The sequence below is a fragment of the Falco rusticolus genome, chromosome 1, assembly GCF_015220075.1.
Source record: "Falco rusticolus isolate bFalRus1 chromosome 1, bFalRus1.pri, whole genome shotgun sequence".
In the NCBI taxonomy this organism is placed as follows: domain Eukaryota; kingdom Metazoa; phylum Chordata; class Aves; order Falconiformes; family Falconidae; genus Falco; species Falco rusticolus.
In genome coordinates this window covers 80580032-80652120 of record NC_051187.1, presented here as the reverse complement: position 1 = coordinate 80652120, position 72089 = coordinate 80580032, and positions in this window count along the sequence as shown.

Below are 72089 nucleotides of genomic sequence, written 5' to 3'. Positions count from 1 at the left end.
GACAGGGAGAACTAATATTGCTTGAGAAGATCAAAAATTAAGCCAATTCATAAACCTAGACATTCTTACTAAACTGCCTAAACTAACACATCTTGCTATTTCTAGCATTCCAGTAAAGCATATATATCCTAAACCACAAGGCATAAAGGATGGGGTTTCTAACCTCATTGGCAGCATGTTTTTTATAACACCACACAGTTCATAAAAAGCTTGGCATGCATTGCTGGATTCAGTTATATCCATTAGGGAAGACCAGATGAGCTTGACAGTTTTATTTTCACTTGAAGATCTCTCTGTACTGCAGTCTGTCCTGATGGCATCAGGCCCCAGTGACAACTGCAATATTGCTCACAAAGAGGAATCAGAAGGACCATTGACCATAATAAGCTGGAAAAAATGGTGTAAAATTGTGTGGAATTTGCATGGAAGGAATGTGTAAACTAAAGCTACAATTCATCTCTTGGCCCAGGGGAGATAAAGGATAATGCTCCTATACAATTTCAACAACCTTTAGATTAAGTTTTGAAAATAAGGGTCCTGCTTGTCCTCCCAGGATCTCCAGTGAAACTTCTTCAAACTCCAGTTGTGGTCCTGTTTTGCACCCACGAAGCTGAGCAGCAAATCCTCTATGTTATTTTCCTTCTGACTGCAGCCCCCCTCCTATATGGCTCCAAATAGAAACTGCATTAAGTGCTGGATCATTCAGTTCTGTGGACTTCCAGTGGGAAGTCTCCAGTGGGAGTCTGTGGAGTAGGGTCTCTTTAATGTAAATATCATAACTGGTAATTTAGGCTTAGTCTTTGGTTATTAGGTTTGGTATTGAACTCAAGAAGGCTCTTTCTGTTAGACTGTGACCTTTATTAGATATGGAGTTAAGCTTTCTTCTCTAATCTTAGAATAGTCTGTTCTCCATTCTCATTCCAAGAGAACACTGTTCAATAAATGGATTTTGCATGACAGAGCTGCTCATGAACAGGCTCTTCACCCAGGTTAGAAACAGAAAATAAATCAAATTCTGAGCTGATATGAATGCACATCCTTGAGATGGAGCCAACGGAGATATACCAGTTTAGGCTCGCTGCAGTTCTGGTCCGGTAATTGTAGGGTAAGCGATTCCCTGTGATAAAATGGCCAAGAGCTAGCTGTCTATTGACTTCAGTGGCTTCAGGATTCTGTATTCTCTCTTTGAAAAAACACACATTTCAGGTAGGTTTTAATACTTCAGATATTACCAGAGTGCTGTGATTGTGTTTGTAAGGAATTCATAAGCTCATATAGTCCATTGCGAGGAAAGCATCAGTCCTACATAAAATAGGCCTAATATTTATCTAACAAGTTTTTAAAGACTTCCATTACTGCAGATTCCACAAGAACAATAAGACAAGTATTAAAAGGTCTAGCTACTTTGTCGAAGTGGAGTGAGGTGGGATTACATCTTTAAAAATCAGGAATCTTCCTGAGTTTTTGCCCATTCTTAAAGTTCCAATCAATTTGTGGGTTTCAGTCTGGCTTTCCCAAAAGCATCATACATCCTCAGCTCATACTAAATATATTGATAATTTTGCTACTGGTCTCCTAGAGGTTTTCTCCCATACTCTTTCCACAAAACCACAGGCAAATTCAAAGCCTTTTTTTGCCTTTGATCACATTACGCTGATTAGCAAGCAGGACAGAGCCTAAGATATTTGTAGCAATGTGTTAAAAAACAAAAGAAAACAAAACAAAAAATGGCCAGAGAAACTCACTCCAGAATGACTGCACAGGCTATAGTGACTATCATGATGTATATGAAGTTGATGGCAAAGGGATTTACAAGTCCTGGAGTCCTTAGGGCGCATGAAACAAAAGCAGGCAGTCAGCCTACGTGAATGCTTCTATAAATTCTGTGCCTATATGAACCTGTATACTTTAAAAGAACTGTCTATCAGGAAGGGATATTTGACTCCAGTGGGCAGTGGATTGGGAGAAAGGGATAAACCTTTTTTTACTCTACTCCTGTCATTCTGCTCCTTTATAAAATTTTTGTACCCCAAGAAGTTTAGTCACCGTAGGGGTCTGCTGAGATAAAGTGCCTGAAAATTACAGATACTCTAAAATAATAGCATCTTCTGGCATCCACAGACAAAACTAAACTGGGAGGTAAAGACTGAGATTACACCAGCAAAACTAAGACTGAGCCAGCATCTCTGTTGGTGCAAATTTCAGGCAGTCCCACCAACCTACAGGGAGCCCCATGACTGTCGACAGCTCAGGTTTAGCCAGGGCATACTGGAACATTGGCAGGGAAGATGCAGTCTGCACATCACTGGCAGTGCTAGGTACTTCAGAAGATTAGCATCAAAGGCACATCTTCCCATGGTTTTCCTTTGAATTAAGAACTATGATTGTTCTCTTTGTAATCTGTGTTTTTACAAAGCTGCCTCTCCACAAAGAGCCCAAAAATATTTTGCAAGCAAAAGGCCTCATTCAGATCTGTCTTATATCGATACAAATGAAAATTACCCTGATGGTAGATCAGAATCAAGCCCTTTGTATAAACAGCATTCTTGAAACTCAGCCTTCTCTTGGGCAGAAATCAATCAGCATGCTTGTTTGGCTTTAACCCTCCTGTCATAAGCAATAAACTTATTGCAGTGAGGACTGAGAGTGTGCATCCAGTAATGAATCCATGTTTGATGCTTTGGGGTTGACTAGGCCGATTGGTAAAATTCCTCAAGACAGGAATGGCCTCTTAAGGGAGGTCAGAAATTGCAAATATCACAAACACAGTATAGCAAGCAGTTGTCAGTGCTAGAGTCTCTCCCCAGTTGTAGTGCAGGTGACCTTGTTTAGTCACACCTCGCTATAGAGGTAATCAAGCACTTTGATTTGCAAATGCCTATACATTTTCTTACAGAGGTGCAGGCCCCAGTATCAAAAACTTATGTCTCCTGAGAATAGACTTTCATTTTCACAGGTCCTTTTAGAGCAGCTCAAGAGCCCAGAAGGTTGCATTGACTTGCAGTTTGAAAATTGACTTGGCTTGAATCACCAGCCTGTAGCAGAGCTGAGGCTTCTAAGTACTGCTCTGGTGAAGAACAGAAAATTAATTCATATGGGGAAAGAAGAAGAACCATTGCTAACCAAGTGACACTGCTGCTGTTGAGCTTTCAAGCATTGGCTTTCACCAGTGCATGCATTTGCCTCCATGGTGTCAGCATGCTGCCACTTTAACAGCTGTCTGGGGACAGGGACAGTCTTTCATGGAGTTTTCTCTATACTGCAAATGAAAAAAGGTGGGGAGGAGGCAACAGAAACAGATATCACCCTTTTTCCACTCCTCTTGCTTATTTCACTTCACACAAGCCTTAAATTACTCAATACAAAACTCTTCCCATGGGATATCCCAGAGCATCAAAATGCCTCATTTTAATTCGCTGGCATTTCTCAGCTAAGGATAGAAAAAAAGCAAGAGTGCACCTATGCATGTAGGGGGATTTGAAAACAAATAACCTGAGGCAACTCTGGAGAACAAAATAAACAAACAAATAAATAAATACTTACCTGGTTTTGCTTTCAAGGCAGGAGCATTGCCAAACAGAGTAAGTTTACTCAGTTCTCTGGGGGGTGTTCCTGGATTTTGCACTACAGAAACACAGCACACGGCAAGCACGGAGCGAAACAGGCTCCCACCCTGGGTCCACATTCTTCTTCCCCTGTAAATCCTTCAATTAAAATGCCCCTACCTTGAAAGCACAGAGCTCATTTTGAGGTCCTCAGTGGAGAGCTCAGATCCCCCTTTGCCTTCTCCCCAAAAGGGTTGTTTTAAATAAATAATGGTGTGCTGTAAATAAATTCAGGATTGTTTTCCCTGGAAAGATTTCTGAGGAGCCTGGGCGAGAGCAGAATGAATGTGCAGGAATGTTTCAAACCAGAAGGAAAAGATATGCAGAGTTCTAGCTAACTTGCACCACTAAATCAAAGGGACAGATCTAAAAGGCTCAGCAGGAGCAGTGCATACAACAGCAAAAACTCTTCTTGTAGGTGTTGCTCCCACCAGTTGCTTCCTTAGTAGCCTGTCCTCCCGACGCCTGAGTACACCCTGCTACATGAGAATACACCCGGAGCTGTTAGGGCTTGTGTTCGCTTAATAGCATCGATTGGTTTTAATTATCTGGCTGCAGTTTGGCAGCTCTGCCTTAATGTCAGACAGTCCCCAGAGAGGCAGGGCTGACGCCTCACAGCCCAGTCAGCTGAAGCCGCATTCCCCCAGTACTGGTGGCAATGACACAGCTACCAGAGGAACTAATACCAAGCAGCATCTGAAAGCAATAAAGCAAATGAAAACTGTGGGGAAGCGTGAGCTGCAGGCGTCTGGGTGGGAGCAGCCAACACGTTTGGTTATATGGAGAGAATTCATTAGCAGCCATTTTTACCCTGAAAGACATCGCAGACTTGGAGATAAGGTTCCTGTTGAGATGTTTCCTTGTCATTCATAGCTTTGGATCTCTAATTTTTATCTTTATTTCCATTCGATTGTTCTCAGACCCCAGATTCCGCTCTTTTCCCTCTTACCAAATGACTGCAGTAGCAAGTTTTTTGGGGACTCAGAGTTTCTACCACTACAATGAACATTCACAGCCACTCCAACTATCTCCATGTCTGCAGCAAAAGAACATGTATTTTCCTCCTGGCAATGCACAGTCAGTTCTCAGCACAAATTGTGGCAGGACAGAGACTCATAACACACCATGGAAATGTCCATCCTATGAGGGCACCAGGACTGGTACCCATTCCGATAGTAAAACTGCCTGAAAAGTAGACCCTGGCAATGTGCTTAAGCCCAGATTGCTTAAACTTAACTCAGAAAAGCCTCTTTGGTTCACTTTAATTATGGATGCATCATGCTGTTGATTTCACTGAAAGCACCCCACAAGCCTTCCTTGGAGTCTGATTCACAGGAGAATTGCGACCTGTAAATATTTTATACAAGCAGGCACACAGGCTTCTGAAACACAATGGTATCAGAGCCTGCAGACCATTATTTCCAGAAAGTCCATCAAACAATGGCAGGCAGATGGAGCAACAGCAACAAAAAATCTGGAACACCCCGAAAATTCTCATCTTGTGAGTGCAAATAAGATTGCGGCAAGCTATTGTTTGGACTTAGACCCAAAATAGCTTTGCATACTTTTGCAGCTCAAGTAAAGAGAATGAACACAGCTCGTCTTACTTGTCTGAACACAAAACTCCTTCAGATGGCTTGCCCAATTTAATGGTCAGGGTGGCATATCTGATGCTGTGCAGAATATAAATGCATTCCCTATCAGCTTTTTGCAAGTTCACCAAGCCTACCAGTATCATGAGCTAGAGGCCACCTTCATTTCTGTTGCTAGGAAAAGGACTGATGTCTGACTTCAGAAAAGTTGCTTCTCCAGCCCATTTAACTCAAGCTCTCCCCTTGGAAAAGAGGCATTTGGGTGTCCAGTTGTTTCTTTCCACTTGCTGCTGGGATAACCAGCCATCCTGAAGGCACTGGTTTCCCTGACGTTTGGCCAAGGATGTTGAATGTAGATGTCTCTTCTGTGATGCCACTGTCACTTTGCTGCATTGAGCCTCAGACAGGCCAGTAATGGACTGGATGAGCCTAACCCAGGAGAATCTCAAAGGGAATTTGTATTCAGGGGACTCTGAAGCCTTGGGAAGGATACCAAACCCCTCTCTTTGGAGCAGGATTTAAACCCCTCTCTTTGGAGCAGGATTTAACACAGATTGAAAATCTTCCTTACACTTCAAGGTTTCCTGTTTTATTCCCAGGGATGCTTTGCAAGCATGTCAACCCTAATTACATAATTCTAAATAATTACATTGGTTTTGAAAATTATCTGTCAAATATATACATATATATATATAATTTGTAACTTACATGATCACAGTAATACACCAAGTTCCGGAGAGTCATTGAGTCCTGCATCAAATTGCCTTCAGTCTAAATTGTTTTATTCTGTTCAATTGGGTTATAAAACCTTGGCCACCTAGTGAATTGGTAGTGGCTATAAATCTCTGCAGCTGGGAAACTGGAAGGCAGCCCTGCCTACCTTACAATGAGAAGAAACCCTGTTCCCCATTCCAATTCAGCAGTGCCTGCAGAGTATAAAGAACTTTCTTAGCAAAATCGTTCAAAAATAGTAATAAAGAATCTAGGGGAGACTGGGGAAGAACACATAATTAGAGGTGTTATTTGGAGGGCTCTGCTGTATTTTGAAGGACATTTTGAAAGCCACCGCAGTGGTGGAATGGGATTTTTGCTCTGCAAGAGTCTGCAGGCATCCTGCTGCAAGGCGTACTGACAGGACACATGCAGCACCACCATACCACCGCCGAGCTATATCACTTTGTTTTACCCACTGCTTGTAAGGCCCTTAGAAACCCAGTGAGCTACAGTGAATGTTGCTGAACATCCATTTCCCAAGGCTATTGAAATAGGATTTGGGGGGGGTGGGTGGGTGTTGGTGAATGGCCAATGAATAAAACAATCCTGACGGAAGAAAACCAGCCAATTCCTGGCTTCTGTGTAAGGACTGAATAAAGAGGATCACTCACTTCACAGTAGGTGAAAAGGATACAACATACTTGTGATAAACTGGTTGCCTTTAATCCCATTTTCTATTAATTTCCATGTTTTCAGGTTTTCTTCCTTCAAAAATTATTATAAAGCCTTCTATAATATTGAGGTCAAACTAATGGCTCTGTAGTTGCCCAGAACATCTCCTCCTCTCCCTGGTTTTCTCATTTATCCATGGAGCCCAAATCCTATTTTCCAGTTACATGAGCTACTCATGACTGAATGAATGCACTATTGCTACTGGACCAGCCAATTCACATCCTTCTTCTTCCAGAATCTGGGGACAGAGACTGTCTGTCCCCAAGTCTCCCTTCCTCCTCCTATGTGGTCATTCCCATTTCTATAGCCTCATCCTCCTTTGCTTTCACTTGCAAATTATCCCATGTTCCTTAATCAAAAGGAAGGTGGTGCTGTCATGAGCAGCTGAGCTGGTCTAACACTGCGCAGACTACAAGGGGGAGAACCTGCCTCTCCCCTCCCTCATCTCCCTGTGGTCCCACTCATCGATGGCACCAACCTGGGTACTTGTGGAGCAGTTTCCTGAGCTGATCCAACTTGCTAAAATGGCAGAAAAACTAGCCAAATGCTTTGCTGAGGTAGTTTACTGATGGGTTAAGGAGCTGGCACAAGACATGAGGTGAGGCCCTGTGACTGTGGTGGGGAGATGGGAAAACACAGTAGACCCTCTCCTTTCTGGCAGAGACAAGTAATCTCTTAAGCCATCTCACCCCATCTCACAGAACTACACCCCAAGGAGAAGCATTTGTTCAGTTTTGGTGTCATATTTTAACCTCTTTGCTCTCACTGAGTTGTCCTCTCCTATTCCTCTAGCTGGAAAACCTTCTGGTTTTGAATTTAATTTCCTTTGCAAGGTTTAGCTCAGCTTGACAGTTGGCAGCTGTCACAAGCCCTCTGTGCTTTCTGACCTCGAAGACGTGGCTTCTTTTGCTGGTTAGGTCTGTTTTTCAGCCCTTGTAACCTTTTGCTCTGCCCACTCCAAATATCCTGTTTGAAGTGGATCTGGCACTTGGTTCAGTCTGGAGCCTTCCTCTGCAGTACTGGTCCCTATCCTGGGCAGGGTACAGGAGCAAAGGGCTTTTACCATGCTTGCCTAAAAAATATTCTGCACATCCTCCACACAACAGTACTAGAGCATTTCAGCTTCATTAGTTTTACAGCTAATTCCTCTAATCTATTCACATTTTCCCCTTTGAACCTACCTAAACTACAGATCCCTTTTTTAGTATGTTAGTTTTATTTACATAGGTTTATCTCATGATCACAGATCCAAAGTCATTATTTTCTCTAGAGATCTGTCTACAAAATCAAGTCTAAAATCTCATCATCTTGTTTTTGTTCTATAACTGATTAGTGAATGAGCCAGGGCTGTATGGGCCTTTCCTAGTAGCATCTATTTTTCAGTACATCTGCCTGGAATTAAAGCCTCCCATAATGATACAATTCTCACTTGTATATATATATTTATACATACATATACATATATATATATATACAAACACATATATATGTATACAAGAAAGAAATTTTTAGCTTACGGTCCAGCAGTCCAGCCTGGGAACCTATAGGAGATTCCTAGTACAACACAGCTTGAATATTTTCAGCCAGCCTATGCTATATCATTTTGACCCAAATGTGTTTTGCTCTGCCCATGCAGTCAGTTCTTATTTATCGGCATTCTCTCCTACCATTACCATACAGCACTACTTCTTCCTCCAGTCTTTGTTTCTGTCTCTCCTGACCAGCGCCTATCCCTCATTTCCTGCATTCCAGATATGATGCTATTCCACCATATTTCCATTATCCTTACAATATCCTGTCTTACATGCTGCATTGGCAGTTCAAGTTCCTCCATTTTATTGCTAATGCCTGTTTAATCAGTTGAAAAATCTTTCAGTGCTTTTGACTGTCCAATATGATTTCCCACCTGCGTTAGACAAGATCTACTTATTATCAAATTGCCTATTTGATTATTGCTTGCAGCAATAATTTTTCCTTTCCACAGAATCCATTCTACTATCTCATATCCCAGTACGCACCATTTTTGCTCTTACGCACTGCATGTCCTTCCTCTGTGCTGAATCCAAGAGTAAGGATCACACAGATTTCTTCCAAACTGTCTCCCTCATTTCTCATTTCTCATTTTCAATTTCTTATGAGAGCTTCATACGTGCTAGTTTTAATCCTACAATACCACTCATTTTACTGAGGTGAAATCAGTCCACTGCACCTCTTTTTCATTAGTCATTCCCATTAATTTACTGTCTAAAAACCATCCTTGCTGATGAATATTTGAGGCACTTGCTGACCTCCACCTAATGACTTCACCTACCCTTTCCAAAGGGTGAAAGACTGATCCAAGACTTACTTCTTTGGAAATGTCTCCTAAGTGGACATAATTATCCTTGATTCCCATTCATGTGCTTTGGGGACTTGCTTTAGCTTCAAAATCTATGTTGTCTTTGGGTCACTTCTATTTCTGTTTCAATGACCCATTATCAATGAAGAAGGGACAGACATGCTTAGCCCTCTATTAAAAATTCACTTGCTTATGGCTCCTACCAAATGACAAAAGTACTGCAAGGCAAGGTAACATCACCTGGCATTTTGAATTTAATATAATGTCCCTCCTCCTGGGCTGATGTAATTGGTGTGAAATATTGTATCTCTTTATCTAGATCTGGCAAAAAACTATAGCTCAGAACCTACAAGAGGTTAGCCATCAGTGCCTGTATGAATAAGCAACCATGTCCCACAGTATGTACATGGACAAGAAGCGTGGAGAGCCTTGCTTTATCCTCCAATTTGTCTGCCATATGGGAATAACTGGCCAAGGTCACTTCCTCCTTCTGGTAATCAAGGGAACCTGGGAACACACTATGACTTTTGGAATTAAAATTTGCTTTCATCTGTGAAGCTTGAGCAGCAAAGTAACTTGCTGAGATCATACCTAAGGACCTGGGTTGGAGCCACAGTTACAGTGTTATTAGAAAAGATTCCTCTGAACAGCAGATATCTGCTCTCTAGATAGCCTAACCCTGGGTTTTGGATTCAGTACCTGTAGGATGAATTACTGTCCTGAGTTTCTAGTGTTTAATAAGGGCTCTAATCACACTGCATCTTCTTCTATCGCTGCTGTCTCTTTCTTCTCCTCAAGTATCTGTTTTCCAAAAACTTGTAGGCACTTAACATCTGTGAGATTCTCAAAAACTCAGTTAAAATTGTCTATGTGGCTGAACAGTTGTTCAGGAAAAACGGAACACACACGGCACGCACAAATCCCAACTACATTACAAAACCAGGCAAAAAAAGTATTAATATGTATTCATCTTTAGCTAAGCACTGACAGCAGGGCAATGTATTATCTTTGCCAGTCTTATTTTCACTTGAATGGTTTTCCTTTTATCCCCTGTGGTGTTTAAGGTCTTCCAAAAGAAATACAAATGATCATTGGAAATGAATAGCTGGTTGTGCATGGGTGTTGGGAGAGTGCTGAAAATGGGCTTTCACTCTGCATTCAGTGAGAAAGTGAATCACTCTCACACAAAGCTAGAGCCTCGAATGCGAGGGGAGAGAATGAAAGCAGGATGTGATTCTCAGATGACATTTGGTGCTGTTTATCTAGTGGAATAGTGCATAGATTCGGTATAGAGGAAACACAGCATCTCACTGCTGGGGAGCAATTGCATTCATTTTGAAGTGATCTATTAGCTCTCAGGTCCTTTAAGAAAACAGGGAATAGCATGAAAAGAGACTGAAAAGGAGAAGAAAAAGCAGAAGGATCCATAGGGCCAGTCTGAAGGCTCTGGGAAGCTGTGGAAGGGCAGAAGTCTGAGTTTAGCAGGCTGTTGTCTGCCCCAGCTACGCCTGTAAAGATGATTTTATCCGTTCTTGACCTTTACATAGAAATCTCAATCTTGCATAAAAGTAGCATCCCAGTGCTGGAGATAAGGGATCCAAAAGCTAACCAGAGGCTCTGAGGACATACGGGGTTAAAAGCCATCCCATTCCACTTAAAGCAAGGATGGGCTTAAAAACGCAGTCAGCTGTGTGTGGGGTGCGTGTGCAAATTTAGCCTGTTTGAATACAGAAAGTGAGTTCAAGCGCTGTATAGCAAATGTGCTGGAGGTAATTGTTTCCTTTCCTTGTACCCTTCCTCCACCCAGCTTCCCTGCTTCATGCCCACACCTTGCTGGTACCTCCAGCAGCTGGCCAAGAAGGGCCATATCCCCTCCATGTAACCCACTCGTTAATTTGGAGGCTAATACTTTGAGTATGTAAAGTCTGGTTGCTTGGATTCAAACCCCAGCTGATGTAGATCAATGAAGCTTCATTGATTCCATTTCCACCATCTCAGCCAAGCCAGATCCAAGAGATATGAACATCATTAGCCTCATTTAGCTCAAAATTTCTTCTCAGAAACTACTCCCAGTGTTCCATGCACTGTTGGAACGCTGTAAGAACAATGATTCAAAGGCAAGAGAAACCTGTCCTTGAGGGTAGATTTTTCAGCAGCTGGAAAAAGGAGCAGGTCCTCCGTTTGTATAAGCAGGCAGAGTTGAAGAGCTGTAGGAGAAGTCATGTCCACCTGCACTTGTGGATCTCCCTTTGCACCCTGCCCAAGGTTATAGATGGGATTTCTGAGATGGTGCTCAGTGTGAAGACAGGGGAGAAAAATACTGGCTTGTTCAGAAAGTGAATAAATCTCCATCATAATTTTAGTGGGGTGTGATTGTCACTGATGCATATGCTTCTAGACAGCATGGCCCTGCCCAGAAATGAGGTACTGCTGACTGGTGGTACCTCTTCTCAAGAGAAGTGGTGAGCTACCATAGCATGAGCTCCTAGACGTTTTCAAGGTGTGGACACTCCCCTAAAAGATGGTGAAGAGTATAGAAAAGTAGAAGAAGGTGCCATCCCCAAAGCTTGCCATCTGCCCACTTAGGTGGGGAAGTCCAGAGGAAGACCTGCAGCTCATAGCTTTCCCACTGTCATCTCCAGGTGGATCCCTGTTCCCTGTCCCTACTGCACCAAGTGGTCAGTGGGTCTGTTCCATGGTGGGGAAAACTTGTTCTTGAAAATCTTGTTTTCTGATTTCAGTGTTGTTCCATAGCTGAGCTTACATGACTGACTGGAACTCCACTTACGGGCAGGGTACTGGGCTTGGGTGAATCTTGGCCGGATGTTGCCAGTGTCACCCCCCTCACCCAGGGCTGGATACATGCCAGTGCACCCTCTCCAGATCTGAACTTACTCTAGTGGTAATGAGCTGTCCATGCTGCCTGCCCCATCACAAAAAACAAGTCCATCCTCACAGAAAATAACATACCCATAGAGAGTCTGGCTCCAGTGCTTGTGTGAGCCCTGTTTGAATTAAGCATTTATTTTAATTTTTAGGAGATCTGCAGACGTTAATTACCATTAGGGTTTCATAGAACATAAATAATATTTTTTCAATATCTTTTTTACTGGTGCAGTGACCAGTGATCAGCAGTTTGTCAAAGTTACGTGCAGCATCTGTCCTGGACAGTGGGGGAAAACAAATCCAGCAGCCTGCTTAAAAAAGCAGTGATTTCAAATGACTGGAAAAGGTGCTTCTGGAGGGTCAGGGTGAGAACAAGCACAAAGGCATCTCACTTCTTTCTTTTTTTAGGGGGGGGACAGGACAGGACACGGGACGTTGACTGGGTGGTGCCTCATTATCTATTGTAAATTACAGGGGTGGAGAAAGGGACATGAATGACAAAGTTCAGAAACAGCATCTGCTGAAGAAAAACAAATGAGGTGGGGGGCAAAGCAAGAAAAAACAGATGAAACACTGTAATTGCTTGGCAACAAGTTGCTATTGTAATTTAGAAAATTGGAAGCATCCGTTCTCAAACAGTTCAAGCTTTATTTCATTTCTTCTTTATTTTTGACTGCAGCCCTTGTTTTGTGATCAGCTGTGTCCTCCTGTAGGATTACTGGCTCTCCCTCACACAGAGCAGTAATGGACCCCTCGTGTTTGGTTATGGGCCATCGAAGAAAGCATTTTGTGATTGTTTCGCAGTGCAGTCATTTAACCAGATTAGAGATAATTTGCCCCTTGGAATGTAAAACTGTTTCTACAGGTGCTTGAGCTTCCTGGCTTTTGGATTAGAGGCCTCATTTTGTTTTGTGCCATTGCATTCAACAAGGTCTCCAAGGACTGTAAATAAATGAACAGCTACCCTCCGCAGCTGTGAAACTAATTTTCCAGCCCGAGCTACGAGAGTTGCAGCTTACAAAGCTCTGTGGATGCAGATAAATATGTGCATGCTAATGTATTAAACGTGCTGATTAGCCACTACTGACTGTGCCTGAATGCAAGACGTTTGCCAGCTGGGAGACTCCAGAGAAAGAAGGCTGGCCAGAGAGGGAGCAGGTTGCTGGAGGCAAGTAGGAGGTGCAGGGTCATCAGAGCTGCTAGAGGTGGTATAGGAGGTGATGACCATTCTCCCTGATGCTGGCAGACTTTCTTCTACACCTCCCAACCTCATTTTCCCACAGGGGAGAGAACAAGCCCCAAGCTCTGTCCGCATCCAGGAGGACGGGAAGTCTTGTAGATGTCCACTGAGATGGGGAAGCTCAAGGATGTAGGGATGCCGTGGATTCTTTCCAAAGGAAAGGAGAGCTAATTCAAGATCCCACAGGGACTCTCATGCATCACATCCAACTCTGGTCCTGCCAAATAGATCACAGAATCATTTAGGTTGGAAAAGACCTTAAAGATCATCAAGGCCAACCATTAACCCAGCACTGCCAAGTCCACCACTAAACCATTTCCTTAAGCACCACATCTATGAATTTTTTAAACACTTCCAGGGATGGTGATTCCCTCCCCTCCCTGGGCAGCCTGTTCCAATGCTTGGCTACCCTTGCAGTGAAGAAATGTTTCCCAATATCCAATCTAACCCTCCCCTGGCAGAACGTGAGGCTGTTTCCTCTCATCGTATTGCTTCTTGCTTGGGAGAAGAGACCAACCCCACCTGGCTATAACCTCTGTTCAGGCCGTTGCAGAGCCACCGGGTCCCCCCCAGCCCCCTTCTCTCCAGGCTGACCCCCCCGCCCCCCCAGGCTGGTGCCCCAGCCCCTGCCCCAGCCCCTGCCCGGCTCTGGACACGCTCCAGCCCCTCAGTGTCTGTCTGGCCGTGAGGGGCCCAACGCTGAGCCCAGGCCCCGTGGGGCGGCCCCACCAGTGCCCAGGGCAGGGGGACGGGTGCTGCCCTGGTTCCACTGGCCACACTGTTTCTGACACACAAAAACTGTGGTATCTGGAGCAATTCTCCAGGAAGGATCATGGATTCCTTGATAGAGCTGGCTCATGGTTACTGGGGATTGGAGAAAACCTCATTTATTTGACTTGCCTCATTTATTTTTTCTTTTTTCCTTCTTTTTCCTTCCCTTCCCTCTTTAGGTGTAACTGGTTTATTTGAGCTGAGAGGGAAAATGGGTTCATGATTTCAAAAGCTGCTGTATTTCCCAAAGTTTGTTTGTTTTTTTTTTTAATTTGGATGTGGGATGAAAGTCACACCTTCTGAAATTCACCACATGATGAAATTACTTTTCTCTGCCCAGGCCTGCAGAAGTTCTCAGTTTGGGGACAGCCTGAGCAAGTCTAGGTGGGGCCCAAGACCCCCTCTGCTTCAGGCATACTTGCTGACCCCTGTCAGACTAGCCTGGGTCTGGCTCCCTTGGATGCTCAGGAGACCCATGCCTCTGTAATTCTGAGACCTGGGAGGCCCATGGTGCCAAGCACCCTGCCAAACTAGCCACCAAGGACACTGGGCAAGGGTCGAAACCTGCCTGGCAAGTGCAGCTCCATCAGGAGCACGCTGTGGTGCTGCCAAAGCCCTCCTGGAACTCAGCCACCCCCATGGCACATTTTAATCTGGGCAAATCACCAGCTTCTAGGGCAATAGATGTTTTGTCATGATCAGCCTTCATTTCTCACTGATGGCAGTAAAACCCCTGCACATGGGAGAGGACTTGTATTCTGTACTTCCCTGCTCGGTCGCACTGAAAGCACAGATCCCCTGGCTCTGGGAGCATGATAGAGAAGCACTGCAGGAGCGCCATGCAAAAAAGACCTCTCTTGCATTATTTCAGACTGTGGATGCAGTCAAGTTGTTGATGACAGGAAAGCAGGATCTGTTACTATTGTGGTTCGAAGCCTGAGCCTGCTTAAACCTGACACAAAGCCTGGTCGAGTTAGGTTAAGGGTGTGTGACTTTAGTGGCTTTCAAATCAAACTCAGGTGAAGGATCTTCTCTTCTCTTCAAGAGTTACCTTGTCTAGTTCTTAAAATATTATTGACAGAAATGAGCACTTACCTTTTAAAAGCAACACAGTGTTTAACCAGTGGCAAATTAAAGGGGGAATCCTCCATTCCATCATTTTAGCAAAGCATTTCTGAAAGTTGAGGCGATGGGTGAAATACAGAAGAGATTTAGTGAGCATTCTTTCATTTCTGCACTTTTAAAGTTCTTTTTAGACCTCCCGAGTGTGTGGTTGCTAAGAGTTTGACAGGGAGAATTGATGATCAGTGGTTTGGGGACCAATCCAAGATTTAAAAGTTCATGGTTTAGTACCTTGCTGTGCCAGGTACTTTGAAAAAAATGCTGACACATTTCAGAGTATTTAGATGCCAGAAGACAGAGGACTTGACCATCAGGCTCTATAGGCTTATTACTGAAGCATTTCAAAAGTGATTTAGGTGAGAATTTTTCATACAGATTTTTACAGTATTCAGATATGTAAAAATTAAAAAGAAAGGTTTTTTTCAGAGGAGCCAAAGGTATGTTCAGCTGTGAGATGCCACCAGAAGGCATGTCTTTATTCCAGCCTAACCCTCACGGCTTGTTCCCACCTGCCCCAAGCCATCTACTGGTGGTGAAGCTTTGGTAGGGTTAGTAGTTTTGGGGTATGGGGTGTACAATGATGTCAAATGGGCATTGGCACCAGGCAAGGGAAGCAATAAGATTTAGCAAGTACAGGTGGACATGACCATCCCTTCTGACAGCAGACTGTCCTATTAACTCAGTTGGAAGGTGGAAAAGCTCCTAAAACTGTCTGTCTCTACTTTTTTCCTCCTTTTTTAAAAATAAGGTTAGGTGACCCTTTCAAAATTATTTACCATTTTTAATGAATGTTAACCTCTTCTCAGAAATTTTCTCTTTTTTTTTTTATTTTTGGCTCAAAACTTTATTCACCTCTACTCCTAGAGATTTAAGAGCATAGACAGCTTCAGCTGATCCGAAGTGCATTTCTGGCAAACAAAACATTTGCACTGAAAATTTTACCCAGCTGTACTCAGGAGAGTTATTGAAAACTTTTCTCACAGTTCTTCTTCTAGTAAAATGGCAAAATAGGATGTCCTTACCTGGCACAGGGATTGCAAGAATAAATGCATTAAGAAATGTAATTCACATAGTTGGAGCCAAAAAGACAGGTGCTGTAAATGGTGTCCCTAAGGAAATAATAGTAAGAAACAGTCTTAGAGCCTGACAGGGTATCACATGAAAAGAGCAAATTCCACCTAGTTCATCTGCTTCAGCCATCTGAAGCCCTGGACTTACTGATGCATAGTTTGGTATCTGCCTTTTTACTGATGAGTGAGAGCAGATTTTACAGAGGAGGCGTTCCTGCAAGAGGAATGACATTGAAGTTTCCTACAAACTTCCTACATGCCACCAAGCAGTGACTTGACAAGAAGCAAAGTTCAAGCAGTAGCAAGCAAAACAGAAGAAAAAGCAAAGACAGTACTAAGAAACCTGTCCAGAAACTACAACTCAAATAACCAGCCCTACTAACTAGACAGCCACATGGAGAGCACGTACACCTTCAGAGCAAGGTGATGCCAGTGGGGACTGGTCTGGAACAGACTTTCCAGATGGCTGCATATATTTCTCAAACTTCATGCAAATACTATTTGCATGGTTTTAACTGTTTGTGTACAGAAATTCCCAATCATCACTAGTATAAATGCTTATGGAAAGCAAGAAATAAACTATGATTGGCAGTGCACAAGTAAATATGCAGATTTTATCTGATGCAGTGCTTGTGGGTATCTGATTGCAGGTGTCTGTAATTTCTAGTTTGAGCTTGACAGAGGACTGCCAAACAGTTTGTAGTCCTTGAGGCCCCAGTTCAGCACAGTGCCATGCTTAGAGGTGAGAATGTGCCTAGGGAACCCCTAGGGATGCACTGCGAGGGGATCCCATCCCAGCCAGTCGCTGGGCACCCAGAGTATATCAGTGATGCTCAGCCCCTATTCCAGAGTTTATATTCCAGTAACACTTAAAGGTCCCAATTAAGGTTCAGTCCCACTTCATTAGGTTCTGCAAGCTGCCACTGACCCCCTGCCCTGCTCCTGAAATTCATCACCTAGGCAGGTGCAACGTAAGAGAGCAAAGAAGGGCATGGGAAATCAGGGAGGTTTTTCCCCTGAGGCATTCTGGTCTGCTGTTGGGAGCACTTTGCAAGCACCATGACAGAGAGGGACCTTAAAGGCAAAGGGAAGGGTATCCCAAAGGCTGCTCTCTTGTGAGGGACATATACTGCAGGTGGCTCATCTCTCCAGGAGGAATCCTACCTTTAATTCAATAGTGGGTCTGATCATCTTATGAAAGTTTAAAAGCAAACCTGCGATGTGGTAGCGTATTTGTTCTGCATCTGTCTTTACCAGAGAGGCAGGGGCTGCTTGCAGTACGTGAACAAGTCTGCCTTTACAGCAGAGACACCTCGGGGCCCTTCTCATTGAAGTAAAGTCACAGGTGGAGGTAGCTTGGCCAAGCCCAACTTCGCTGCTCCTAATTTTAGGTGTGCAACAAGGTGTGTTAGGAGTGTCTTTCCCCCAGCCTCTCTGTCAGTGCTGGAAGGGGATCCAGAGGGTGGATGGGGTCATCCCAGACTGGACTTGGGTTCCTCCCTTTCCCTACTGCTTGCACTGGGACCAAGGGATGGCATTCCAGGCATATCGTTGGGGACCAGACTCACTTGGATAGCACTCGCTGCCTTCCCTGGAGCAAGGGGCTTCCTTCCTCTGAGCATCACAACCAAGTGGTTTAGAGCAGGTTATTTTTCCTGGGAGTTGCGTGCAGCCCCATTGCCCATAAGGCCTGAAGAGCATAAGTGAGCATTGTTTCCCCTGCATTGTCCCCTGGCTCTCCACTTTTCCCAACTCCTTCTTACCTCATCCTCCCCTTGCTGGCTAGAGAGCTGTAAGCTGCTGATTAGCACTTCATTTGACAAACAGGAAGTTGGGAAGAAAAGCATCATTTTCAGAATTAGAGCCTCGGAATGAATTGAAGAAAGAAAGGGGGAAGAAGGAAAAAAAAGAAAGCGAGCCCTGCACACTTTCCTAATTGCTCATTAGAACCAATGGCCTTTGTGGTTCCTTCCCCCTGTGTCTTCTTTATAAAAGCATTTGCACAAGACGTTGCTATTGTCTGCCAGACAGCCTCAGGGTAGGACAAAATGAACTAATTGATTTGCAGTTATGTTGCGGTGAATAGTGCTAAACATCCATCTGCAGATTCCTTGTGAGGAGTGATTAATAATTTGTACTCCTGGGCCTAGAAGCCTGAATACCCTTTTTTCATGTAAAACTGAAGCGTTTCATTCTCTCAGCATCACAGATATCTCGTCTACATTGTGGGCTATAAGGACAAGGTCAGGAGCGGCTTGCTAGCATTGCTGCATAGGCAGTTGTCTTCGTAGGGGTAAAACCCAGCATGGTGGTGGGATTAATGGGAATTTGTAAAGCTGACACACGGTACTGTACAACACGCCTGCTATGGCCATTCCAGCGCAGATGTTCCTGGTCCCTTGTCATTGTTCCAGGGACGGAGGATTTTACATGTGTTTTCAAAGGGAGCACTGGGAGACTTAAAATTTATTTCAAACACAAACCCAAAACCTAGACTGAGACAGTTTGAGGAATTAGGACTTGGACTCAAATTTCAGGGGTTTTGTGAATGCCGTTTCTATAACCACCAGAGGGAAAACCTTAGCGCCAAACACACACAAGCAGTGAGGAGTTTAAAAGGTCAGTCCAAAAAACTTCACTCAAATACCACCTACATGTTGAAAGTTACTTGCAAAATGTCTTAAACTGTCTAGTAACAGGGGAGTTTGCAGACCTTTCCACAGGAGATCGTGCTTGTGGACCTGCTTTACCAGGACGTCCCTCCTGTAAGAGCTACACACTCGAATGATTCAAATGGTGGGGCTGAGGCTGTAAGCACATTGGCCCTGTCTGAGCTCCGTCAGCTGTGACCACCTGTGATCCTCACCCCCAGCCACATCTCATGGTCTTTGGGGTCATGTGCCCAACTCCACCATTCATTCTTGGTCCTTTCCATGTCCACCTGGAATGAAAAGCTTGTAGCTGCTCTCTGAGCCATTTCCTGCTTCTTAATGAAATCTATTGGCCTCCTGGGGGGAAAAAAACATCGACTCAGCCAACTCTTAATGAAGTCATCTGTTTTCATGGTGTTACTGGTGCCCTCTACTTTCCCAGCTCATTAAAAAAACCAACAACCTTTGGATACATCCAAAGATCCAGAGATGAGATCTACCTGGTCAGAGTAAATCACTTTCAGTGGAAAAACATTTTTCTTTCCCTTGTGACCCACCTTTATGTCTTCCTACATCACCTACATTCTATCCCATGCCTTGAGCATTTTGTCTGGGTGCATCTACATTGATAAACAGATGGCTGTGAAGCCTTGCCTTTTTAGCTTGCTGCCTGTCTGGTTTAGACTGCTCCAGCCAGATCTCTCTAAAATCAAACCAAGGCATACTTCTGGGAATGGCTTTCTCCAGGAACTGATCTGATACCACAGATTTGGCTTCCTTTCTTCTTCACAGTCTTGCAAACCTACCTCTGCAGGCTCTGCACCTTTAAATGCTCCCTGCCACTCTGCTGTGTATTCACCACTGATCCCATTTGTGTCCCATGGCAGAAAACCCATCCTGGTGGGCTGCCCGTGCCACTCAGTCTCAGGGTCACGGACTGACTGCTGTCCTTTGTGAGAAGTTTGGACATGCTTGATGTGGCTGAGACAGGCATAAGGTGCAAGGCAGATTTTTCTGGTTATGCCACATCTAAGTCTGGTTTCCTTCTTGGAAGTCCTGGATGAAGCCTTTACAGGCATTTTTCTCCCTGCAATAACCAGAAGGGCATAAGTGGACAAAGATTTTTAAAACAGTGCACCAACCCAAAACACTTCCACAGTAAAACAAGCCAAGACCATTTAATTATCCAATTTTATCAGACTCCAACAGTCAGCCTGGTGATGCCTGGTTGTTTTCCTCTAGTGATAGGTAAGAGCTGCTGAGGAAATTAGCTCTTCTGAGTGCTACACTGCCGTGTATTAGGTAAAAGTAATTACTGTAAGTGCTTTACAAGAATATCTTTGGGTAATGTATTTCATATCATTCTGAAAATTATTGTGTGAGGAAATAATGAGCTAGGAGAACAGAAAGTGCCTATTTCAGAGAACTTTCCCCATACCCTTTTGGGTGTAATAGGTTCTGGCCACTCATTAAATATAGTGGGAAAGCTTTATAAATGTATGGTGCTGTAAGTGGAGTGAGATTAGATTGGATGGGGCTTTAAATGAAAAAAAGTATCCATTTAGTAGAGTGTTAGAAATTCAAGATTGATGGTCCCAGGGATTTCTGCAGACCAAGGGAAAGAGCAAGGCTATGAGTATATTGTCATATTCTTTCTTTTCTTTTTCATTCTGGACAGCTGGGGCTAATTTAACACACTGCAATGCAATGACCTGAGCGTAAACAGATGGAGTAGACAGATTTGGATGCTTTATGGCTACATACTGCTTATAATCCATGGCCTTGAACAAAAGTGTAAGACCTTCTTGTTCCATCTTTAAGTTTCTGGGAGTAGTAACAGCTGATCAGCATGTCCACACTGTCGAATTGACTTGTGAAACTCACTGCTACAGTAGATTACTGAGGCCAAGAGTAATAGTTCCATTCAGAAAAATCAGTAGGAACGTAACAGAAAGCATCATGACATTCATTTGTACAAATCCATAAAGCACTTGCATCCTGAATGCCATAAGCAGTTTGAGTCCATCCACCTCAGAAAGGATATAGCAGAAGTATGGACAAAGGTGGCCAGAGGTAGAGGAGTACAAGAGGCAGAGGAGTACAGCTTTTCTTTGGAGATTAAAGTCACCAAAAAACCTCTCAGATTTGCTCAGATCAGAATGAGCTAAAGGAGACAGCTCTTTGTCCCAACATGTGGTTCAGTTGTGGAACCCCTGCTGCAGGAGCAGTGGGTACATTAAGCGAGTTTAAAAAGTGTTTAAATATGGTGAAAAAAATCACTGAGGACTATTCAAGAAGAACGTACCACTATTAAATAAAAAGCTCCCAAAGTCCCAAGTCCCAGACTGCTGAAAGAGTGAGGAGGATGTTCTGGGGTAGCATCACTGAAATTTTTCTCTTCCCTATGCACCCTCTTCAGCTGCAGAGATAGAGCAGGTCAGTGGCAGAAGCAGAACTAAATCCCCTATCTCCCGAGTCTTTTCCCTGGTGACTCTGGGCAGTTGACAAAGTGAGCCCATGAAATTTTTATCCCGAGCAGGGGCACAAGATCAAAAAAATGGCTTTTCTTTTGTGAGACAAAAGACACTGAAAAATGTTCAGCTTCAGCTTTTTCTGCATAATTGCAACATCTGACAGGCAGGTAAAATTAGCAAACTGAAGCGAGAGGTATAGCACTTGACAAAGCCAAAAAGCAGCCTCAGAAATGTGGATCCCTAGTGCAGAGTGGCTGGGTGTCCCGTCCCTCTGCCCAGCTTTCCAGGGAGGAGATGGTCCAGGGACCTGACCTGTCCAACGCACAGGGCTGTCCCCTGTCTCACAGCAGCACTTAGGTTCTGCACCAAAAAGGATGCAAGAGAAGCAGGCGTGGGACAGCACGGGATGCCTGCTGGCAGCAACCAGCTGCAAAAACCCTCCCATTTCTCCCAGCCTACCCATGCAAGGCTCGGCGGCAGAGGTGGCACTGGGAGAGAGGAGAACATGTCCTCTCCCCAGAAAGCCCTGGCGTCTCTGGCCACTTCAGACAGAGCCATTGAGCGGGACAGAGAGGCTTGTGCATTGTGCCCCTTTCCAGAGACCTGCCTCCTCTCCATTTGTTTACCACACATCCTGTCTTCCTTTCTGTTTGCTTCACACATCATCGCCTTCATTAATCGTCCTCCCTGCTCCCCATTTGGGCCTTTGGATTTTCGGCTCGCCATGGGTAATTCTAATTACCTCAGGCATAAAAAAATAAAATAAAATAGGAGCTTAAGTAGGTGCACTTCATTCTTCAACTGTCTTTTACAAGCAGTTCAGCGCTGGCTACCAAGGGAATCTGATTAAACTAATTACCCTGATTGGCTTGTTTAATCAACTGCTTGGTTTAATTGGGCCTCTCTAATGCGGAGTGGTGGAGTCCATGGTGCGTAATGTGAGAACCAGGAGACCCGTAACACCGGCGGTGACACCACTACAGAAACCAGCCCGCATTCCCAGCCTAACGGGTGGATTTTAATAAATGCAGACCTCAGCTGAGAGCCCAACTGTATTCTCAAGAGCCTGAATGGGCTGGAGGTTTTAGTGATAATTAAAATTGCTAGCATAAAAAAAAAACAAAAAACAAAAAACAAAAAACCCAACAAAAAAACCCCCACCAGTCCTCTCTCATTAAAGGACTTGTCCTTTCCCCCTCCCCCTCCCAGCTGTAGCCTCCAAACTCGAAGCAATATCAGGAATCCTGTCTGCCTCTTTCAAACAACACTTCAATTCATCAAGGCAAAGAATCCCTCCTCCTTCATCTCCCCCCATCCCTGAGATTTTTTACTCCCATTTAGAGTGTGCACGGCCCAAAGTAAATACACAGACAACTGGGTTACAAATTACCTTGCACTAGGTAAATCCACTCTGAGTACCTGGGGAGGTTTGCAGAATACAGCTTCTGCGTAAGCATCCTGGGAATAATGGGAACTCCTGTAGCTCTAATTACTAGAACAATAATAACCCGGAGAGCATCGCCTTGCCTCATCCCATCTCAGTCCTGACTCCCCATCCCTTCTCTGGCCCTCCACTTGCTCTCGCAGCAGGGAGGGATGAGGACGAAGAGCCAAACACACGCTTGGTTTAGCAAAGCTCCACTCATCTGGGGCCAATATGTTTTATGGTGACACGCAGAGTGAATTTGTTACTCGCTGAGGATTATCTTACAGCCGACAACAGATTGGCAGTCCAGCGAGCATTGGCATGAGTGTTAAATCCCTGCAGTCAGCATCGTATTCCAGCACAGGTTTTCCCCGTGCCATAGTGCATGCCACTTGGGCACAAATGAATTTCAATTGTCAAATTGAATTTCAAATGAATTGACATAAATCTCTATTTTCCATCTGTAAAATGGTGAAAATAGAAGTGAAATGCTGTGGGGCTGAAAAAGCATGGGACTTTTGTAAGGATCTGGTAGACACAGTCACGTTAGCAATCCTGGAGCTCTCCCTAGCACAATTTTTTGAGGTGATCTAACCAGCTTAAAAACTGTGGGTCAAACTAGATGGCAACATCTGGCATTTATTTTGAATTGTCCACAAATTTGAGTCTCTTCTTCACGGCAAGAATGGACACTGAGCTAGGATGAAATACATTTCCAGGGAAAGCTGTTCAGCTTTGCCTGTCTCAGGTTCTTCAGACCCTGTCACCAGTGTCTCCGAGGTGACTCTTCATGACATTTACATCCACCTACCCACAAACAGGACTGTGCCCTGCACCAGGGTTCATTGCCTTCTGACACACAGTTGTAAAGCAAGTAGGACCAGGCTATGGGAAGGAGCTTCTACCACATTTCTCTGCTGTCTTCTGCCATCCAAGCACAAGGGCTTCTGAGACATCACAGCCTGAGGGGAGAGCATTGTAGAGGTGTTGTTCTTTCTTTTGTCTATTCAGCCCCAAAATTGCCTGTCTACGTCCAGTGGAGCCAATACAAGTAAGAGTGGGCCAATCCTACTGTTAATTTAACTACCTTGACTCCAGTTGAGGGATGTATATAGCTGCTTTGTCAAGGTGGAATTAGTTGGGTCAGTGGGCACTTGGCATTAGATACCTAGAGAGGAAGAAGAAAATAAACACTTGAAGCAGACTTTAGGCAGAATATCTGTTTAAACTGCAGCTGCTTCAGTCCTTTACCAGACTGAGCCATGAGAGAGGGATTTGTCACACCTAACTTTAGCCATGGAAAATATAAATGTATATACATGATGTGACAACTCTAGACTGCCTCTGTACTTGACGCAGAGAAGTGGGCATTCATGCTTACTTCAGGTGTTCACCTTGCCCTAGAAATACCGTTTTTTTTCTGCTTTGAGTGTGAAAGAAACTGCAGGTGAGCTCGGAGCTACACCATGGCCAAATGACTTCTGCCTTGGCTGCTGGGAGGAGGACCCTAGGGCAGGCACCAGAGCTCCTTCCAGAGCCCAGCCTATGTTCATAAGGGTCCTGGGGACCTGACATGTCACCAGCCTGGTGTCCTCCCCCTGCAAACCAGCAGAACAAACCTGGCCTGCCTCCCTCCCCAAACCATGCTCACTGCCATATCTGTGAGCTCTGTCCAAGTGTTGGCCCAGTCTCCTTACTTATGATGGGCAAGGGACTACCAGCATGCACAAACAGATGCACAAAAAGGGTCTGGCCTTATTCAGGACTGCAAAATCTGAGAGGAAGAAATGAGAGTTCCTCCAGAAGCGGCTGGGTGAACTCCTCTGTTAGCCCACATACCACCTGGTTGCTTGTATCTCGGCATCATACACAGTGGGTTGCTCCACTCCACACAATCCTCAGTTGTCACATTTTTTTCCTGAGAAAAACACTGTAATGATCTTCACATTAATAAAAGGTGTGCTGGAATTCTGTAAGAATTCAAATGCGTGCGTGTGTGTGTGTTCCAATTTTTTTTTTCTGATTTGTGGAATTTTCCTTCTCATTGTCTCACCCATAATCCACAACAAATGAACACCGTGATTCATAAACTCAGCTCTAATTGGATTTGGAGATGTAGTTCCTTTTAATTTTGTGGTTTGCTCTGGGTTGAAAAATGTCCATATAAGTGAGTAGGTGAAAGCACTTTAAAACTGCAGGGAGTCTCAGTGTTGAGCTGGAAAGGAAATAAAAAATATTCTTCATGGACGGGGTATATTTTATATCCCAATTGCCCATGCTGAAAAGGTCATGAGGCACTGCCCAGCTGGGGCTTGTCACATTGACCATCCCAAAAGTACCAGCTACAGGATGCCTGAGTTAAAGTCACAGCAAAGATTATTACCGTTTTTACAAGGGAAAGCATGACATTTTTCACTAGGATATACCCAGTCAGATATGAAACAAAGGAAGAAAAAGCAATAACTATTTGCTAGTATTTCTGCTCTTTTGGGGTCACTTGGGATAGTGCTGTGGTGATGTCCTTCTCCACCCTTCTTCCCAGCGGAATCCATCTGGAACACCTAATGAATGATTGGTAAACATAACTTTTCCCAGCAAGAAAAAATCTGTTTCTAACTCATGACCTACTGACACTCATTCATTACGTAGCCTTCTTCCAAGAGACAGGCTGTTTAGCAAAACGATTGACTAGCACATGCTCCATACAGCCATCCCTTAATTACAAGGCAGACCCTATAACTGTGTGATACTAAAGGGCTGCTGAGCAGATGTTATATATAGGGTATCACAGCCACTTAGTGCTTCACCAAGACAACGTGGTGCCGTGGGACCTGTTGCAGAGCCCGTAGAGCTGGAGGAGACAGCCTGGCCGGCCCTCGTCACAGACGAAACAGGGTCTTATCTCACTGATGCTTTCTTCTGCAGCCATCCCTCCTGTTGTGTAAGGATTTCATCCAACACCTGTGAAGATCGATGGAAAATTTTTCGCTGCCTCTAGTTGACTTTGGATGAGGCATTATTTGGAAGTATTTTGAGATATGTATTAGTTCTTGTGCAGCCCTTCACATTTATAGCCCCTCATGCTGCCCTTCATTCAGATGCACCGGCTTCACCAGCCACCTCCCCTTCTTGCAGGTAGTGCCCAGCCTCAGTTAAACGTGCCGCTGGCGTGCAGCAGTATGTGTTGTTGCTCCCCTGTTGTTTGGAGACAATCTTTCTTGATTCATCTAAAGCTAATTATTCCAGCTAGCTATTTCTTGCTAATGAAGGAATGACATCACAGAGCGAATTGCTAGTTAACAAACACTTTAACTTCCCACTCTTCCCACTGAGCTCTTGAGAATTGATGCAAGCTGGAGAGTGCTGGCTTTTCCCTCCTCAGAGGGCCTCAGAGTGGTTCACCTGGCAAGGTAAACAACCTCATCAACCTTACAAGGTTCAGCTGAAGATCGAAGTAATTTGGGGATGCTCCAAGCTTTAGGTTTCTTTCCTTAAAGCCAGTTATGTACTAGTTTTTAATCTTACACACACACACCCAGTCGTCCCCCCCCATTCCACCCCCCCAGTCCCAGGGGGCTGCGTTAAAACGCCTTATTACTGGTAAGAGTGGAATATCTTCATTCCACCAGGATGATGCCAACCTATCATTACATTCAAACTGCATTTTAACAGCCTTCACTTTTCCAGGGCTTCTCACCTTTGCATTCGTAAACACTCAAAATCCAAGAGCTGTTGAACTTCATACCATATCCTCTATGTCTTTCCTAGCAGCACGAGAGCAAGGGGAATTTGATCAAGGTCGAACTGAATCAAAACAATGGAAGCCCAGACAGTTGGCTCTAGAGCTTTGGCAGTGCCATAAGCAAACAAAACAGCTCTGTGTTTATCACTTCATTCAGTCCAGATGAGCTGCTTTCCCCATACTGCAGTCATCATCCTGTATCAATACAAAGCCCCGAGTGATATTTCTATAGCATGTTGCTTCAATGAAGCTGTCCTAGAGTGGCTGTACTAGTGGTTTTGAAGTTGCCTCTGGGTCTCTCATGTGGTTAGGCTTACAGATGTCTTCTGTGGTCTCTCTTTCTCTATCAGTCATCGTTTCATTCTCATGTCTTCCAGATTTTCAGATACCTCCTGCCTGTGTCTGCTTGAAGGAAGGCTCCCTGTAAAGCCCTCCCATGTATTACAAAAAGATCTGCTTCTGGTTTTGCTTCACATAATGCAAAGTATGTTTTGTGAAAACCTAGGGACTGACAATCAGATTATTGATCACAGCCAACAGTTCTGGCTCCTCTATGTCTAATCCTACACTCCCCCCTGGAAAGTGGTTTTAGATTTGCTGAATGAATCTGCAGCTGATGAAAAGCTAAGGTCAGACGTATGGGCCTTAACCAGGCAGTGTACAGGGAGGAGCTTGTCGTGTCATTTGCCCTTCTAATTAGACTCAGTTGCAGCCTGTATCATTCCTGCAGCTCAAGCTATCAGTTTTTCTTGAAAAAAAGCTTTTATCTGCCCAGCGTTCTGCACCAAATCAGGTCAGATTTGGCTCATTTGCAAACCTGGCCCACATTTTGCACAGTGGAAGCTCAAGGCAGTGAGCACCTCTGCCCATAACTCCCATCTGCCTGCTGGAAGGGAAGTTCAGCATAGTAGCTGTTGGCAGTTGTGCGGCTCCCTTTGAAAACAGACACCTACTGCAAGAATAGAGCAAGAAGGAAGGATCCAGGCAAGGAGCTGGGATTTGAAAGACTCAAAGTTCAACCTCTTGCCTCAGCCACAGTCCTCCTATGACACTTGGGACAAAATGTTTGGGGGACATTCAAAGCACAGAGTAGAAAATAAAATACATATACCTTTGATCCATGAGGCTGGATCCACCAGTGTGGATCCAAGCAGCTCACTTCATGCACAGGAGCTAAGCTGTACACATCTGGGGAGCTTCCAAGCTCACCTGGCTCTGCTCCCAGATATTGTGTCTCTGCACTAGCAATAAGCATGTGAACAATTGGCTTTGCTGTTGTTAATGCGGACATGGCACTGTCCACTTATGTCTAGACACCAGCTGAAACCAAGCAAGAACATGTGTCTCTGTGCTCAGCTCCTGACACAAGCCCTTAGTGTTTCTCTGGCTTTACCCCCACCAACAACACAGGCTTTGTGGGAAACAGAAAGCTTGCAGTCACTTTTTAAAGCCGACCTGATTATTTGACCACTCAAAAAGTCTAGTAGAAAACAAAACTGGACAAAATCAGGAAAAAAACCCACAAAACAGTAGCATCATCATCCTGGAGTCTCTGGTACACAAGGGAACCTACACCACGGGCTGGTTTCAAGGTGTTTCCTCTCCAAACCCCTTTTTAAAGATCTGAGTAACCTCATGGGCTTTGCACTGGGCTCTGAACTGGTGTGAGTAGGGCTGCAGGGGGATAACTGAGTACAATATATGACCCTGGCTTAGCCCAGCCTGACTCTGGCAGGGCTGTGCACAAAGCCACAGAGCCTGTGTGAAAATGCCCTCAGTCAGGCTCATAAAATGTTGTAGTTTGCAGCTGAGAAGGGATAAATTAAACTAACAAGCATGACAGCTATTTAAAAATAAGAAATAATGTTTCATGGGGTAAAACAACATCTGAGGCCCCAGAGAGTCTGTACTTTGTATTTTTAATAGTCCTTTCACTGCAACAACACTCTCCCCTCCATTTAGCCGGGCTGAAGACCCTGAGTTCAAACATTTCCCCACTCTTCACTGCCTGGTTTACTGTAGCTCTCATCTTTACTATCACTCTGGATAACTGTATTTTGTGAGGAGAAGGGCTCATTAGCTAGGAACTGATAAACAGAGAGGAGGGTGGAAGCAGAGGTCCCTGCTCCCCACAGCAGGTCCTTTGGGGCAGCAGTGGCCTCCCATCCAGGAGGGCTCTGCATGGACCCCAGCTGCAGCCTGTCTGCAGACATGTTAGTGGACAGGCTGTCAGAGGGCTGAGCTGTCACACACCAGCCTTTTGGGGGAATTGTGTGCTGAGGGTATGAATAGTCTGCGTTTCGGAAGACTTGCAAAGGCAGAGGGTGGCTGGTCTTCTCGGGCCAGTGTGCAGTGGGGTTTGGCACCCAGGGAGGGGGCAGGGGCTGGATTCAGCACAGCATTGGAGTGCCTTTGGATTTCAGTGGTGGCAAAAGCTCGTGAATCCCCATTGCAGGGGGGTTTGTGGATTTACCTTTTACAAAAGTCTGTGTGTTTTTGAAAACACCATGACACCCATATCCACCCATGTTGCCTACATGGTCTTAGCATGCTGCTGCTTTTAAGGAGAGCTAAAAACAATCGAGTGAGAATGCAAATGCAGCTAGAAGTAGCTTTGAAGCAATTTGGCAATGATTGTTAATGGCTAGCTTCTTCAAAGAAGGATAAATTTCAGCATAAATTCCCTCTGAGAACAGATAAGCTGTGGCAGGATTAGATCAATGAGAAAGAAATCATCATGCAACCAACCAACCTGCTACACACATTCACTCAGTTGCTGCTTCTCCAGATGACAAAATACTGCTATTCCCTGTGGCCTTTAAAGTTGGTAAAGACAAAAGACAGGGTGTTAAAGTTATTTGAGGTAAAGCAGAAACACTTTTCAGCTTGACTTTGCACATGATGACAGCTATGTGAATGGGGAAGCTGAGGCAGAGATGTGAGGGGCTGGTTACAAGTAAGACCACGGATTATTCTTGTGCCTAAAACTCTCAAGGGGGTTTACGATGTAAAGCTATCCAGGTCAGAAGCTGATCATCTTTTCTGAAGTTCTAGCAGAAGATCTTTGAAGCAGAGTATTTCTCCATGAAATTTATCATCTGCCTTTTCAAAGCAATTCATAGAGACCCGAAGACACGTTTAAAATCAAATTCTGGATGAGTATACTGCATTTACCTTGCCTTGTTCTCTAAATGATTGAAAACAAGAGTGTTTAACTGCTTATCTGAAGAGGACTTGAAGTCAAGTTCATCAACCTGTTTGATATTACGGGTTTATCCTCCCAAAGGACAAGAGGAACAGCAGGTCCTGAGCAACCAGGATTGTCAGACTTGGCCTCAGTGCGGAGCAGGTGACTTTTCAGAAATGATCAGTTTGGTGAAACTGAGCAGAACCAGAGCTATCCACAGTCAGCTGCTTTCTGCAAACACCCTCACTCTTCCCATGGATTAGGAAGTAAGTTTTCAGGGGCAAAGACTGATTTTGGGGCTGATGACAATCTGCATGTGACCTGAGATAGAGCTAAGCTGTGTGCTGCAAGTGTAAGCCAACTACAGAACACCTTTCTGCAGAGCTAGCTGAAAAATTTTTCGTTAGCAATGTCTGCTTTCAATGAAAAATAGCTTCACAATTGACATAGAATTTTTCATGGGCAATGTAGCTTTTTTTTCTTCCTCTTCCGTGGATAAAAATTGTGAATATAGTGTGAAATCAAAGGCTGTACTCTGTAAAGTTCTCAAATTCAAATGTTGAATTTCATTCCTTTTTTCTTCTTCTCTTGTGAAGAAAATACACATTTCCCTTGTATTATAGCTTTCCATACCTAACCTTTTTCCTTCCTTTAGCTGAGAAAAGGAGAAAGAGAGGATAACAATGGAGAAAAAGAAGACAAACTACACCAAACCCAAATATTTTATTTTTCTAAGAAAGTGAAATCAAGCAAAATGGTCTATTCACAGCATGAGCATTTTCAAAGAACTCCCCCTATCCCCATCTTATCTGAAAGTTACAAAGCTTAATTTTCTCATACATGTTGAAGATGTTCTTTTTTTCTCTCTTTAGGACTGGCTTGACTCCTAACCCTTATATTTTATTTCCCTTCTCCCAGTTTGTACTGGAGGAGCATTTTCAAAAGCTTCCATGGAATTTAGCAGAATAAATCCTATTTTGGAAAGTATCACAGGCACTGGAGAGCTCCATCAGATGCAGCTGGTCTCTACCACTTGCAATTTATGCTGATGTGCAAGGGCTGTGTCCCACCATGGTAAAGAAGGATGCAATTCAGTGTGGCTTTGATATTCCTATTCATGTTTTACTAAGGAACTGTACCTCCTTCTCAAAAATATGTTGGTAACCCTTGGAGTGAAAATGAATTCTTTGTCTCAGTGGTGCAGACAACTCCAAAAGCTGCCAAAAAGCAGCAGTTAGGAATATGATCCCACAGCACTTTATCAATGGGAATTGCTATTTTGTTTGTGATATAAAGGCTGTGGGAATTCCCCTTATCAAAATGAGTTAACAAGCTTTTACCAAAAGTTGGCTGGCTTGAATGATAAAAGAAGTAGAAAAAACGACTGATCCTTCTGTCATTAAGCACTAAAATGCTGAATTCTGACCCAAAGGAAAACCTGATCCTCATGTAGGTGAGAACTTCATATTATCCCAGTTTCTCAGAGCTGACCTGGAGAGCGCATGGCACTGGAGAAGTCTTAATGCTCAGGAGATCAGGAGTCTCTGAGATTTTTCCCATCCTATGGGACGAGATCAGAGTATCCTTCTGTCTTAGAAAACGTTGCGCTTGATAACTTTCCGAGGCTTTTTGCATTCAGGGCATGTTAGAGCAGCTCTTTGCCTACTCTATTTCATGTCTGCAACTGAAATATTATGGGAAAAAGCTCAGGATCTACAAAAGCATGAGGTTGTCTTTTGGCCACTAAGCCAAATGATGAATAAGCCTCTGGATCTGGCCCTGAATCTTCAACATGCTAAGTGTTTGGGTTCTCATTTTCCCTTCCATTTCTGGAACAAGGCATAACAGAAAGATCGTGGAATAATTTTTGCTTTCTAGGAGTTCCCAGCAGTTTAGTTCACATTTTAGTTCACACGGATGTCTTACCCTTCAATGCATATTCAAACACGGCCCCAAACCTTTGTAGATTGAGCATCAGTGATGCCATAGAGAAGGCAAGAATTCAAGAAAAATAGCTAAAAGGGGTTTTAAGCCTAATGTTGATATGTGTAATGTAACTTCAGCTGCTGCCAAGGGAATAGTGGATGCTGCTGAGATGTTTTGTCAACCAGTTGACAAAGAGCCAGCACTGATGAGGGCTGTCCAACGTGGTCCACTCTGGACCAGCCTTTCCTCCTCAATGTGATCGCTGAGGCACGGCAAGGCGTGTTCCACTGCAGGCCGTGGCACAGCCACCTCCCAAAGGCTCATGCTGCCACCCAAACCAACTGATGGAGCATCTCACACGTGGAAAACAGCATCGCACAGAAGCATGCACACAAGCACACACACACCCGACAGGCATCTGTGAATTATGAGGCGTTAAACCCCTCACAAAACTCTGGTGACTTCATAAACCACAAAAATGATGAAATTATTGCCACATAATGAGAAATGTTCCCATCTTTTAATTTTATACCCTACATAGAGCAGGAGCCCTGATTCTTTCTCATTTCCTCTTCAGAGGCTTCCAGGAATTTCTCTCCTCTGCTCTCTGATGTTCAGGTTATGTCACACAGTTTCACCTCCTCCTGGTACCTTCACTTGCAGAAGGGCCGCTCTCTGTGGCCACCAGTACACTCAGATGTACCCTATAGCTGTTCCTGGACATGCCTCTCCAGAAGAAAGGCTGCAGCCAAGTAAGAATTTGGTTCCCTCATATTGCCTCTGGCATTTCCTCATCTTGTAGTAATCTTCATGCAGAGGAACTGTGCATTAAACTGAAATTAAAACAGAGGAGAAACAGCACTAACCGTTCAGAAATTTGTCTTAGTGTGGTTCCTTGCTTAGAGCCAGCAGCTGAGAGCTGAGTCACAGCATTTCTCTCAGAGAGATCCAGTCCCAAGAAGAGAGAATTTACCTCCACCCTCAGGAAACAGTTCCGCTAATTATGCTCAGTGTAAAAATTTTACATTTTATTTCCTACTCAGCTTTTTCCTGATTTCAGCTTGCAACCACTGGACCCTGTCTGTGTAATTAAAGAGGACTGAACCTTCACGTACCCATTGGCTTCACAGACAGCTGTAGTCTGTACCCAAGACATCAGCCCAAGCTCATCCTGATCAGCAAACTAAAATAATGTATCATCTCCTAGAAAAGCATACATTAAACAGAAAAATCAAACCACAGGGAATATGGAGCTGTATTGCTGAGGTAGCCTAATTCTGAATCTCAAATATTCAATGTGTAAATAAATATGTACATTTTAGGGTTTAAGCAATTACCATGCAGACAGAAACTACAAAATAAATTCAACATCCCAGGCTTTTGTTTTGTTATGCTGTGACTCATTTCTCGCAGTTAGGTACTTTTTGTTGCTGTCATCTTGTTTTGCTTGGGCATTTCCATAAACCCTAAAAACTTAATTTTGGTCAGTGCTGTCAAACAAACTGCAGCCATGCACAGCCTGGGTTCTCGATCAACACCCTGCTCCTGCATGGCTCAGAACAAGGAAAGACCTGCAGAGAAAACACAGTTTTTCCCTTCTGCCGGCTACTTCCTCTGGGCAGTGTCAGTAACTTGAGCACAAGCACATGAAAGCTCTTGGTGTGCTGCTCCTTCCTCGCTGGTGATGAGTAATGGTTCATGAAACCTTCATAGGAGGCATGAAGAGCTGTCCATAACAAGAAACTTTGCTTTCATCTAAATTACTCAAAGGCAAGATTTCTCTGCCAAGATCAACAGATTACCAAAAAATGGAGTTTACAGAACATGTTGTTTCAAAGAGTTAAAGAGCTGGAAGAAACAGACTATGTTTCAGAGCTGAAGTCCATTTAGATTTCAGACTCACCCACAATCAATCTCTCCCCTCTTCTCTACTCTCACCAACATCCTTCCATGCTTTCTGCGGTTTACAGTCAACTTTTCTTCTATCCTAGCCCTGACCAACCCCACCTCTTTCAAAGGTCCAGTTTGAATTGCACAGAGCAAGGAATGGATCCGAAGGCTAAAGTGCTATAGTGTTTTCCATTAGCCCCAGAAGTGACCAGGGTGAACCCCGGCACAAAGTGATACCCATCCATTAGCTTTGATGGCAGTTCAAAAATAGCAGTTTGCAATCAAAAAGAAGAAAAATGACTAGAGATGCAAATATATATCATGGAGCAGTTCTAGATCTATTGCTTTCAGAACTAAAGTTTCTCAGAAATGAACATATTGCTTTTACATTACTCCTTAATACTATCTGGGGAGTTGAGGTTTCTTACATGATTTGCCATGTGTTCAACACTGTAATTGTTTAATTGCATTTCTTTATTGGTTATTCCACAAACCACATTTAAAAATCCTAATGCCAGAAGTGGTAAGATCATTTCTAAGTAAATTCTGGGAAGCAAAAGCCCCAAATGGGATAAAAATACTAGTACCAGTACCATATATTTCCAAGTATTACAACTTCCCCTAGTGTCATCACTGTGTTATAAGAAATTAACTAGGACATTGTAATACTTCTCTACGTGGCATAATTCCTGTTTGCGACAGCATGAGAATATATAAAAATCCAGCTTATGCAATCGTCAATGTGTTCATATTTTAGTTAAAATTCCTTGAGTGACAAGGATGTGACATCCCTTTTGAACTCATTTCCAGTTATTTTTGTTTGTAAATAGTTTGAGGTCATTAATCAATGGAGCTTCCTTGAACTATTAACAGAACTGCTGCTCTGCTTGGTTGTTTCCCTTTGAAGGGGATTACAAAACCTTTTGCTCTAGTTTCAGTCCACACGGGTTCCTCCTCTGAATTGCATGCTATGTTTTGGGACAGAGAAAATTCTTCATCTGGTTTCATGTCAAAACCATCTGAAGTCACAGAGTTCTGCACCGAACTGATACAGAGCCATAAATTGTCCAAGTTCACTATGGATTGGCCCAGCCGTATTTGTTGGAGAAAGGGTGGGAACTGGAGCAAATCCTTGAGGGAAAATGAGCTAAGTTTCAAACAAAACTCAAGACCAGGCAAATTTTACATCATTCCAGGTTTCACAGCCAACATATTTAAAACTTTTTTCCCCTTATCCTTTTGTCCAGAAAATGGGACCTGGTCCACAACGTTCTTCAGAAAGTCTAGCAGAAGATCAGCTGAGGCAGGAAAACATGCCAAGTTTCTACTGTAAATGCACAAAGTTCCACATATATTTAAGCCAGAGTACTCATGTTTCTTTTATGTTCAATTCCCTAAATGGCCACGCATGCAGATTGGTGAATCTGACGTCATTTCCCATATTCAAATATTCAAGCTAAGTACAACAGCAATTAGAGACAGAAAACAAAGGAGGTTGCCATCATTTGTTTGGGTAATCACAAAGCTAGCCAGTGTGCATTGGATGCTGAGGATCAGAGACTGAGAGAAACAACCGCTAATTTTTCAAAAATAACTCTGAAAAAACATGTCTGGAAAAAAAATCATCTGATATTTGATGAAAGAATACATCTGAGGAAACCACAGTACGATTCTGCTAGCAGGAAAAAAAATAAATTAAAGGCATATATCCTTGTTGGACAAAGCTGCTTTGCCAAATCCTCACTCATCAAACCAGACCTCAGCTTGGTTGGAGCTAACATTGTATAAATCTTAAATTATTTTAAAGAAAAAGTTATTATCAAAGTTAATTATGTTCTTTGTGAGTTCCTTCTCTTTCAGGCATTTTTTTGCAAGACAAGAGCTGAAAGTTTTGGAGAGAACGCTTAAATCCTAGCTCATCTTCCTGAGCTGCTTCATGTGGGCAAAGTATCACTGTCATTTCAACTCACCATGAGAAGAAAAAATTTTCTGTAGTATCTCCTACTAGAATAAGTAATATAAATGGAAAAAATAGATAAGCTTTGAGGTGTACAAACAGGATCTTTAAGCACTAAAAAGCATGCTTAACATTTACAGTTGATAAGACATTTCTCGCCACTGTGTGTTCTTTTGCTTCATCAAAGCACCATCAATCTAAAAAAAGTCCATCTAAGACTGCCTGGGAAGAAATACATTCAAACGCTCTTTGTTGCAGCTTGTCCCTTCAAGGATGATAAGGCAATCCTGAAAGCTGTGGCCATGACTTGATTTTCCAAACATAGTTATCCAGTGCCATTTGAGACAACTTAGGATCTGTAAGATGCCCACATGGGCTTGGCCAATGTCACACAGGAGCTGCAGGGAATCCACGCTCTTCTGGAGGAACCGATGGAGACCAGGTGAATTGCAAGAGGTATCTCAAAGGCACTAGGTTACCACAGTAGCAAAGACCATTGAAGCTGGAGCAAGAGTTTCTAAGAGAAGAGGCATACAAAGGTGGCAATTTACATACCTTAAATAATATAACCTGATTGGTATTTCATCTGGTATTAAACTTTAAAATGACATGAGAAAACTGATACAAAACAAATAACTCTCCCTTTCTCCCAAACTTTTAATGAAGGGCGATGTGACTGAAGTATTGGAAATAGCATGTTGAAGGTTGTGCTTCCTAGAGAGAGACATGTCCAGGGCAGCACATAAACCCAGCTATTGCTGTACCCAAAAAGCTGGAAATTAACTTGAAAGAAAGAGATCTCTTACTAGTGCTGAGATCCAAACCCAATAGAGTACTTGGGCTCCCAATGCTTATTTGGGCACCTAAGTTTGTACTGAGACCAACAGGAACAAAGCATTGGTCACATGCCCATGTGGTCTCTGGACAGCACAAGTATCTCTGCATGTCTTCACTCAGTAGGAATAGCCACCCAACCAGTGATAGCTCCAATCTTTATTTTCTTTTTTTTTTCTAACCTTCATCTAAGACCTGACACTTCCAGGAATAGGAAATATGATCAGCATATTCCCCTACAGTTTATAACTGCCCGTGTTGACTGGTCATCTCACTAGTGCTGATCACCCTAAAGTTTCTCCAGAGCTAATCCATGGCTCAGGGAGACTCCTCCATAGAGTGAAATCTCAGGGGTTCTTGTGAATTTGCAACTCTTGAGCTTGGGATGGAGAGTTTGATCTGAAGTGAGCTTCTGCCCAGCTTTAGCTGCAGCTCCTGTCAAAACTGGGTAAAACCTCACAAGTTTTTGTATGATATTCATGGACATGAATAAGGTACCTGCTACTTGCTTGAGTCTTAACGAACCTAAGGGGTGTTTTGGACTTGGGACGTGTTCACTTTTGCAGGGTTTGATTGTCTTTAAAGTTCTGCAACCAAATCACAGCTCCACTCTCCGTGCACACCTGCAGGTCTCCTGCTGAGCAACTGTCAGTATTACACAGTATTAAATTAGTCTTGGCATTTCACAGTGTTCACTAATTATAAGCACATCTGTTAAAGAGCAGTTAGAGTCATTTTGTAGAGGAATGAAAATCCCAATGTCAATGTGTTTGATGCATGTGTTTGTTTCCCCTTAGAGTGAGGGTGGGATAAACACTACTTTAAAAATCTGTAATCTTCATTTCTCTTCCAAACAAATGTAAACGCTCCCTCAGCTTCTCTGGGGAACATAGCTGGAATATGGAAGACCCTCAGGGAAGATTAACAATCCTAAGGGCAAACTTTTTTGTGAATCTCCCCATGCCTGTTAAAACTGATTTAAAATAAGAATAAAATTCGGAGAAGGCAACCAAACTGAGGTCCACGCAGAGTTCTCGCACCTGGGATCAATGGGAAATTACAGTCACTACAGCATCAGCAACGTCTGGATGTGCACATCCCTTCACTTAGTGCAGTCGAGGGCCATGCATGGCTGTAGGTGGTGTCTCCTTTCACTGCTTGAACCCTGACTTGGGTCCAGCCTCACTTTTCTGGCATTGTGAGAGACTGTCTTGCTCAGAAATAAGTTTGTGAGGCTGAAAAATTTTGTTGTTTATCTATCTTAGCAAAGAAAGCAGTGAGGCCAAAAAGGTTACCATTTCATTTACACAATTTCCCTCGTTCATGGTGGATGGTCTTAGCAATAAGATCTCTTGTGTTCTAAGACCAGTTTTCATATTCAAACAAATATCACATTACCACAGACAATGGGATATATCTACTTGGTGGTCTGAAATCCTGTGTGCTGTACCTTCTGTATTAACGCGGATAAGGACTAATGATCCTGGGAGTCAGCAGGGCTGTGTCAGTGTCACCATCAACTGAGAAGGGGCTGCTTTGTCTCTCTGCTTTTGTTTGAAATTCAGACTCTCATGGGACCTTTGCTGTGCTTCACACCAATCCCTCCCTGACACAAATACTTCTTGTCTCCCTTCACATGTCCCTTGTAGTCAGTTAAAAGCTATCAGCAAAAGAGTGGGTTCTCCAGAGATAACGCTATCAGTCAGCTTTTGGTTCTGTGAGCCACGCCAGCCAAAATTTCATTCTATCGACCTGTCATTTTTCATTTTGCATTTAAATGTGTTTAACCATCAACGGAAACTGCATCATCCCCTTGTGTCCAGCAGCTATTTTTGGGGAGAGGGTACAGCTGGTGGAGAGCACACAGTGGTTTTGCACCACGGATGGGTGAGCTGCAAAGGCCCAGCAGCTCATTCATCAAAGACATGGGCCCACTGATGGCTTCAGCACAACATTCACCATTAAATCAGATATTCTGGAGTCATCCTGTCTGCCTTGCAGTGGTGAGAGTCCTGGCAAGCCACTTTATCTCCTTGCACAGATACTTGCAGCCCTGCTGGGACTGAAGCCATGCGCCACATCAGCACATTAGCAGAGCTGAGAAAGAAACCTTAAATCCTTTGATGACTAGAGTCTGGTACTTGGGATGACCAGACCACTGGCATGGGTGGGAAGCAGGAGCAGTGGGGTCTGGCTTTTGTGAATCACCACCACTATCGGCAACATGGTGCTTCAATCCAGGGGATTTTCCCTGGCACCATTCCCAACCCCACCAGTTCTGCAGTGCTTACACTTTTCTGGGAGAGAAACCCAGTGACCCTGGGGTGCACCTCCTCCGAGATTGACTGAAGTGCATTTTAACCATGCCCTTGGATCATGCACAGCTGTGCAGAGCAAAGCCCTGGGCAGTTTGGGGCACAGCTCAAGTTTAGTTCCAGCTGGTCCATGCTGTGGCTTGCAGGTTAACTGCATCATAACCAAACCGCAGGCATGGCTATCTAATGGTGTAGACAGGCTGGGTGTTAGTACCCTTCCCAGCAAAGGCTGTTTAGTTACAGGGTTGTGACAAACCCATTGACAATCAAGGGCACTCCTGATTGCGGCTGCAGTGGTGGCAGAGGACAAGAAAGAAAACAAGCTGTGAGGTTGGCACTGCTTCATGTGCTGTAAAAACAGCAGTATATCCTCCCCTGGGATGCTGCATTGAAATCAGCAGAGGGGCAAACTTGTCCTGCTAATGACTCTGTACCAGGAATGCTCTGCTCCTGTGCTGAGACCATGAAGCTGGATGTGAGCAGGATTGCTGTCTGGTTAAAAAAGGGTAGACTGGAGGACAAAGAAACATCCCTGTTATTGTCTAGACCTCCAGATCATATCCTTAGAGGCTATTATGCAGCTCATTCAGGGGAGGAAATAAAAACTGCTTGGATAAAAGTTCCTTACACATTCCCATGCTCTACTTTCTTGTGAAAGTGTTTTTAGTATAGAACTACACCACTTTAATAATATGCACTTCTTCAATAAAAAAGCATGACTCACGCCTCTGCACAGGAGATAAAAGACGTGTGGAAACCATAAAAACACTAATCCAGCATGCAAAGCCAGCAGAGTCGCTTATCTTCATGGAATATTTTAATGTCTGTCTTGTTCCTCCAAGAAAGCTATGGGACCATTTACACCTTTAAAAAGCCTCAGCCTGTAAATAGGTATCTAAAATATCTTTCCTAAAGCTGGTTCTGTATAATGGTTTTAAAGGGACTGATACAGGGTTTAATAAGACATTCCTGGTTTTAGCACCCTAAGTGTTACATTAGCCATGTCTTCCTCACGTATAAATATAATGGTAAGGAAGCAGAAGTGCATCCAACAGAGAGGTGCTGACAGGAAAAGTGTTTCCCTCAGCATGAATCCTAAAGGATTAGTGGTCCCATAAGTAGAGCAATTAGACCCCAGCTCCCTGCTCCCATCTGCCTTGTCCTGACTTGCATGGAAATCACGCTTGTTCCTTTGTCCCCCCCTTTCCCTTTTGCAAAGTCACAAGCTGCACCCCAGAAAATCTTGTCCCCTTCCCCAAACACTGTGGAGCCTTGTGGTTAGGGCCTGGCTTGGCAGACCCATGCCTCCTGCCTCCTGGGAAGCATCTAACTATGAGTCTCACATGCAAAAGCGAGACATTTTCACCATCTGTCTTTGGCCTAAATTTAGTGCAAAGCCTGGGGACAGTCATAGTCACTTGATCTCATTTGTGTGTTGTGTCCCAAGGCAGACATCTCCTCTTTCATCCTCAGGTCTCGGTGAGGTGAAGCTCCTGGAGCAGCCACCTCAGTGGCTTTTGGTACCATCTGATGTGATAAGAAACAGCTGGGAAAGCCACCAGGGTCTGCAGTGGACAGAGAGAGGAGCCTTTGGGATCCACCTGGCTGACAGCACTACAGATGGGAGTATTTGGGGTTTTAATTGTCCAAAAGCTTGAGCTTCATGAAGACGCAGACACACAGCTGGTCACCTACAGATTCTTATACACACACACGCACATGCACACACACGCGCACACACAGAGACACACATGCACTTGCAACAGTTGCTACATATTCAGTGACTGACTGTGTTGAGGATGACCTCAATTAAAAGATGTCTTTGCAGGCCTCATGCAAAGTGTGGTAATGCACAGGGGTCTATACGTTAGCAATGAGTTCCTGGATTTTGATGACATTCATTGCAGGTGTCTGTGCAGCTAATACAGAATTCGTTATTAATCTTTAGCTGTAGCACTCTTAATTGTGTGTCCCACCAACCAGATTCACTAGACATCATATCATCTAATAGGTTTTTTTAGAAATGCCTATTTTATTTTACTGGTGTCACCCCAAAGCTGACCATGCAGCTGAGCCTGCAGACAGGGGGAGAGGGTGATTTACTGTGACAGGGCACCTATAGTTCTGGCCAGTAGCAAATCAGTAGCAGTGTGGAGTGTGAGCATTTAATGGGGACATCACATATCCCGTGAATGTTCTGCTGGAGTGTATCCAGCCAACCAGCGTATGCATGAATCTCTGTTGTACACTCTTCTAGTTATGGACCTGCTCCAGATTTCGAACCACTTAAGGAGATATATGCATCACTGGTCAGAGGTGCCCAATTTGGATGCAAAAATTAGGATTTATGCCAATTATGAAAAGCAAGTAACTTTTGGAGGTCGTTTAGGAGGCTGAGTTAGGAGGCTGACCAGGACTGTAGCCAATGCAGAGAGATTAGGGCCCTCAGAACTGAGCTAAGCAGCCCCCATGAGGTGCCCACCCAGCTGACAAAAACCCTACAAATGTCCAGTCACCAGTGTTTGGTCAGGGTTGTGCAGAAAGGCAAGGTCTAAAACCCCACCATTAAAATCACTTTAGGATACTAACTCTAGCCACTTCCATGACTGATCAGCAATGTTAATCCGAACTGATTTATATTTTAGAATACCTGAAAACTAGAGGCTAAAAGATATTTTTAAAAGATTAAAGTCATAAATATCTCTTCAATTGGTCGAAGGTGACACTCTTCTGTTCTTTCCCTGCCAGTGAGCATGACTTCACTCAGCTCTCACCCACCACTCCTTTATGGTACATGGAAAAGGGAATTCAGAAAGGTTAAACCATTTTTGCTTAAAAATGGCTTCCACCATTTACTGGACTTTTGTGCCTCTGGTTGCCAGGCATTTGCCCACTTTACATTGCCCAAGAGATTAAAGCAGGTTTCTAACTCCTTTTAAGTAATGAACAGCAGTAACGACTCTTATCACTGGCTGTTTTCTTGGTCTTCAAGGTTTAAACAAAATATTCCTTGGTCCCCTGGAAACAGTCCACAAAGTTGTGTGAGAGCCATGTTAACCTTGAAAACACGACTGTCCTGTGGTCCTGCAAAGATCTCTTGGGAAAAAAATAGGAGACCCTGCTTAAAGCCAAGTGGAGACAGATGGCACTGTCTCCTAACGGTCCTTGGTGTAGTTTCCTCCCATATTCTTTAATATTGGGAGTTTTTTAAGTGAAAGACAAATAATAGTTGTAGTACCTTTTAGAGCATGATAGAGTGCATCCACTGGATGGAGAGGCCCAGGCTTGGACCTCTGTTAAATATGGGGAGCTACTTTCCACGTATGAGGGTGAGGAGGGAGACTATTGATGCTGTATTTGAAATGGAAGGTCTTCGCCTGGTACTACAACCAGAAACAGCATTTCCCAGCTCTGGATCATGCCATGTACCATGTACATGGAGAACAGCTGGGAAGTCCTTTATGGACACTTTGTAAAAGCAACACAGAATGCATTAGTATGTGGTTAATAATGCTGCTTGTGTCACTATAAATTACTGATGCTGAATAGTAATTTCATCAGTCATCACCGTTATGCAATACTTATATAAAATTTGCAGCATTACATGGAGAAATCTTAGGCTGTTCAATGGACCATAATATTTAGCAAGCATAAAGGCAAAGGCAAAACTGTAAAAGCCTGTGGCAGTCCTTGTCAGCATTAGAGCACAAGTGGGATTAGAGCCATTTCTGCTTAGCATGATGCTTAAATATATGAAGAAACGTAAGCACATGTTCTTGATGAGCATGACACTGTCCTGAATTGCACAGTAAAAAGGGGGGGGAAAATATATGGGGTGGGGTGGGGAGTGGGGGGGTGGTAGTGTCAGCGTCAGGCCACGCAGGGAGGGGAAATATTTGAAGGCTGTTTCCTGGTTCTTGGTTGTCCAGCAGAAAGCCTGCTATGGAAATCTGCTCACAGGAATACTAATGGTACTTGTTTTGGGACACTTCTTTAAATTAGATATTTATTCTTGGCTGACCCCTCCCCCCCCAGTAACCTTACTGGCATAACAAACCTCACCTTCTTTTCAAAAGCATTTTAAGCTGCTCGAGCTGCAAGCGTTACAGAAGAGTGGAGGGTTATTACCCCTCCCTCAGAGGCTGTTGTGTGCTAAAGAATTTCATGCTTGATGCCATAACTCAAAAAACCTCTATATTTAATGTACTTGGAAAATGAGTAATCCCTGTTAGATTGCAACATGCACATGCACATTGAGTTGTTCCTCTGCAAATGGTGTCATTGTCCTCAGCAGGTGGGTTCAGAGGAGGAGGTAACACCCACAAATACTGGCCTGGGGGATGGTCTGGCACCCTCGTGAATCTGTCAAACTTCAAAAGTCTTGGCAGCATTTTCCCCTATAACAGATATCTTTCCATCTATCTTTCTTTCTATCCGTCTTTCTCTTATTTTTCTCTTCCTTTTCCTTTTTCCTTTTTTCCCTTCTTTTTCCTGCCTCAGTGCCTTGCCTTGCCTAGCTACCTTCCTAATTCTAAGACACCCAACTTCCAAAGTTTATATTTGTGAACAACATCTTCACATGCACAGATAAAGTCACTTCCAAGCTTTGGCATTTGCAGGAGTTGAGCTTGAAGTGTTAAAGTACAAACACTTTCCGATCAGCCATTCCCTTGATAACAGATGGCCACATCTATGCTCCAAGATTGTCTTTAACTCTGTCTGACCCAACATAAAACCAAATGTTCATAAACTGCAGTTCTCCATACCCCAAGATGCCCATTTTTGGCTGTAAATTTGGAGCACATGCTGTTATCTGAGATTTGTAACAGTCATGTGCGATATGGGGAGGCGCGTTAGCTAACTTGGGGGGAATCTGATCAACACAGGCAAATCAGTGCTCCCTCCAACAACTTCAGCTGCTTCTTAGAAACTTTCTCTGCCAGTATTTTCAATGAGATAAAGTTATTTTTTTTTTATTTCCCTGGATAGCACCTCACTTTATACCTTGGGTAAACGTACCAAGCCCAAGCCGTAGGAATTATATGCATTAAAGGCCACGAGAATCACAGTGCACTTGGATGGGAAGTAACTTCCCATGTAACACCCAAGTTTGGGTACAAGACCTGCAAGGATCAAGGCTGCCTCTTTCCATTGGCATTACTGTTGCCTCAAGGGCAGGAGAGCACAGAAAAAATGCCAGCTGCCCATAGAAGCTACTGAAATAACACTTTGAAGTTAAAGAACTATGAGGAATCAAACCATAGCTCAGCTGTCTGGCTGAAACCACTCTTCCCCAGAATTTGTTCAATGTACTTCGAGCCCGTTGTGATCACACACTGCTGCTGTGAAAGGAAGGGGAGACAGCTGTGTCTGCTGTTTGGCACTCCCTCATGTCAGGAGGAAAAGGGCTGGATATGCTGTTTTTGATAAAGCCACAAATTCTGTTAATCAAAAGGATGGAAAAAAACCCAACAACCAACCAACCACCTTTCTTATAACCCACGAAACTTTTGTCTCAGGCTTCAAAATAAGAAAATAAGAGACAATTTGGTTTTAAGGAGTCCACAAAATAGGCAGATGTTCAGGTTTCATTGATGCAAAAAAATGTCTTTTCACAGACATTATTTTTTGCAGGGCAGGGGGAAGGGGAGCTTCTAATCTGTTTATACTAGGATTAATATTAGGAGTGAGTTAGTTTTTCCAAGGTTCAGCAGAGCATGAGGGGGAAAACAAAACAAAACTTATTTTCAGGAATGTTTACCAATGGGTTCTGGTCATGACTTGTGTTTTGAAACTTGGGAGGCCAGTTTTTGAGCCTCACTGTTAGTGTTTAACTTTAGGATTAGGAATTATTGAGTTAGGTTCATTAAAATAGCTGGGTTTTGTCCTTCGAAAATTTAAGAAAACATGGTGTAAGCCTTGGAAGCAGGGTCTTTTTCTGGGTAACAAGAGCCTCATTCAGCTTTAAGCATATGGCTGTCTTTGTTTTAGAAACCTGTGTTAAAATGAAGGTAACGCTCCCATTCCAGCAGAATCATCAGTTCTGTTCTCAGGGATTTACATAGCTCTCAATAATGCCAGTTTAAAGCCTTAAGAAATCTACTGACATCCCAGCATATTAAAACTACTGTAAGGGTGATGGGGGTCAGTTCTTCCCTAAATGTCATGTTCAGTTCCCAGTTTGAAGGGGGGGAAAGAAGTGCCAACATTGCAGATAGGATAAGGCTGGCAAAGGGCATCTCTGAGCTCTCTGAATGGACGAAGATACTAAAATATTCCCCCCAAAAAACCCTTGAGGAGACACTACTCCCAGCTGTCAGCATGAGAATGTCCTCTTGGGAATGCGTGAAGAGCAGTTGTCCTGTTGCAACGGTTTTTTCTGCAAAGGGCAGACTGCATTCCCATGGCCTGGTGAGGCGGAGGACAAAGTCTCCTTCAGGGGCAAACCTCAATCCTTGAGCTTCCCGAGTGACTTGCAGTGGTCTCTGTGGCTTTGTGCTGACTGCATGGTTGGATCTTTGCATTTCCATCCTCAGCAGGACCAGTTCTGCCTTCAGCCACTTTAATGTAATTGGATTCAAAGCAGCTGCCCCATTACAGTGCAGACTAGGACTAGTCCCAACTTGTCTATGTGTGGTTGCACTCACAAATGTCCCATTAATTGAGAACAGTCCCTAGTGGGTTTTCATTTCAAGAAGAGTTTTAAAAATTTGGGTCACTGCAAACAAAATCGTGCTTTCCTCTGTTCTGGGTGTTTTACAGCAACTCAACTCTTTTTTTAATCTGCAGCCCAACCAGCTGACTGGAGCTGGCAGGAAGACAATGAATACATTTTACGACAACTTTCAAGTTTTCAAAATGTGTTTTGGATCTGCTTTGGAGCAAAAACAAAAACTTCTGAACTTTTTCATACAATGAAGTCATATCAAGACCATTTTTGCCTGGGAAGGCTCTGAGATTGCCTTTGTGATGCAGACCCTGAAGACAGCCTTGGTATTGCTGCTGGATGTCAGGTGGCTGCTTACTACTCCGAAAATGGTAGCTCAGTGATGTATGGGAAAAGCTAGATGCCTTCAGCTCTGGACACAAGGCAAGCTGGTTTCTACTCTGGATATTTTCTCCGAGGTAGGCTATCTGCTGCGACTATTCTCAGGAATGCTACAGTTCCTCCTAATGGTTTAAGGTCACAGTGACACTGAATTCCTGTGACAACAAACCAGCCATGGGCACAGTGGGTTGGGACCCCCCATCCTCAGCCTCACCTTTCACTTTTACAAATACCACCAGCTTGCTGATGTAGATACCACTCTTCTCATGTTTTTACACTTAGCAGGGAGAGATACTGCACCGTACAACAAAGAAAATTTTTAAAACCAGAAAGAAATTGCCATATCACTCTTGAAACCGCCTCTTTTTCCTTCCTTGTCTTTTTATGCTTCCAACTGCTCTGCTTCATTTGTTGTTTAAGATAGATAAGCTTACTGAAAAATGCAAGCCCTGGTCCAGAAAATACCAATCCTAAGTTCATTTTTTCCAGGCAGAGACCCTGACTATGCCTTGTTTGTACTCAGTGGTATATGTCAAGTCTCACATACTTTCAGACCTGCCAGGAATTACACCAGTGTTGGATTATAGCATACTTGATTTTGAAGAGAGGAGAAGCTATGCTACTGTAATCATTATTTAAACCATATCCCTGTGCTTTGTTGAATGGCAGGCTCCCATTCACACGTAGCATATCATGCAGGCACAAAGAAAAAGACTGCCTTCAAGAAAAAAACCTTACCTTTTTGCAGCTGTATTACTCATTTTTGCATAAAACCCCATGATTTCAGCTTAGAGAGGAGGCAGAAGAAAATTTTGATATCTATTTATTGATCTTTCGAATGCACAGGGTTCTTGTGAAACATGCGCCAAGTGTCAGGTGCTGTGGAAGCACACAGTTTCTCCCTGAAGAACTTTCAGTCCTAATAGAAGACAGAAAGAAACCCCCATATTTTTAGTATACACCCTTATTTTACCAATGGAAAAAATGGATCAGTGAGAGAGTGAGTGTTTTATCAGAAATATGTCTGGTTGAAAAGAAAACTTCTCTGGGAAGGCAGTCAGATTCACTAACCGCAAGATTATCTCTCTTAGTCACTATCTTTCCAAAAGATTTCACATAATAATTTCTGCCATTCTGGTTGATACCACATAAAATGGAAAAAGCAACCTACTTGTCACATAAATTACTAGAGCAGACCCGTCACCAGTTACCCGTAAGGATGCATTGCCTGTTTTTCAGTCCTGATGATATTGTGAAGTTTATGAAGTCCACGTGATTCACCCATCCATTACCTCCACACATCCATTACTAGCTCTTTCTACCTCACATACCGATTATTTCCACATGTTGCTGTAGAGCTCATCTGATATGCTAGGATAAACTGGATGTGCCAAGTTGGATTCAGAACTGGTACCCAAGCAACTGGACATCAAGACATTGTCCACAGAGCTGGCTTTGCAGCAGGCAAACACAAAATGCCCAAAAGTCCTTCCACATGTAGATTAGTTATTTTCCCAATGCCCATACATCTTTTTTCCCCATCAAGCATAACTGGACACCTAAGATTTCTTGGCCACAGAGTACATGGTTTATATTTGAAGGGAGACATTTGCAATAAAGATGGCAGATCCATGTAAGCATCCAGTGAACTCATACTGTCTTCTTCAATGTTTATATGCACTTATTGTGCTCTACTGTTCTCAAATAATTACATAACTAGCCACAGCCATTTCAAACAGCCTTTCAACCCACATCAGCCTCGTGTATAAACATTGGTGCTTTATACAGTCATTTTGTATGAAATTTGTCTGCAGGGCAACAGTTTGCTGTACCGTATTCATTTTGTGAGATGATTCAGGCAGTAGTTAAGACTCAAAGTGCTTTTGATTTCCTTGTACATGATCTGTCTGCCTTCCCTACTATCTGTAGCCCAAGATCTAAGAAGGGGTTGCCCAGTATGTTCTGCATCCCGAGTCCTGCTAATAAATCACTGAGCTGCAAATAACAGGCACAAACAGATCCCAGGCATCTGGACCCTTTGCTCCATAACTGCAGGCACAAAGTCTCCAATCATTTCTTTTAAACAGGTCCAATTTCAGCTCAAGCACCCGCTGCTAATGGGTCAGACGCTGCAAGGCTGCATTAATATGGTTCTGTGCCCAAGCAACAATAATTGGTGTCTCATTTTGGGTCATTAGCTTAGGCTCAGCCCTGCCTTGATCGTAAACAAAGGAAGACTGAATCTGCCTGCAGAGGCTTGGTGGCTTTCTGCCCTGTGTGGATCAGTCCCATGCAGTACAATAAAAAAGACCTGAAAACCAGCCTGCTCCAGAAAAACATGCAGGGCATCCTAGCTCTCATGGAGACAAAGCTGCCTCTGGAAAAACTTCAGGAATTTTTAAAAGCAAGAGTGGATAGCATGAGTCACCATCTGACTCCCCACCCGGCTTTTGGGCAGGGAAGGTGGTGAAATGGTCCAGTAGAAAAAAGTGTGTCATCCCAACAAGCCTGTTCACCTCACAAAGTCAAAAATGCCCAGGAGGCAACGAATCCCATCAGTATGAGCAATTAGGCACTGTAAGGACTAGCAGAAGGCATAGGCATCATGTAATTCCAATTTACGCCCTTTCTAAACATTGTTATAAGAGAATCCTGAGCCAACATCTTTGGCATGGGGATAGATTCATGTCTCTCGACCTTCATCCTCCTCCAGTGGTGCAGCTGTATGTCATAGGGAAGAGGATACTGCACAGCACGAGCCCGTAGTCTCGCTTGAAAGGAAAGCAAGGAAGAAAGAAAATCCCTAGAAATTGTGCTGATTTCTCCCCAAATATGAAGAAATTGATGTTTCTGTCTTTCACTGGCAGGAGGTGTTGTAGTCTTTGTTCTTTGAAAGGGAGAAAGATGAAAATCTCTGGGCTGAGTAAAGAACATATTTTAGAAGATGTCTCTTTCTCAGTGACACATCCCCTTATCGTACATACACACAAACACACTCGCACCACACATGTGCGCATGTAACACAGACACACATTTTTTATTTCATTAAAAAACATTCTGGTAACAATCAAAGGCAGCTCATAAATGTCATATTTTGAAAAGCATAATGCGTGATTCCCTCTTTAGAGCAGTTTTTATGACAAACAGTATACCAGTGTTTGTGTATCATTTCTAGGACTATAAAATAACTTTTTATGGCTCTTAGGTTAATATCTGAAAAGTAGAGTACATTTTCGTATGAAACGCTTTCACAGTGTTTAAAGCATAATATCCCTTGCCAGTCCACCCTCCCTCTCCCTGTTTCTCTTTCTATGCAAAACCATGTGACAAAAAGCAAAGTGCTTTTAAGAAACATACCTCTGGCATAGAGCCAACCCCTCTTTTCTTTTTTTTTTTTTCCTTTTCTTTTTTTTGGTTTTGCCAGTTGAAGCTGACAGATATCTATAGCAAACAGTTAACATATATAAACATGTCAGATATAAAACAAATATACTTTGAAAGAAAACAGAGAGCTGGAATGGTTCATGCTGCAAGACAACGTCGGTGCAATTAGCGGGAGCAGGGTGTGGGGTCTTCAGGGCGGGTTTGGCAGGTCTCTCCAAGGTAGAAGTACCTTTCTTCTTCACTCTGTCAAGTTCTGTGTGGATGGCATGGAAAAAAGACAGGCCCCCAGTGTCACAGCCACCATCTGGTATAGATGAAAAGAAAGCATAAGCAGTTTTTTACGATGACCAGTGGGGCAGTGTGTATGAGAGACATCTGCAGGCGTGCGTTTCTGGAATACGTTACACAGGTCGAATAAGCTGGATCTTTGCTGAAGTTGCAGCCACTTAAGAGGCTTGATCCTGCAAAGCTTCTGTTGGGTGCTGAGCCCTCCTCCCTCTGCTCCAGTGAGGCTTTCCTCCACTGTTTGTTATCACATGACACTTAATGTGATTATAAATGAACAAGACTGAATTAATTAGAGTTAGGAAAGAAAAAACAAGCAGCAGTGTGGTCTGGTGCTGTACACTGTGAGCAGGCTCACAGCACCCCACCAGTGAGGAGTCACCCCCGCACCAGAACCACCTAGAAGATCATGGGACATTGACCCTAGAGGGATGCATGATGTTGCAGAAAAATGACCAAAGGATGATGATCAGAAAGGAAAAGGTGGGTGTCCTGCTTGGGTCTGCTTCCTGCTCTGCTGCAGGCCCAGGGCCCCATCTCTTCACTGCCCACTGCCTTCCGTTGGGGCAGAGATGTCCATGGGCCCAGACTCACCATTTTTGGCATTCTTGTTATCAGACTGGATGAGAAAAATAATCATTTTAGCCTGCCTGTCAAGTCAGTGAGTGGGACTGGCATCCTTAGACCGCAGTTCAGGGTGGTCTTGGGCATCCAAAATGCCATGGGATGAATCCAGGCTCTGTTGCGCCTATGTCCAAAGGATCTCCTTCTTGGTGGGTCCTATAAAGCAGTCTAGCACAGACCAGACATGAGGTGGCTCCTGGCCATCGAACCCTAACAATAGGTTAAGAATAGACTAAACAGATAATTAAACAGATTAATTCAGCTCTCAAACAGACTAGGAGTGCAATTAAATGGACTGAGATTCTTCAGGCTGGGAAAGACAGTGCTGAAGGGGATATGATAGAGATCACGAATAGGCTGGAAAATATGAATAGAAGATGACTGTTAGCTGTCTTTTCTGATACAAGAGCTAGGGGACATCAGATGAAACTAGTTAGTGGCAAGTTCAGAGAAAAAAAGAAACAAAAGAAGAGTCATTTTCCCTAGTGTGTAGTTAAGACGGGGAACTCTTTGCCATAGGGCTACCAGGCACATTCATGGAAGAAAAATTAAGGGCTATTGAAGACAAAGATGCCTCCCCCAGCTCAGGGCAGAGCCGATGCTGCCGGCGGCTGGCGAGCACAGTGGGAGACATTGCTGTGCCCTGGCCCTGCTCACACCTCGCCATCCAGGGGGGAGACAGGCCAGGCCTGCCTTGGGATGGAGGATCAGACGGGCTTAGGACCAGCGTCTGCATCCCACCAAAGCTGTTTAAAATCTGCATGTTAAATTGCAGTCAAAAAGGGTATTGGCAGCATAGATGCTGCCTGTATCTGGAAGGGAAGGCACACACCTCCATGTGCGCAGAGTCCTTTAGAAAGTCCAGCCAGCAATACCTGAGCATCTGGGGAGCTGAATATCCTAGAAAAAAATTAAAACTGGGGTAAGGAGGGGGTTTGTCCTTCTGATGCCTCCCAGGGACACAGATCAAACCTTTCTTCTTTTGTGAGCAGAAGAAAAGAGGGATTAACAGCAGTGATGGGTGAAATTCAAACACTTTTCAGGTTTCGTTCAATTTGAGTAAGTCTAAGACAGATCAGGACTGGAATTTAAGCAGTACACAGATTTCAGAAAATGCTTTCCCTCAAAGTGATCTCGCATGTGTCAGCTCACTTTTATTTGGTGCAGAAGTAAATAAGGATGGAAACAAATGTTTTTGAATACAGAAATACTTAAGATGTGAGTCACCAATAACAAAGTATTCTGCAGAAATATATTTGTCAATTATATTTTAAATTTTTACTGAAAAAGCCATTTAAAATGGCTTCTGAAAAGCCATTTTAAATTAGTTAGATTTTTTCTTCCCTCCCTACCTTCCTTCCTTCCCTCCTTCCTTTCTAATTGCAACATTTTTTCTGCTCGTTACTCCCTCACCCTTCTCCGTCTGCTGCTGAAAAAAGGATGAAAAAAAAGAGTTCTAAACCCTTAGAGAAAACTGCTGTTCATTTAAACCTACTGACAAAAATACAAGAAAAAATTAAATTGTGAAACTGTGTGAAAAACAAAGCTTCTTTTTTAATGCCTTTCTACCTGAAACAAGGCAGGGTGGGGGGGAACATGTGCAGAAATACTTCAAAAAGTGGGATGCTTCTACTTTTTCCTTCCTCACTGCAGGTACAGGAGATTCGATAGGTCTCACCTGGCTCATGGAGGGGCAACTGAGACATCATCCGCTAAAGGATAATATTAGAGGTACCATGTCCCTTGGTTAGATCTGCTTTTACAGACACACAGGAAGTCTGCAGCAGAAAAGGGATTAAGAACAAGCCTTAAATGAGTGACCTCTCCCACCCCCAGGCCAGCCTCTCTCATTTCTTTCTTTTTCCCCAAGAGAAAACACACACTGCTGATAGGGACAGCAAAAGGGGAGGCAACCCCAGAAACGGCTGAGCTGTTCTGGGGAGATGAAGCAGACGCTGCCATCCAAAGCAGAAGCAGCACTGGGATTTTCATTTTTTTGCCCCTCAAATATTTCCAGTAATAAAAAAGCATCTCAGCTCCAGACCTGGCAAGGGACCTGCTAATCCCCCCAGCAGCTCAGAGTCCTCATGGCAGCACTGTTCCTTTTCTGGTTCTTTGCTGCACAGCAACTCCCCCATCCTGGGGCAGATCCTGAGCCAGCACATGTCCAGGTGATGCCAATTGACACCAGCTGAAGATCAGTCCCCTGAGATTAACTGTTAACTTTATAGCTCCGGTTTCAGGGTGGGATTTTCCAAAGCGCCTGTTTGGTACATATATGTAACAGAGCAGGAGAAATTGCGTAGATGGCTTTATCCCCCTCCACGATGTAACATAAACAAGTTTGGTCATATATTTTAATTCATGAGAAATTCACCCTCCAAATAATAAAAATATCCAGAGAAACTTTCTGTCAGCTCAGCAGAGCAGCCCATTCTGGCAAAGTGCCTTGAGAAGAGGCTTCAACCCCAAGGCAAACATCTGTGGAAGTTTTATGAGAGCCTAGACCAAGAGAAAAGCCAGCAGCAGACATCTGTAGGCTTCTTTTGGGCCAAGGACAAGAGATCCCAGTATCTATTGTATGAGGAAGGATTGCTAGACTTTGTGGGCTTCACGGCTAGCCGCAAGGAAACCCTCACAGCTCCCTTAGCTGGAACACAGTTGCCTGAGGCTCCTGCCTCCTCCAGATCCATTTTCTTCCATGAAGTCTCCTTAAAAATAAAAATAAAGGGATGGCCAATTTATAGCTAGATGAACTCGACACCATTTCCAAAAACCTGCCTGGGTCTTAATGCCTTAAGTCTTTGCAATGTTGGACTGGTAACAGCAGCATTGGACAGGCTGTTTAACACCTGCAATAAATCAGGGTGCTATTCAGAATTACATCTCAATTGCTCACAAATTCCCCTGCCTTAATAGCAACAAGTAATAACTGTAGGAGATGGCATACGGCTTCTGAGTTGTGGGCAGCCGCAATCCTGTTCCTAAACATGTTGTGTTTGCATGGTTGGGGTTTTTTTGAGAAAAATATTGGTTTGATTTTTGCACAGGGCAAAACTACTGCCTTTTAGGACTGAGTTCTGAGACTCTGAGATCAGAATCTCACTTGGGGCCATCAGCGTATCGATTTGTCCATAAGCTTGTGGGCAACATTGGCTTAACGTGCTGTAAGAGATTGGGATGGCTCAAAAAGCAGAAGTGTGAATGCAAGGGAGAGAAGAGGGACATGTGGTCAGGGTGGGACCTCTGGGGCCACCGAGCATGATAGCTCAGGCTGCTAAGGAGCCACCATTCCCAAGAAACTGAGCAGATATCCTCCCCCTGGCGCCGGCGCTGTGCCTGGGCCAAGAAATAAAGTGGGCTAGGACATGAGCACAGCCCGTGCTGTGCTCTTGTTTACTTTACAAGCATAGATGTGACCAACATGTCTCACCACAGCCCTGAACTCTGGTTCAGCTGAACTCGAGCCTGCAACAGCTGGAGGAGAGGAAACGAGCTTGCGCGGGTATTCGGCTGCCGGTGTCTCCTTTCAGCTGAAATTAATGTCAATGGTTGTTGATGCTACAGGTCATTTCCTGTCTCCCCCGTTAAATCTGGAACGTCAGTGGATTTCCCAATGGTAAAGAGAGGTCTGGCCAGCTTTCCAGCCAACTTTTCGGGCTTAGTAGTGTTCTTGTGAACACTGCAGGGTAACTACGAAGCAGGCTATAACCCACATGATGCAAAAGTTCAGAAAATAGATTTACAGAGGCAGGAGAATGTGCTGCTGTGTGCCTGGGTGCTTCCTACACAGCAAGTAGCTAATGTCATCTACAGATAGGCAAACAGATATGCAAACAAAACTGTTAGCTGGAAATCTTAATGTCAGGGATCATAATGCCAGATTGCTGAAAAAGTCGGGAGTTGTTCCAATGCCAACACCTTAGAGGCTGAGCTTGTCTTTTGGATTATCTTCTAAAGCTGTTCAGGCATCCATGGACATGGTCACCATCCTCTGAAAGGTGAGCCATGCCTCCAGTTTGTGGGTGTCACCTCTGACCTTGATGCACCCATGTTTGTCACAGCAATGAGTGACCGTGGAAGAATTCATGGGGAGCTTGGCTTCGTTTTGTAATCAAGTACCCATTTTCTGGGAATGTTTCCTCATTCAAAACACATGGTGAACTGAGCCAAGGCAACAGGACAAATAAGCCATGTCCAAAATTTCTGGGTAGCTCTAGTCCATTGAAGCAGCAGCTGTCCCCCTAGGGTCTCCAAACGCTTCGCACGCTAATTAACCCAAGATCTCCATAAGACGGCTGTAATGCTGGGGCTGGGAGCTCTCTGGAGTAGTGCCCAGTGTTGCACAGAGGTTGTCTGCTTGTGTGCAGCACAAAGTTGTGATTTTGGAGTAGGAAGGCCAAAGTCTGCATCCCAACAACCCCGTAAATGTGGAGTGGCCACCCTATGATCTACTGAGCAGCCACGGGGCTCTTCGCGGCCTGTAGACATACCTAGCCCAGCTGGATACTCATCTTTGCTCAGTTCAACTTTCATGCTTCTCCCTGTCTTTGTTCCGTGCAAATTCTAGGCATGTTCTCTTCCCACCCCTCCTCTACCCATTGCCTTCCCCCTGTTTTCATTGTTCTTCATAAAATTTCCCCTATTTGGGGGGAAAATGCCCATCAATGTATTCAGAAACCCAACCTGCAGCACTTAACTGAGGCAGGATCAGTTCTATGGCTCCCAAATTTACCGGCAAGAAGCTTTAGTACAGGTCAGGTTATGGTTTCTGCCCCGAACCGTTTCTCTCATTTCTCTAGAGGACCCCACTTCTCCCAGGTTTCTGTGGAGGAGGCCTCCAGAGTGCAGCTGGCTACATTCAGTTCCTACATTTGGGTGGGGTGAAAACTGCTGCCCCGCAGGTGTCAAATGGAGTTAAGTTTGCATGGGAGCAGGAGGCATTTGCGAAAACACGATGCTTGCTGCTGAGTCCTTTGTTTGCTGTGCCATGACCGTACAATGAAGGCTGGGATGTCTCCGTGCCAGGCACCACATAAAAAAACAGAGGAAGTTTTCTCACCCTGGAGTCTGCAGTCTAAACAGACAAGGGAGCAGTGCAGAAGAGCGAGCAGAGTTTGGCTTGCAAATATTATGTCAGCTCCCTGATTTCTTCATGGTTGGTTGGGCGGCAGATGTATGGCTTTCTTTGAATGGTTTGGGAGGGGTATCTGTGCACGCCTGGGAGTGGAGCAGGATCTTGTCTTTATGGCAAATTTGGCATGAGGAGACGTTCCCAATTAAATCTGGGCACAATCAGATGAGCACTTGCAATCCTAGCAGAAGGATTTCAAACTGCATTGGTTTAATTTGCTATATACAAAGGATCGTGTTCACTGGAAAATGCTTTTATTCCAGAATTAGGGCATCTCTACGTGGAGTTTTTCAGGGAGAGCCATTCTTTCTTAAATCCATCCCTTTCCTTAATCTAAATTAACTTCCCTGGATAGAAAAGTGTGTGTGTATATGTAACACAGAAGGGGCCAGGGGAAAAGCAGGAAGGGATTAGCTGAAAGGAAAAACAAAGGAAGGGGCAGAGATACAGAGGGGAGGGAGATATATTGGCTAGCAAGAGGGAAGGAAAACGAAGAGCATCTGGAGGGAAGAGCCCATCGGGCCAGAACCTGAGCAGGGAATCCCTGAGCCAGCTACAGTGCAAGGCATCCTGCCCACTGTGGCTTTCCTGGGCAGGCAGCCGTGGGCAAGCAGAGGGCAGCTCTGCCCTGCACAGGGTGCAAGGACCCTGGGGTCCCCAGCAGGCTTTTCCCCATGAAGCCATCAGCTTCTGGAGATACCATTTGCTGCGGAGCTCAGCTCTGGAGTTGTTTATTTTCTTTAAGAAAAGGAAGTGTCTTGCTTGACAGAAAACGTTTTTTTCTGTAGAAGTTGTAAACAACCCCAGCGTATTTGATGCACCATTGCAATCTGTTGCTTATTACACTTCTGGAGTCAAAGGCAATGAAGCCAAAAACTTCTTAAAGCTTAAGTTACTAAAACAAACAAAAAATAATAAAAAAAAAGAGAACCAATGTATGGCTTGTTAAGACAAGTTCATCATTAACTGGGGCAGGGGAGAGGAAATTCTCTGAATTCTGTCCTGCAGCAAACTGGCAATGCAACTTGTACCCTATAAGTGAGTGCTGTCCTCCCTGCCATAACACTGTGCCATGGGGCTTTCATGGGGGGGACACATTCAGCTCTGCTACCATTTTGCAGTGCTGCTGTTGACCCTGACACCTTCTCAGATCTCATGGAAAATCTGACACATCAATGCAACAGACAGGCTGCTGTCTTCAATTTGGCCATCCCACCTGTACAGTATATAGCTCCTACGGCCAAGGGGAGTGGAGGCAGCACTCTGCGCTTGAGGGTTTAAAGTTCTGCTCTGCCACAGGCTGTGTAGGTAATCTTGGGCAAGCCCCTTACCCTAAGGGAACCCAGCCTCTGTGCTTGCCTGCCAGTCCTAATGGTTCCTTACCTCTTATGGGTGTCCTGAGGAGGTCAGCACCAACAACTGTGAGAAGCCCGGTCCCATGGCAATAGAAGCTGTGCATATTCCTCAAGTGGGGCCAGACTATGATGACAATTGGTGATATTGTCATTGTTATATTTCCTAAAGTGTGCTTTTAAAAGAAGGAACAGGAAGATGCAGTACTTGCCCTACTATATCACCTGCACACCCAGGGCTTTGTCTAAATGAACAATGCTGCTTGCCAGATTGTATTTCCTGTGAGCAGGAATTGTGTTCGGTGTGACACAAAGCACAGCCAAAGTTCAGCAAAAAAAGCAAGAGAGGGAAAGGAATAACATTTTATGTATGAATTCACTGAGAAATTAAACGAGGCACAGAGCTGTTGAGTGGTTTACACAGCAAGTGTTGAACATTGAAATATTGAACCCAGGAGTCCAGCTCCAGCAATCTCATCCCTCTTTGACTGCTAGCACAGACTGTTTTTTCATTGCTTTCTTCCATTGCTGTACGCAAGGACTTTTATCCAAAAAGCATAATTTGCTCATTAATCTGCTTTTGGAACTGTGGAAGACTTGCAAAGGAAAGGAACCAAAAAGTTTCAAGCATGAGAGCAAGCACCAAGAGAGTTCAAAGAGGAGAGCAACACAGTGAAGAAAATCTCTCTTTGCTCATGAATCCAGATCACCTGCACTCAGTAGCCCAAAGAAGGCAGTGTTTGCTATTGCTGGTATGCACCACTCTGAGAATGCTAAAAATAGGTTAGAAACCACGTGTATCTTCATAGGTCCTTCTTTCCTTCCCTCCTTTTTTCCTTCTGCAAAAATAATTAGCTCCCTATTCAAATACAAGAACTAGTGTAAATGAGGATTTTGGGTCAGTTCTTTGCATCAAGAATCAAGGGTTACTAATGTACAAGCTAACGTACACACCTGAGAGGCAATTTAAACGCTAAAGGTGCTGGGAACACCAATGGCATCAGTCTCCCCCAAGAGCATAGCAACACCTGCTGCTTCCCTCAATGCCTACAGTGTAGGGCAGTCCAGAGGATAAGGGAAGGCTACACTCAGATCCCTCCATCCTTAGAAGATTCATGCAACTGTCTTGCCTTTCAAGTTATCATGATATTGTTTCAAGATATTAAGATATCTCCTTCCCTGAAGTTCTGGGTAGAGAAGAAACTTATCCCCATCTGTTGAAGTTCTGACATTGCCTTCAAATGAAAGTTTTGCTGGGCTAGAAAGCAGGGAGTGAGTGCAGCTGTCCAGACCCAGGTATGAGCACCTTTCCATAGGATTGGAAAGTCTTGGCTTTTTTCCAAGCACTGGTCAACACTAAATTCTAAACTAGCCCTTGAAAGACAGATAGAGCCCATCTTCTTTCAGCTGAGTGACATGATTACTCACTAGAAAATCCTAATCTCTTTAAAGCCGTGTGTTTTCTTGGCACAGTGGGACCATCTCCAGCCAAGGCAGGCATGCCTCCTAGGGTGGGCTGTGAGCGCTCAGCCCTCCCCAGCATTTGCAAGGAAGCCCAGGAGTGGACCTTAGACACTGGGCTCTGCTGAGAAGCCAAATGCACCTGAAATACTGGATTCTCAATACTAGGTGCTGCGGCTCCTGAATCCCTTAATTTGGACCTGGCATAGGTTATCCTCTAAGCCTTAAGGGCAAGTCTGAGGTCATCAGTGGGAATTTCACAGTGGGAATTTCATTGGTCACGATACAAGGAGGTTCAAAAAGGCAGCAACCCAGCCAGGGTGCATGTTGTACTGTAAGAGATGTCATACATATTGTACATCTAGGATCTGCATTTCTTTAAGCGCAAATCAAGTGAGGGAAATCTCAGAGGCTGCTGAGATGCCCCCATATGGTTTGACTGGAAGGAGGGGTGATCCTCTAGACGTGCTCCAGGAGTGCAGAGGACCTGGGTACTCCTTGTTGGTGCTGCACATTCATGGTCAGGACTTGGTCCGGAGGCCACAGGAGACGTTACATCCAACAGGTTCTACTTTACACGTAAAGTAGGTTTGTATTCTCCTAGGGAGTAATTCATGCTCCTGCGCTGTCAGGTGGCACATGGTCTGCTGGAGGTCTAGTACACAGTATGTTATGTGCAACCATTCAGATGAGGGTCCCTGAACTTGATCTTACACTCAGCAAACCTGGGTTTGCTCCAGCTCTCCTGCAGGCTTCCTGTGTGGCATTTGGAAATGTGTTTATCTGTCACACACCTCAGTTCTCTCTGCCTAAAAAAAATGGAAATCTTGTTCTTATCTCCCAAGGGACTGGGAGGCTAAATTGTTATGGGCTGGGAAATGCTAAACCCGAGGGCCAGTTGGGTATAGAGATGTTATTTCAGTCTCTCTCTGTGTTATTAGAGCATGCTGTACACAAGTCAGCTGCTCTTATCAGCATAATACAAAAGCAGATGTGTGAGATGAGCAGCTACACTTTTTAATGTTCCTTTTTACTGTGCCTGCATTTTTCTTTTCATTGTGTAAAATTATGACCTTTTAAATATCAAATAGACTATGTATTACTACAGAACAGTTGCTCAGTTTCTTATGAGAAACAAATATGTTTTCCATTATATTTGCCAGGTGCATTCTATAAAGGGGGTGTTTATGGTAGAATCATATATATTTCAATAAAGGCTTAGTAGTTTTATGTCAGACAGAGGTAGCCCTGAAACCAAAACCATACATTTCAACTTCACTGAAATTGCTTTTTTGTCTGAAATAAGGTAAACCCTCAAATGAGAACAGAACATGTTGGGCATTACATGGATTTTAGAGAGAGTCATTTAAGAGTTAGGGCTGAAAAAAAATATATATTGATCATTTAGATGGGATTAGGGAAAGTTGGGAAACATAATAAACCCCCACAAAAATAGGCAGGGAGGTACATAATACTACAAAACCTGGAAACAGATATCCATGGCCTGCACTTTTACTATTTGGAATCTTCCTTGGGAAAATGGTTAATTAAAGCTAAGCAATTGAAATGGTAATTTACAGCCCCGTTTGGAGCAGAAGCCTGGAACAGTAAATTCTGGAGCAAGGCTGTGCATCACAGCATTACAGCACAAAACTACTGTATAGACATTGCTGGAAAAGCTCAGCTTCTGCTGTCTTGTGTCTATTAATATAGTATCTCTGTGTATACAATTCAAACCATTTTACAAATATTTGTCATTTGTAGGAGGGGATGTTGCCAAGACCTATCTTGATATTGCAACCATAAATAGTGTCCCAACACAGAGCTCTGAATTAAAAATAAACTGCTTGAAGAAGGTGAGAACAATCTATTTTTTATGAAATACAAACAAGCCTTCAATCTTAAGCCAAACACAGAAGGAATCTTTGATATTGAAAAATCTAAAGAACAAGTGAAGGTTTTGGTTTCTATCCATTTTCAGTGACTCCTGCAAGTGTTTTCCACCATCGGAGATTTACTGAAGTATCTTGTTTCATCACTTTTTTAAACCTGCCTCATCCTCATTATCCCAGAGATTTCCAAAAGAACACTAAAAAAAAGGTGATTAAGTTCTGTCAAAGTCTGTTTCGTTCTCACATCCTCTCCCAGCAGGAGAAACAAGTGAAACTCTCTTTATTTCAGGCAAATCTTAAAAAGTTCTATCCATTACTTATTGAGAACATCCACAGCAGACAAGAGCCAAAATATTCCTTTTCAGAGGGGATATAAACTCCTACAAATCTGAGCAAGAAACTCCCACCAGCAAAGAGAGTTGAAGTTTTTTCTATGCATAAATTATTTCATGAGCATTTGCTGTGTGCTTCCTGCATTTTCCCCTGCAGCTCCTGGAAGGGGCTGCTGTCAGACATAAGGTAACTCCACAGGTATGAACAGACATTGAACTGTCACAGCAGAGGTCTTTGGGTTCATTAATACACTGGACAGACACTTCAGGCCGAACAAACCAGTAAGCATACAGCATTAGTCTTGAAATAAGTCAAGACACTTTCTTCGACTCCTGCCAGGCAGGAGAAGCAGTGGCCACAGCAGTCGATGCCTTACAGTCAGCTGCCTTCGGAGGAGAAAAACCTGTGTCCCTGCTGTTTGTAAGCAAAGCCAGACCTGCACATCTGCACTGTCTGTAAGGAGCAGATCCTGGAATAAAGTGTTCCCTCAGTCATACTGAGCAATTCTTTTTTATTCTGGGAAGTGCTGAGTTCCCCTCCGAACAGGAGCCCAGGGCAAGCCACAATGCATTTGGTGACAGTCAGAAAGTGGAAAGTGGAGACCTGGAAGTGAACAAAACTGAAGGCTTTTTTTGGGGGGGGGGTGGTTGTTTTTTGGTTTTTGGGTTTTTTTTAGGCAGGAGTGGAGTACATATTGCCTTCTGTGCTCATTCTGTCTGCTGGTCTCGATCTCTGCTGAACTGAGCATTGGCTTTCGGAATAGTTCGCTATTCCACATCTGCAGAAATATTGCACAATATTAACTTTCAGCAGCCTTGGGCCAGCGTGCCCTTTGTGTGCCTGGTGCAGTCTGCTGGCCTTGAACCGTGACTGCAAATAATGAAGCTGTGTTGACTCAGTGTTTATTTCTGATAAATCTCAGCCCCTCCCCCCCTTCTCTTTATGCCAAATACCTAAATGTTTTCTCAGAGTCTTTAGCCAAGTCACATCCAAACAAAACATCTCTTCTCTGTTAAAGTTGTCCCAATCCTGTGTGTATTTCTATGAGAGCAGTCACAAGTTTATGTCATTGCGATAGGCAGGAAAATTGGTCTGTTGGGGACATTGCAGTGCTGCACACACATACAGGTGTCTCACCCTTGCCTTACTCTTGATTTCTTCAAATATTGTTAAAATGGGCACAACTTTCGCTTCAAATCCAGGAAATTTACACCATCCAGTTCCTACTGAAATCACCTTCTGTATAGCTCTGAGTGCTGAGAAAGAGCATTTTAGCATTAAAAATCTATATTGCTGTGTGATGATGGAGGTCTTTGAAAGGGAGAGGCTGGGAGTCCTCATGCTCCCTTGAGGCGGCCGGGGTGGACTGCACAGCGGTAGGGCTGGAGGTGGGAGACCAGGGAGAAGCACCCTGTGCCTACAGCACTGTAAGCACCACCTGAACTGGGACCAGTCTGACCACTGGGAACCGCTGAGACATAGGTGCAGGGAAGTTCCCACCTTACCCGTTGGACACTGCATGCTGGGGATACTGGATATGCTTCAAGAACGTGGTGACTCAGTCTGCTGTGGCTGCTTAGAAACCATGCCTTGAGTACACAAGAAGTGTCCTACCAGAACCAATTCAAATTTCTGCTCTATTTGACCCAGACCAGCATTTTCATCTGGGATCACCCTAAATTGTGCAGGAAAAGGCTTAAATCTGATTGTGCATCTTCCTAGTCAACCTTTAGTAGTTGAGCCTCTCTCTGTCAGTCTGTCCCAAGCCCTTCCAGCTACGAAATGACATATCTGCAAAATGTTTCAGCTTTGGCCAAGCCTCCTTTCTGGGAGCAGGGGAGAGGGATCGTGGCAGCCAGCTCTTTGCTGCAGCTTCTGACTCACCACAGGGCAGACGCTGATGCCCTTTCCCCATGTTCTCTGCCACCCTCGTGAAAATCAGGGTGTGAATCAAGCCTGTGCTATTTTGGACTCACTCCATTGCCTGAAATAGAGCTATCAGAATTTCCTGGGGGGGGGTGGGGGGTGGGGGGTGTCCTTCCTTCCCCCCCCCCCCCATGAAAAAGCTGTTTTTTCCCTTGAGATACAGGAGAAGATTCTGAGTCCAGCACCGCTTCACATGGCTATGATTTATACCAAGTGCTGCTGATGCGTTTTTAAAGTAGGCTTAGAAATTACTCCCCCTAATAGAGTTTAAATATTGATTACCTAAGTAATAGCTCTGTCTGTAATAGGAAATAGATGTGTAGCAGCCCCCACACATCAGTCACATTATCTGAGGAAACAGTGTACCAGATGAAATACAGGATGTTTTCAAATCCTTTTATAAAACCATCCTTATCTTCTACATTGATGCATATAAATATATATACACAGCTAGATATAGATTAGATACAGATATAGATGATATATATAGGTATAGGGAGAGAGAGAGAGAGAGAGAGAGGTATATACACACACACTCCTTTGATTTTCCCTGGAAAGCTAGCTAGCTCCTCACTTTTCATTTAACTTCCTACTGGTTACTTAACATTTTTAATAATGATGTTTCTGCATCTTCCCTCATAGCTTGCCGTACCATGCGTCCCTACCAATTTTGAAAAGGGGTAAGCCTCTGAGATGGAAAAGCGAGGCTTGCCCTGTAGTGTGCTGGTTGCATGATGTGAGTGTCTCCCCTGCCAGTAGCAGTGCTGTGTCATGCAGTGTGGCAATGCCATCAGTACCAGGTCATGCAAGAAAGGGAAGGGATGGAGAGGACATGTGTGAGATGACCACAGTGACCAGAAACAAACAGTAATGGGGTGCAGCAGTAGACCCTGTGGATTGTCTGCTACACGGCATTGAAGAGCTGGAAAGAAGCCACCAGAGCCTTGGCAGGTGAAGATAAAGGCTCTTTCCTTACCTCTTTCCCTCCATTCTTTAATTTACAGGTTTTGGGGTCTCCAGTACTTTGCCTATTCCGCAGACCAGCCTTTGGCTGCCATATCGAGACTGAATCCCGAGGCTAAAGCTCTATAATCACTCACAGTCTGGATACAAGTGGGCAGAAAGGGACCTTTGCCTCACATGTTTGCCCTGAGCCGCATGGGTCATGGCCTCAGCTCCTTCCAGCTTTGTGGCCCTCAGAGATGTTCAGTCCAGACCTCCTCATCAGCTCAGGTCCTCACAGCACTGCCAGTGCAAATGACTGTCTTTAAAAGAAGGAGTCTTCTTTGCCAAATAGTATTGCAGGACTTTGGTTATCTACTCAATTTGTTGGGAAATAATAGCGATTTTCCCCGACCTTCCCCTTCTGAGATAGCATCACAGCAAGGTTAGATGTTAGATAAAGCCCAGGAACATGCGTCCTCCATTCTGGTTTGCAGCAGAGTGCACAGCATCTTTGGAGCATGTGGACATTATTACACAGAAACCAGAAAAATGCCTGTAATGGCAAGATCTGTACAATTACTCTGTTCATCTTTCCTGAATCATGAGAAAATAAGAGGCTTTTTCTCTCCTGTAGGACATCTCCTTTGACTGTTGATACAGTCAGCAGAACACGACCGCTGGAAAAACTCCAATATTCATGGGAGAACTTCATCTGCTGATAATATCATCTGATGGTGTAGCAGGAGTGCTGGACTTGCCAGTGCTGTGCATTTGCACCCCTAGTTCCAGCTTGCCGATTGAGGTTAAAAAGTGACAGTTTTACCCCACAGCCGGCACAAATGCTACTGACTTTATTGCTCGTAATGAAGTTTAACACGGGCATAAACTGCTTGAACCAGATTTTTTTCTTGCAGGTGTTTTCCTTATTTAGATGGAGTGGTCCAGAAGAAAACTGCCACCTTTGTCCCTGCAGACATCATCCTTTTGGGTTTCCAAGGCCTAACATCACTTTTCTGAGGCCAGGGAGTTGTTTGTCAGGGACACCCATTGCTAACTTACTGCAAGGTTTCTCATGGCCAACTTGTTACCAAAGAGTTGTGGATCTCGTTTTCCAGAAGCTCACTAATAATGAACTCTTCTGCGTCATTCCCAAAGAGATTACCATCATCACACTGTCCTGCAGGCAAATAAGCCATAATGTCAAAATGATTATAAGTGAAACAAAGACAGAAGGAGTCTTTTGAAGATGAAACATCTACTTGGTACCTGGCTGCCTTTCGTCCTCTACGGGAATGAAGCATCTAGCTGGCACAAGCCCACAGGCAGGCAAACAGCGTGAGCGTCCTGCCAGGAGATGCTGAATTACACTCAAATTGTGTGAGCCAGGCCAGTGGGCTGAAAATCATTCACTGTGCTGCCAAAAGCTTTGGCCTGAGCCGGGGTAGTAACATGTCCTTTTTAGCACTTGTCTAAAACAAGCCATCTGGCAGCGAGGAGCTCAAAGCAGTTCAGAAGCTGAAGTTAAGTCTCAGCAAGTCACTCTGAGTGAGACCCAGGCTAAAGAAGCAGTTTGTCAAGTCATACAACCGATACATGTGGTTGCATCAGGAATATGCTTTCTTAGCCGTGCTGCAGCTTTTCTGCTGGGTGAAAGACACAGAGGTAGACAAGACAAGGAAAATAGTGAAGCGATGCACTTTTGGGGGTTAGAAATATCCCTCCACTTTCAATGCCTGCAACTGCACCTACAAAACTCTCAGAGTGGCCAGAGCTCTTAAAACATCACATTGACATTTGTTTGGCTTGCCTGTTTGAGACCAAAAATTTTGAGACAGAATTTTTTGAGGCTGTTGCTATAAGGGTAAAATGGGATTGCAGCAGCTTCTACTGATTCAAAGACATTTTATATTACCAAGAGTCATTATTCACAGTGCAAGTACCCAAAAACCAGATGAGAGCATACCTCTGTCCTGCAGGCATCCTACAGACCCCACGTGGAGAGCTGTGACTGTGGCTGTGAAGCGACAAAGTGCTACAGAGACTGAAAAACGATGCAAAAATCCTTGTATGCACAAATTTGTACATAGTGGGTGTGTTTTCAAAAACCAGGCAGAAAAGTGTGAGCTAAAGATGAAATAACAGCCTTTCAGTTCAGTATGTCTGTGCATACGTTGACTCACTGTGACTCTGGCAGTTTAATGTTGCACCATTTGTACTAATGTGCATTTATGTCTAGTAGATTTTTATTTCTTCACACCCCTCAGAGCCACTGAAGGCCCCTTAGAAGAGCTGTGAAAGTGTAAAATTACCACTTTTGGAGCATCCAGAGCATGTGCTGAGGTCAGTGGTCTTGGACAGTCTGTAGGAAAATGTCACTGCTCCAGACATATGGCAGTAGTGGACCAAGAGATCCTCCTCTTGCTATCTAATTCTCTAAAGTGTGTGATAAACACCTGCAATTGAACTTTGACCTGAACTCTAGCAGGAGAAAGGAACTTCTCTCTGGTCAGATGTCTAAAAACTGATGTTTCATTAACATATTAGCTCTGTCCTAGTTCATTAAAAGCATATAGTATCTTCATTTTATTAAAACTGTCTGTGACACCATATCTGGGTTATGAATCTGTCATCTGATCTGCCCATTTCCTTGCTTTTAATATTTCAAAACCATCATTAAAAATGAATATAAGCAGGATTTTCAATCTCGAATAATTATCACTATTAATTGCTTTTCAGCTGACATATTGTGTACCAGGTGAAACATTAATACAAGAGAAATTCCTTGAGCTGTCCTAAACCACATGCTTACTGGGGAAAGTCTTGATATTTTCAGCAGGATTCAAATATCAAATTTATCAGCTGATCCAAATATTAGCTGTATTACTTAGTTTTCAATTTTATTTAAATATATTTACATTTTTAATTAAAACTGGCAATTCTGTGGAAAGCATGGATCATTGTGAAACGGTGCTCAGTAGAAAACCAGATGTTCTGTGGAGGGAAATAGATTCATTGCACTGTTTTTAACTTATTATTTTATCCTTGCAATGATTACTAACTGTTGGAACTGATGAAATATTAGAAAAAAATTTAAAATAAAAAGTTGTATTCTGCATATTTTTTTAATTGGGATTTGGTCAGACTGAGAACATTGCTTGAAGAGGAAGCTCAGCACCAGAAAGAAGCCAGGTTTGCTTGATATTTTAAAGTGCATTTAAATAGTATCAAGCAAAGATAAACCATAAGGAGTGAACAGAAGTTTGTCTTTTTAGAAGTATGGAAATTAACCAGGAGGAGAAAAATTGAAATTGTGACCAATCTGCAATTGCTGAAAATGCTTTTTATTCTCGTGTGTGTGTGTGTATCAGATGCCCTGATTCTCCTTTCATTGACACCGTTATAGATCGGAAGCCAGTTTTGTGGGAGTTCGCCTATTACAGCCTGAGAATGAGACGCAGAGACCTGATGGCAACAAATAGATCCTCTTGCATGAACACTGGTAGAAGTTTTCTAAATGTGCTTAGTTTTGAAGCAATCTGTATTATCAGAAACATAGATTAGGCATTATCTAATTAGATCCTGTCAAGCCCTGAGGACCTGCTCAGTCCTGTGTACCTCTCCAAGGGTCACAAGTGATAATTGCCCAAACCGGGCAAGATCTGGTGCAACAAATATCTGCAAGGAGACAGCAAGTGTTCAGATGAGAACAGCACATTGAGAAAAGGATCAGGGAAATTTAACTTTTGCTCAGGATTTATCAAATTCACAGAGAGAGGTTTTGGCCTCAAGGGAAGATTGAGAGATATAGAGATCCTGTCGGAAAGCAGTGGTCCTGTCTTTACTTAACATACACCAAGAATTTGGCCATTCTACACATTGATTTTGGTCCCTAAATTCTGAAGGCAATACTCTAGTCTTTAAATCATTGCAGTGATGAGTAGGAGCAGATTAAAAGCGTCAGGATTTGGCCCTTTGTAGATTAATAAAGGCGTGCTGAATGGGAATTTTGTCTTTGTGATTTTCTTGGAAGTGGACGAATAAAGTGCTTTGATCTAGAAGGGGAGTGTGAAAGGTCACTGGCTAAGCATGTGTGCTGAAGTGCCCTGAGCCATCCAACATGATCAGCATAAATTAGAATCTGACTGCCCAGCTTTATTCATCTTTATTGATATCTATATAGTTGCAAAGGCAGAGGGACTATAACAATCCCAGCCAGCACAGACAACCAACTGGGGCATGCAAAAATCCATAAAATGTTTAGTATTTCCTAATGGAAGTAAATGTAGGAGTATGTGTTAGTGATGCACAAGCCTCATAATTTTAGAGTTTCGGTTTTGTTTGGACCTGGATCCAAACTTTTGGAAGATTATCTGAAGTTTCCAAAAACTACTTGTGCATGCAAAATTGCAGCCAAGTTTTAAGAGTTTATCGTAAGATTTTTTCTGTTTTTTCTAGTCCTCACTGAACCAGGAGTAGTTGTTATTAATGCCCAGCTGCTGACCTATTGATATAATATGAGCACATTCCCCAAGGCAAACTGACACACTGATTACAGCCCTAGAGAAACAGAAGCTGCATAAATTTGGAAAAAACAGGCTTATGACATGTTTAAAATTTCTGTTTCAAGGTCACTTTTGGAAGCAGAGATATTTTACACAAAAAAGCCGCTAGATGTGTAGGTTTGTGACAGCAGGAAGAGGTAGATTCAGCTTTGCACTTGTTTAGAGCATCCATCTCAGTGCAGCAGCCAGTTACACAAAATCCTCCATTGCCACTCCCATGTCCTCTGTCTTCCATACCATGAAGCTAGCAGAACTACTTCTTGGTTCAGCCCCCAGAAACAGAGGTCTTTGGGTTTGGAGGTCCTCAGTGTGCTACTCAAGCCTGGCAACAGTCATTTAACTCCCTTGGAAAATGAAGCTTTCCGCTTTCGAAAATATTACATAGGTAATAAGAGAGAATCTTTCACTCCACTATCCTGAGACCCCACCTGCAGTACTATGTCCAGCTCTGGGGCTCCCACATAAGAAGGACATGGACCTACTGGAGCGAGACCAGAGAGGGGCCACAAAGATGATCAGAGGGCTGGAGCACCTCTTTCCAATGAGGAAAGGTTGAGAGAGTTGGGGTTGTTCAGCCTGGAGAAAAGAAAGATCTGGGGAGACCTTATAGCAGCCTTCCAGTACCTAAAGGGGGATTGTAAGAAAGATGGGGACAGACAGGATAATGATTTTAAACGAAAAGAGGGTAGATTTCTATTAGATATTAGAAATAAATTATTTATGGTGAGGGTGGTGAGACACTGGCCCAGGCTGCCCAGAGAAGCTGTGGATGTCCCATCCCTGGCAGTGTTCAGGGCCAGGCTGGATGGTGCTTGGAGCAACCTGGGCTGGTGGAAGGTGTCCCTGCCCATGGCAGGGAGTTGGAACAGGATGGTCTTGAAGACCCCTTCCAAACTGAACCATTCTATGATTCTGGGATGATACTATGATTTCTGGCTACTTGTTTATCTCTCTTGGGTGAACAGAGTGGGCAATATTCAGGGCTCAGTGATTTGAAGAAAAATGCAAACTTCTGAAAGCAAAATATACACAACACAATTAAAATTACATATCTTTGTTAAGGAAGTTCCTATGGTCAAGGCTCAACTAGGTAAAACCCATGTCCTAAATGAGAATCCATAAGCCAAAAAGGTCAAAACCATCACTCTGATCATTTAGGCTGACCTCCTAAGAAACAAGCCTTAACAAGCAATTCCTGCCTCAGGCCTGTAATGTTTGTCATGTATTCTCTGGAAAAAGCTACAGTCATGAGTTAAAGGTCCCAAATTATGGGAGATTGCAGATTTGTGTTAGCATTTTCTTCTAACAGCTAATAATTGTCATTGCTCAAAACACTAATGTTCTTTTCCTAGTTGTACCATCAGCAAATATTGTCACCATTGTAAAGAGCTCAACACAAGAACACAGTGAACTTGGAGCTGCCAATTCTTCAACCACACTGATTTTTGTTTTCCCACCGGAGAAATTTTTCCTAAATGGGCAGTGAAATAGCGTAGTTACTATAGGTGCCGAACAGAATCCAAACTGAGCATTCAAATGGACTTTTGTTTTTCAAATTTAAAAAAAAAAAAAAAGTTTATATTTACAACACATGCCTTTTGTTTCCCTTTAACTGGAAACACAGTATATAATTTTCAATAACCACAGTGCCTCTATTTTTTCCGACCACAAATTAACCATAGTTCAGTGCAGTGAAATGCAGTAAGACCAATGGAATGCTTCTGCCTAAGGGATGACTTACTCCTAACAAAAATTATGCTTTGCTTCCTATTTGTTGTGTTCAATAATATTGCCTCTCTAAATACTTTTGGTTCAGTACTGACACCAAATGAAGAGGAAAGCCTCCAGAATGTACAGACGTGCAGGATTATGTTTGGTTTGTCTTTGTTCGTTGTCCTAATTCAAACCAGTCAGCCAACCGCTGACTTATGACTCTAGGAGACATATTGTGGGGTTTTTCAAATGTATTTCACAAAACTACCCAAACTCAAAGGGTACCTTTCTGTCCTCAGCTACACCCCTGCAAAGGCAGCAAAGTTTTTAAGCTTGCACATGTACAACAGAGTGGTTTTTAAAAAATTCTGCACATTGCCTTTTTAGTTTGTTATGTTTGAAAAAAACAAATTATTTAGTTTGTTATGTTTGAAAAAAAACTCCAGACATACGTGACCAATTTCTGCAAGGGGCCAATAAATAAAATATGGATACTTTGTACATCTACCAGTAGATGAGCATATTTTGTTGGCTATGAGTGGGAAACTACTCTTTGAGGATTTGTTTCTTCATCCACTTGTTTCAGAGTCAAAATTTTTGCGTTAAACATGGAGAAGAGGAATAAAATCCAGCTTTTCTGCTATGCCCTCTGCCCTACATTGCATATCTTTAATGAGAAATCGTTCTAAATTCTTTCCAGATGTTAATTAAAAATCTCACTATCCTTCCGAATTACCCTTTGGTATGTATTTATACCCAGTCTCATAGCTGATAAATGTGTGAGAATACACTTACTAAAAAAGTACTGAAAAAAATCCATATTATCCTTCAGAAGATCTGTGCTAATTCCCTTTGCAGAATTAGTGGCTGAATGCATCAAATGACTGACATGTTTCTGAAGGCTGGTGTGAACCTGTAATGCTTCTGCGTGTAAATAGCTCCACTAAGATTAATGGGAGTATTCAAGCAAGCAAATATCATGCACACTGGGTGGCAGGATCAGGCCAGCAGTTAGCATGTCCCTCATGGTTACAGTGACTTCTCTTTCAGATTTAGCAACTTGATTGCTGCAGAATTTCCATTAAATTTTATCATTTGTATCCCAAAAGAAGAGAGACTTAATAATACAGTAACTGTAATTAGGAAGAACTTAAGAAAACTAAGTCCTATTACATGCAGTACCCCATCACTGACAAAAAGAATGATGCCTGTCATCATTTTATTGCTGCCTGGTTTTAGCCACCTTATTTAAAACTTGATTGAAATTTGAATAAGGATTTACTCTACAAATCCTTACCTGCTCAAGTCTCTGCTAAGTTAGAACAGTGGACTTTTTTTCCCTTAAACTGTAGAGAAAGGAAAGTTTGCAAGGAAATATTTGGAGCTGTCAGCAACACATTTGAAGACAGAATTAAATTCAGAACTGTTGTGAGGAATTTATGTCATCTAATGTTAATCACCTGAAAGTGGAAGTCTAATCTAAACTTGTCTCAGATGTCTCAGTGTCCAGAAGATGAACATTTCCATCTCCCCAGCTTTCAAAGATAAGTGAAATAATTACTCCCCAGAAATGTTCCTTCCTGGCCACTGGAAGACCCAAGATGAGCAGCTAGGACCAGGCACCTAAGTTTTAGATAGCTATCATGTGGCAAGAGTAAATTTCTGCTCTGTGTCCATCTTGAGCCTTTCCTGGATCTTTGACCACAGAGACAGCTCTACCAGCAAGCAGAGCAACTTGCATCAATAACTTGGCCTCATACGTTGTGAAGAGCTGTGCTGGGACTGTATGTACTGTATGTATATTGTAAATCTATCTTATGGTAGCTACCCACATGGTCAAGATCCCAAATTCTCAGGTCTCAGCCTGTTTCCTTGATTAGCCCCAATGAAATGTATGGGGGTTTTTACGACATCCAGACTAACTTCTGTTGGATATTAAACTTTTACTGTAATCTCAGAGATTCAGGGTGATCTTGCTCACGGACAGTGCATTTTGATACTGCCTCAGCTGCAAACCTGGCCAATTTCCAAGCAACAACACAGCGTTTCTGGTCGAGTTGTGTCTGGAGCATTGGCGTCAACCTGATGATAAGGCAGAGGAGGCTCCGGCTCTTAATTCTCTGTTCTACATGAATACCTGAACTGAAATCCCTAAAACAGGTGACATAGTCTCAAGAACAGTCTCACACTGAACCCAGTGCAAGTCTTCTGGTATTTCATAGTCCTCCCTGACTTTCTTTTCCATGATGCTGCCTAGTAAGATATTGACCATTGGTCTTGAACTCACATAAACTGTCAGCACTCAGTGCCCTCTGACACTGCAGAGCTTAACTACTGAGTGGATGAAGGACCACCATCCCAGCCCACTTTGAACATGCCCCAGGTAGTTTCATGTGGTCCTCTTGTGGTGGATGGATGACAAACAGTTGTTTCCTTATCTTCTCCACCACACATTTGACTTCGTGTTGTCTCTTCACTTCTCTTTTTTTCTGGATGAAAAGTCTTACCGCAATTATTCTTTCTATAGACACTAGTCCAGAGCTTTGGCAATATCTATTGCCATCTCTGTGTCTTCTCCAGCTCTGCTACGTTCTTTTCTGAGACAGGGAGATCAAGACTGTGCAGAGGTGCTGACACACTATGGACTGATCAAGGAAAAATAGTGTTTTCTTTTCTGTCCTCGATTCCTTGCATAATAATCAAGCACTGAACGAATGTTTCTCATTGAGGTAGCTCTTATAACCCCACTTATCATACCTGCATTTTAAGTCAGCTTTGACTCCACTGAACATATGATGCTGAACCTGTGAACGGCAGCCCACACTACACAGGGTTATTTAAAGAATGGGAAATATGAGAAGGACCCTTTCTTGCCATTAATTGCTCTCCAAGAGTACTAAGGACAGCTGCAGCCTTTGCTCTGAAGTGCAAAGGAAACCTGTTCTAGAAGAAATATTT